We start from the raw sequence: 62,319 nt of genomic DNA, 5'->3' as shown, positions 1-62,319 counted from the left end.
AATCAAAAGTGTATTGTCATGTTGTAATGTATGACAGAGTTTGTAGCAAAGAGTAAGAAAGGCTAAATAGTAGACTAATAAAATGAAATTACATCCAGGATATGACAGTATTGTAGTATGAACATGAACAGTGAAACAGTAATGAGGCGCAATTTTATGTTACATCACCATACTGTACTGTACCATACGGTACTGTACTGTAGCATACTGTAGGCCAAATTGTATTTAACTGTACCGTACTGTAGGCCTACTGTACCATAATGTACTGTACCGTACTGTACCGTACCATACTGTACTATGCAGTAGCACACTGTACTACATGTACTGTACTGTGCTATACCATGTGATATTCTCCTACAGCACTGCCACCAAAGCGTGGAATGCCCTGACCCCCTCCCTAGTTAAAACAGATCACTTTACATCTTTTAAATCAGGCCTGAAAATCCACCTTTCAGCAGGCACAATAGAGGGTATGCGCATGCTTAAAGTGAATGGCCCATCGAGTGGCAAAGCAACATGCAAAGTGAGTTTAACATTGTTTAACGTTGTTTAATGCAATCAGATAGGACTTTTCGGTTTGGATGTATGGGATGTCAAGGCCAGAAAGTAGTTTTTTGCCACTCAGTAGGCATTCCTGCATAACTTCCGGGTTTGGTGATGATGTCACGCGCATAGGGCCGAAATGGAAACAAGGATTTTTGTTGTACCATCCCTTTTGGACTAAATGTTTGACTTTACTGTTTCTGTTTTGTCTCCACCAGGCCGAAGGCATGGGGAGAGAGTATGTTTTGCACTCCGTCCGTGTGTGTGTGTGTGTGTCCGTCCGTCCTTCCGTCCGTCCTTCCGTCCGTCCGTTACCAGCTAATCTCCGGCACCGTTAACCCGGTCGATGCCAAACTTTGCACACACACTCCCTGGATGCCAACGATGAACCTCTGCCCCACATTTTCCAGAATGGCCTGTTATAGCGCCACCATGAGGCAGCTTTTCACATTTTGTACCTAAAACTGCACCGATCTGCGTGAAGCGTTGCATGCACACTCCCTAGAGGCCAAGGACAAACCGTTGACCTGCATTTTCCGCATCTGCCTTTTATAGCGCCACCAGGAGGCCGACTTTTGTAAAACACATGTTTTGATATTACTCCTCCAGATTCTGTCCAAAAATCTCACAAATCGTTACACAGTATCTCTATGGTCATGTGCTCAAGTTGGATCTGTCCGATATTTCATATTCCATCCTAATTGGCTATAATTGGATTTCACAGTTTGCAAGATTGCCCCGTTTTGAACAAAAGCCTCAAATCATGAACGCAGCATGCAATTTACGTGAAATCTTTCACACATTTTCTTACTAGACTGAGGAATATATCCCACCCTTTTCACATTGGCCTGTTATAGCGCCACCAACAGGTTGATTTTTGCAAAACACATTTTTGGAACAAAATGCCTCAAAAACATGTTTATATTAATCCTAAACATTTTGCCAAACATCTCACAGTCCTATCCTCCTGGTGGAGACCTGTGCCCAGAAGGGCACTTTTTCTAGTTTACATCTGTTTAATAAACGTTTCAATCAATCAAATATATAAATGTGTATTAGCATGAGAACAATGCCTTCCATAATGACATTCATGTTAACTTTCCATGAATAGAAAGCCCTATCGATATCGATGATGTCACTGGTAGGCGGACATCTGAACTGTCCACAGCAACTTCCTATGGTTGAGTGGGGAACATAGAACCTTTTTTAGTTGAGTGCTATAGTTGAGTGGGGAACATAGAACCTTTAGTGCAGCGGCATAGATCAGTATATTGGACCAATCGTTAATTTTATGATAAAAGTGTTGATAGATATATGTTGGGAACAAAACTGGATATTGGGCCATCCCAAATTTTCATCCTGGTTGGCGTGGCAGCCATTTTTCAGCCACTCCCATCGACACTTTGAACGCACCTTGCGGCCCCAGGTCCATCCCGGGGCCAAGAGTCACTTCCCAATCAATCGGAGACCCCGCATCTCCGCGGCTGGGGAGTCGCAGCACCTCTTGGCGCTTCGTCCCCCGAAATGCAGACGTAAAGAGACTTCCCCCCCCCCGTCCTGTGTGTCCGCATCGGAGCCAGCACTGGGACGGGCGCTTGCGGCGGCGGCTGCGGCTGCCTGTGGAACGTTGCATCTCGAGCAGCTCGTTGATCATCCGGCCGACCGGCGGGGAGAGTCGCCTCTCCCTGAGTGCATGATCCTCCCCCACCCCGGGGAGGATCATGCCAACGACCTCAGATCAGACGAGACCACCGGCCCGCTCAAAGCTGGTGGTAAACTCCATCTAAGGCTAAATACCGGCACGAGACCAATAGCGGACAAGTACCGTGAGGGAAAGTTGAAAAGAACTTTGAAGAAAGAGTTCAACAGGGCGTGAAACCGTTAAAGGGATTGTGACATTTTCTTATTTTTTTAGGTTTTCTGTGCTCAATTGCACCCAAAAAACCTGAACTTTTAATATTCAGTAGATTTTCTTGGTCTGGGGTTTTCTGGCTCAAACAAGTGCTCTGATTTTCCTGCAGTTTGTGATGTAAGAGCCAGCAAATCCCATATATGTCAATGGGAGTTGCCAGCAGATGTCACTGTTTTCATTGCAGCTAAAAAGGCTTCCAGACCCCAGAGAAAACTCCAGACCACAGAAGATTCACTGGATATTCAAAGTTCAGGTTTTTTGGGTGTAATTGAGGTCATAAAACCTAAAAGAAAAACAATAAAAAATAATGAAAATGTATGTCACGAAACCTTTAAGAGGTAAACTAGTTGGATCTGTGCTGTCTGCCCGGAGGACTCAACCTGGCAGCGGGTCGGCCGGGTATCCCCCTCAGGGGGACCCTGTCCCGCGTCCGCTGCCCTGCAGCCCATCAAGTATAATGTATGCTTCGTCCCGTGATGGTGTCGCGCACGCAGACCTCTACGCTCACAACAGTCACATCTGTGATGCGATGTGATTATATATAATCTTTAATTCAGACAGTAGTCCATATCACATAAAATCAACGTACAAAAAACAAAAAGACAAACAACATGGGAAAAGGATAAGAGCGAGCACAGTACAGTAGTGCATATAAGACGTACAGACCTACCTAATCAGCAGCAGGCTGCTGAGCCAGTGCTTACGCAGCCTGGACGTGACCCGGTAACAGCTCTTCATAGGGTTCGTTAGTGCCACTATGATGCTGTTACAAGACACCTCCAGACGTTGCATAAAATTGTACATACGTTTTCTTAACAGAGCATCAAATGTGGGCACACCAACAGAAGTAAACAACTGGCTGGCACTGTGCCACCTAGGAACATGTAGCAGTAACCTCATGGCATCGTTATATGCCACTCTGAGCCGTTGCATGTTTTTTATTCTGTACGAGGACCATAGATGGGCTGTGTACAGAGGGGTGACATACGATCTAAACAGGGCACATTTTACGTCTACTGAGCACATAGAAAATTTTCTTAAAAGCATATTGGCCTGAGCATATATTTTGCGACACTGTCGCTGGATGTCATCCCTGAGATCCTCAGAGAGGATATGTCCAAGGTATTTTAATTCCTTGGACACAGCTAGAGTGGCATCTGAGAGACAGAATGCTGGAAAGGTGGATTTCCTGTCCTCTCTAGATCGAACAATCATAATACAATTTTTTTTTGGCATAAGTAATATCATGCTCTTTGCCATACTGTGAGCATATTTTCAATAACTGTTGTAACCCTGCAGTATATGGGCTAAGTATAACCAGATCATCTGCGTACATGAGATGATTAATAACACTTTCCCCAACAATACAACCTGTTTTACAAGCATTTAACTGCCTTGATAGGTCATCCATATAAACATTAAATAGAAACAGGGATAGAATCCCACCTTGACGGACCCCATTGCCCACGTGAAATGGGATGGAGACAGCATTATCCCATTTTACCTGGAAGGTTTGCTGGGCATACCAATAAATAAGAATTCTGACTATGTATTTGGGGACACTTCTAGCTATTAGTTTCCTGAATAGTTTTTCATGGTTGATTTTATCAAATGCTTTCGAAAGGTCTATAAAACATAAAAATACAGAGGAGTTATGACTTTCATACTTAGCGATCAACTCCTTTAGGGCATAGATACAAAGGTCTGTACTGTGTTTTCTCTTAAAACCAAACTGATTGTCAGTAGTTAAAACATACATTTCAATCCAGGTTAAAATGATTCTTTCGAACACCTTTGACAGGATACTGGCAAGGGCAATGGGCCTGTAATTGTCCATGCTGTTTAACTTCCCAGCCTTATCTTTAAGAACAGGGACCAGTAAAACAGAAATTAGGAAGGACACCATGAACCATAAAACCAGTGAAGCACATAGATAGCAATGGACTAAGTCTATTGCTGGCATATTTAAGATGCTCAGCAGTGATATGGTCCAGGCCAGGTTAATAGCATCAGATACCTCACTTGACCTAATAACCACATTACTGTCTAGATCGATATTGTCAATGACAACAACATTACTTTTGACACAGTTGAAAAGTTTGAGGTAATGTTCACGCCATACTTGGGCAATTTTGTCTGCGCCACAGACCCCCTCAATGTCTGAAGGTAAAGGTGTTTTGTTACTGTTCATTACACGGACCGCTTTCCAGAAGTCAACATGGTTGTTAGTTTGAAGCTTTCTGGCTAGCATATCAGCTCTAATGGTGTTCTCATTGCTCTTAATATGCTGGAGAGCATATTTGAATCTGGCATTGGTTTGTTTTTTATGCTCGAACACATCCCCCTGTCTTGGCCTACCTGCATGATTCCAGTGTTTAAATGCTTCTCTAGCTGCAGCATGATGTTCAGCCACACACTTTTTCCACCCAGGTTTAATATTAAAAACCTTTTTCTGCCTACAAAATGGCTCACTAGCGGCATTTAGAGCTGCTGTGATGTTATCATAAAAATTACAAAGATCAGCAGCATAATGTGTATCTGTGCAATTCATATTTAAACACTTTAAGGCATCACTTGGCAATACAATATTCTTTAATAAACTGTCAGTTAGGACAGAATATCTGTCAATATCCTCCTCCAATAGCTTAGACCAGGCTAGTTTCCCTGTGCTAGCAGTATTACTAGTGGCAGCCAGGAGGGGCCCATTTTCAACATTTAAAGTCATAGCTATAGGTAGGTCTGAGGTGGCCACTGGCCAGTCCATAGCAAATCTCAAGTTTTCCCAGAGAGGCATGCAGCATCTGCTGTGCACACACAATGGTCGAGCCACGATCTAGAGTGCCATGCTTCGCTCACATAAGTAAAACTAACACTGCATGATTGTGAGCTTGTATATAAACTGTTCAGGGTTGAATGGACTGAAACCAGCGCTCCCCAAAACAACAGGTTTTGAGATCTGTTGGCTGTTGGGAATTGATTACATAAAACAGTCACCCGTGCGCCCAATCCCAATGTTTGTAAACAAATAATTGGTCTATAGAATGTTAATGGTTAATCTCATCTGCTAAGCCTATAGATGATATTTGAATCATACATGATACAAGTTTATACTAACCAACATTTCTGGGTCTAACATGGGACCGATAGGGCCGGGCTTCCAGTAGACTACTCTGCCTGTCTGGGGTTGGCTTTCCCAGTAGGGGAATTGGTATAAATTGGTAGGGGATTGGTAGAGGGGTCTCACCTGGGATTGATTGAGGAGCCTCCTCATCATCACAGCACGCACCACCACCACCAGTGTTGCCATGTCTGCTTATTATAACCGATATTGGGCTTGCTTTTCTGTAAAGTTGCTTGTAATATTTTGGTACATTGTGGCACTATAGTTGCCGGTTGCAGGTTTTTGGGCTTGCTTCCAAAGTGTATCTGGTCCATAGCTTGTGCAAAGACATTAGAGATATTGACCAGACAGAGCTAATTTAGGCTTGTCTCCTAATGTTCTTAATGTCCTAATGTTGTTTAAAACAGTGGTTCTCAACACTTTAATGTCAAGGACCCTTTTTTCACTTTTCAGAAATGTTTTTTGAATAAAGCAGATCTACTAGCTCACACCGTAGATCGGGTATTTTCAAATATGCCATTAGGTCTAAATGTAAGTCCTCATGATGTGGCATAGACGCATAGTCGGTTATTTTGGGCCTGTTTTCATAGACCTGCAGGGCAGGCAGGTTGCTTATTGCTGTCGCAAAATCTGGCAACCACTGGAGGGCACTGTCGCTTCGTTACGGGCTAGCTTACAACAACAGAAGTTTCATCACATTGCGTCTTGCGTGAGTTATACATGGTAAACATTCACTAAAAGTCCTAATACACACACATACGTTTCTTAAACCGTATACCTATTAACTGAATGATGAATGTGTAATATTCTGTGTATATAATGTTGCTGTAGGTAGCAGGTTTATAGGGATCTGTTTGTTTTCCTTGAGAGGTTGGTGTAAAACTTTCAATTAGATTAATTGCACAGAATTCACAAAAAAATTGAATATAATTCTACTCTACATACAGAGAGTTCATGTTAACAGGTGGAGGCATACGAATGAGCGTAGGGAGAGGGCACATATGGGGGGTTAGCTGGTGAATTGAGCCTATGAAATTATGCTTGTCGTGCGAAAAAGTATGAATCGGTCTTTAGCTTTAGCACCTACTTAACTCCAACTCAGGTCAAGAGACAAATTGCCAATGTAGATTACCCACCCAAGGGAAAACCACCTGTTCATTTCTACTAATATTTCTACAAACACTAATTAGGCCTATGTGTCGTGTGGATGTAATTTTGGACAGCATTTTTCTATAGTGAAGTGACGTCTACTGTGCTCTATCTATAAATGTCATGCATCATTTTATCAGGAGAATGCAGCTACCAGCAGCAACAGAACAGACCAGAGGGACAGCCGTAGAGGATGGGTGTGAGGTGAGGTCATTGATGGATGACTGGAAGGATGGGTGGGTACTGTTACTGTAGATAGATGGATAGATTAATAATAATAATAATACATACAGTCGGTAGTGCTGTCGCCTCGGTAGTGCTGTCCTGTCACCTCACAGCTAGAAGGTCCTGGGTTCGATTCCCGCTGGGGACGCTGTGGGTGTTGGCGGCGTGTTCTCTCCTCTGCGTCATCAGTGCCCATACCCGAGGCGGGGTTGGCGAAAGGGCCTTTCTGTGTGGAGTTTGTATGTTCTCCCCATGTCCCCTAGGATAGGTAAACCTCACAAAAACATGCAGTAATCCTGGTCTCTAAAAAGCCTCCCCCTGGCCAGCCTGATGGAGGGGAAAGGAACTGGTTGGAATAACGTGTTCCTTCCATGCGCTACGTCCAACCAGGGAAACTCCCCCGTCAGGTGTAAAGGAGTGACTTGGACACTCATGAGTTCAAGTCCGTTGCTCTCCCCAGGTTGGCGGAGGGTGTGTAGAGCCCAGGATCACATTAGATAATTGACAAAAAATGCGTTGGGATAAACATGTATTAAAATAATAATACATTTCAGAGATTAATATAGCGCTTTTCTAGGTACTCAAAGTCATGGGGAGGGAGAAACAAACGAAAAAATAAAAAACTTTATTAGGAAAAAGCACATGGTAATGAAGTGTGGATCATGACCGAAATAATAAGGTTGCAGATACAAGCGGACGAATAAGGTCGCGGATACAAGTGGACGAAATTCCTTTTCTCAGACGGGTGGCTGGCATCTCCCTTAGAGATGGGGTGAGAAGTTCAGTCATGCGAGAGAGACTCTGAGTGGATCCGCTGCTTCTTCGCTTGGAAAGGAGACAACCATGTTCGGGGATCTAGTAAGGATGCTTCCCGAGCGTCTCCCTAGGGAGGTCCTCGTTGTACGTCCCACTGGAAGGAGACCCCGGGGGAGACAAAGGATTAGATGGGAGGATAATATCAACAAACTGGCCTTACCGCTGGATACATCTTGGATGGATGGACAGAACCACTTGGATGCACCTGGGACGTATCCTCAGTGATGTATCCCAAGGTCATCGGGGTTTCGGGTCTCACGAATATCATAACCCTCACTCGGGTGACCCAGCCGGGGTGATCAAGTCCCGACTTAAGTCCCAGTAGCTACCCTCGATCAGACCCACTACTAGGGAAAGACCAGGGCCAAACAATCCGTTGGATCCACTCCGGAACTACTCTGCTGGGACTGGGAGGTACAATTCTGGCAAGTGGAGGGACTAGGCTCTGTGGTTTGACTCCTGTCCGGGCCCCTCCTACGTCTCACCACGTCCACTCCTGCTCTCACCAGGAGTACCGCCAGGACCTGTGCGTTGCACAAGACTCCCAGCACCAGACACTTCATTCAGGAGTGGTGGTTTCTTGAGCCACAATGGTTCTGCAGGCTCCACCTGGGCAACGGTGGTACTGCAGGCTCCGCTTGCGGCTCGAATGGCCCTCCTAAAGGTCTCATCGAAGGTTTTTGGGCTTCCTCCTCACGGAGGATGCAGGCTGGGGCGCCAGCCACCAAACCCATACTGCTCCCGGGGATATAATGTCTATAGTCAATAAATGTCAAAAACAGTGTAAAACAAGGGGTGGGTATTTAACTGGTCATACTGAATTTAGCAAGAATGCTAAATTCCATCCGTAGTCCCGACTCCCCATACAGAAAACACAAATTGAGTAGGCCTTTGTAGGCCTACAAAAAGGTACAATACAGGAGAAAAACGATTAACAAGGAGAAAAACAATTTACACTAAAACAAATTTACCACTTACAGTACAGTTGTTTGTAGTGGAAAAAAGGCATCAACCATATTGTTTTGATCACATCCACAGGCTGTGGAAGACATGAATGGCACAGAACACAACTTTAAGCTGCTGAAACAGGAATTACTCAGCCATTTCAAGGTAAGCAGAAACTCTGTATTTGTCATTTAGATCAGTGGTTCTCAACCTGTGGGTTGGGACCCCCAGGGAGGTTCCCACATGACTTTACTGTCACTTTACAGGAGACAGTAAAGTGAAATGGTAAATGGTGCATTTATATAGTGCTTTTATCCAAGGCGCTTTACATGCCTCTTACATTCATACACTGATGGTGGAGGAAACCATGCAAGGCGCTAACCTGCTCATCGGGAGCAATTAGGGGTTCAGCGTCTTGCTCAAGAGCCAAGGACACTTCAACAACTCTGGGGAAGCTGATCTACAAGCTCACTCCGCTAACGTGAGGCGTTGTGAGTTGTGACCTTGTAGATTGGCCATTCACAATATTTATCTGAAACGGAGTCAAACTAAATGTAACTGCTCAATTCCTACAATTCCAAGTGATCATCAGGGTGGTGGGTCCCCTGTTCAAATATCATTATTTTGGGCGTCATGGCCTGAAAAGGTTGCGAACCTCTGATTTAGATGGTAATCGATTGGTAATACTCAAGGGGCCAGTGAGGCTATTCAACGTTGAAGCTCTGGGCCCTAGTGGTAGGAGGAGGGACTACAGGCGGACCCGTGGATTCATGACCGGTAAACCCCGTGCAGCTGGGCTTTAACACGTAGGACCATCACTCCCTACGTCACCCTGGACCTCAAATTTGAGGTCCGGAGGAGGTACTTCCGGCAGTCTTCCGGGTGCTTCAAAACGCCACTGAGCAACTCCATCGAAATGAATAGCTTGGGGGCGGGGCTAGTGCTCCAGTTCGGTCTCTATCCTTTATATAATACTGCATGTTATTATGATGCTTTTGTTTATATTGTTTTTAAAATTGGTTTATTCAAATAAACATTTCAATCAATCGATTTATGTTAAATTTCATCAAATCCTTCTTTTTTTTACGTGTGTATTCACAGTTTAGAGATCACTGCTTGTAAACATTGGGTCAGGGGACCCTTTGGGTCTGTAACTGCGAGTGTTAATTAACTGTAACTGTGGATAGATTTATACACTCAATTCAATTTTACACTGACAATTTTCAGTGTAGATTGGAGTCCCCGAGTTTACACATTTATGAAATGGTCACCTGTGGCCTAATGCATATAAAACTGGCAGTCCCTGTAAGTCGAGATCAGTGGTGCACTGTTGTAGATCATGATTGTTTGGCTCTATTTTCAGGGATGTAACCTTTACATCAAGGACCTGGATGGCGCCATAGGCGATGAGCAACTGCATAGGGAGTTCTCTCCGTATGGATCAATTACAAGTGCTAAGGTGAGAGAGCGATCGGGCAGATCAGTGTGCATTACCAGTGTGATTTACCAGTGTTATGACATCATAACGGCATAGAAATCAGTTTATTACCAGTTACATTTCAAATTTCAGCAAATACATATATATATACGGTGTATATCATTTTCTTCCGTAATATAATTCAAAAAGTGAAACTTTCATATTCTCAATTCATTGTGCATAAAGTGAAGTATTTTAAACCTTTTTCTATTTTAATCTTGATGATTATGGCGTACAGCTCATGAAAATCAAAAAATCCTATCAACAAATTATAGACCACTAAAGAAATTATTACGAGAAAATGTCAACCATCTGAAAAGTATATTATTGTATGCAGTCAATACTTTGTCAATACTTGGCGTGCGCACACACACACACACACACACACACACACACACACACACACACACACACACACACACACACACACAGAGAGAGAGAGAGAGGGTGCATGGTACAGCACAGTATGGTACAGTATCATACAGTACAGTATGGGACAGTGCGGTACAGTAACAGTATGCTACAGTACGGTACAGTACAGTAAGGTATTTTACAGTACAGTACGGTATGGTACAGTACGGTACAGCACAGTATGGTACAGTACAGTAAGGTATTTTACAGTACAGCACAGTATGGTACAGCACAGTATGGTACAGTACGGTACAGTACAGTAAGGTATTTTACAGTACAGTATGGCACGGTACGGTATGGTACAGTACGGTACAGCACAGTATGGTACAGTACAGTAAGGTATTTTACAGTACAGCACAGTATGGTACAGCACAGTATGGTACAGTACAGTAAGGTATTTTACAGTACAGCACAGTATGGTACAGCACAGTATGGTACAGTACGGTACAGTACCAGCTAAGGTTAGTTTTTTGACAGAAAAAAATAGGGTCTCCTTGGCTTCTGAGTGTGATCCTTCGACTTTGTGGTCACATTGAATACCAAGGACTACGCACCAAAATGCTTTTAAGTTTATCCTCTGATTGGCAGCAATCTAAGCCATTTTGATGAAACTAAAATAGTTCTGGAGATCTAAAGTGATGTCTGTCTTCTAGGTTATGCTGGTGGACGGTTGCTCCTTATGGAGATCTAAAGTGATGTCTGTCTTCTAGGTTATGCTGGTGGACAGTTGCTCCTTATGGAGATCTAAAGTGATGTCTGTCTTCTAGGTTATGCTGGTGGACGGTTGCTCCTTATGGAGATCTAAAGTGATGTCTGTCTTCTAGGTTATGCTGGTGGACGGTTGCTCCTTATGGAGATCTAAAGTGATGTCTGTCTTCTAGGTTATGCTGGTGGACGGTTGCTTCACAGGCGTTGGTTTCGTGTGCTTCTCCTCCCCCGAGGAGGCCACCAAGGCTGTGATGGAGATGAACGGCCGCGTCGTTGGAACCAAGCCCATCTATGTGGCTCTCGCCCAACACAAAGAGGAACGCAAAGCCTACCTCAAAGCCTACCACGCATACTGGAGTGCTCCTTCTCCGGTATGTAGATCATTTGACTAGTGCTGTTTTTAGAAGTGAGGGAAGGCACGCAATAGGGATGTGACGATTATGAAGATTACATGTCAAGATGATTATTGTGGCAAAAATAATTGTGATTAACGATATTATCGCAATAATCAAAATCTGCTTAAAACCTTAAATGCCATTTTTGTTAACCAATTGAACCTGCCAAAAATAGCCGTTCTACAAGCTCACAAATGCGCTCTCCGTTTTATCAAGTATAGAGGGTTTAAGTGGTAGTGAATTTGCAGCTCAACAATAGCGAATTCATCCTATAGTACAATTTCACGATACATTTTAATCTCCGCGATATGACTATTGTGAGGTGGTTACGTCCCATCCCTAGCATCGTGAAAACATTATGCATGCGCATTGTGCAATACGACAACATTGTGATCGCGCACCTTGACATATATGAAAACATTTCATATAAATAGCATTCAAGTGTGAATTACATAAATAAATATGAATGACAAATTCATATTAGGTAGAACAATTTCTGAAAAAGCACAGAGGTGTTTCTTTTTTGTAGCCTTTTTGTCGCTTTCTCACCTACAATATACGTGACGCTTCTCCCTGTTTTTCCCCTAAAATGGAAGTGAGCGGGGAAGCTGGGGCCATCTTTGTGACCGGGGCTTACTGAAGGCACAGAAAGGCTTCAGCGTGTTTTTGGGTGAAGCTATTTCCACCGTGTGGCACTCCAGTACCCCCCTCACTCGCAATTGACTTTTTTAGAGTTGTGTCTATGGCCTCGCATGGTCCAAAAAGACCATCATGGCTCTTGGAAATGCTGGTGTCAGCTTTTCTAAAATGACCGTGTGAAGGTCTCTATTCCAATTTTCCTGCCAAAAAAAAAAACGTATGTCTGGCTGACACGGCTCATCAAACCCTATAACATTAGCTGGAACAGATGGCTCCTCTGGTGTGTGTGTGCGTGTGCGTGTGCGTGTGCGCGTGCGTGTGCGTGCGTGCGTGCGCAGTAACAGTTTGGTGGTCCTCGTGGGGAAAGTAGAAGAATAATTACAGTATCTTGTATAGTTTTTTTTGCCAAAAAAAAAAATCCAACACCTTCTGCGTTGTGACCCTCACCCAGTAGCAATATCGCCATGCAATCACTAAAAACTCAATAACGTTTTTTTTTTAAACTTAGGACAGCAGATTAAAATGACATTATATTATACATGATTGTATCTGCTCCTTCAGCCTACCACAAGGGGGTGCTGTAGCACCTTCAACAACCCCCTTCCCGTACCTCCGCCTTAGTTATAATTTCACAATGGACTATATTGATGTTCAGGACTGTTAACATCATGTATTAATGTACAGGATATTGCGGTACCCATCCTAATTTTGGCTGTTCAGTGTCACTGAGATGTTGGAAAAGACACAAGCTAACTTCCAGGAGGAACAAACACCTCTGAAATCTGTCTTGTGACCAGTCATAAACACAACCTACCGCTAGAAAGGGAAAACCTCCATAAACCTCCGTCACAAATTTCCCAGAGCGTGTCGCGTCGCAATATCGAGGTTTTTTTTTTAACCATGTTTTTTAACCACTTCCAGGCAGCAGTGCTGCAGGCTGTGTTGCCTGCACTGCTTGGATGAAGGTTTTAAGCTGCCAAATGACCTGATGAGTGGGGAGCTGTTCCGACCACATTGTGGAGCAGTTTGTTCATGCTTATTTAGTGAAATGAGGCCTTATATGTAATATTAATCAATATTCAACAACTACGTGACATATTTATCGACTCAAATTTAGAAACGAGCTGCGACAGTCCAGCAAAGTGTTTTATCTCTCCATTTCTCCCTGTCGCCGGTCTGACTTCGCCGTGACCTGTGAGCGTGAGCCACATTAGTATGTTAAGTTGTTAACCCATTTAGACCTGAGGACAATTCTACAAATACCTTCTAAATCATGACAGTTTTCTGAAAAACCTCATGTTTCTATTTCAGTCGTTCTCAAACACTTTCATGTCAAGGACCCCCGAAAATATATGTAATTGGCCACCGACCCCCATCTGAAAATATGTTGTTCCAGGGACCCCCCCCCCCCCCCCCCCAGAAGCAAATATGAGTTATAAATGTTTGCTGTAAAATAATATATATTCAAAGATTTGCAGAACCGATGTAATTTCGGCTCTAAAAGTGTACTATGCATCAGCCTTTAGTGTCAAAGTGTCCTTGGGCAACACAGAAGCGTTAATATTCCAAACGAGAGGCATGCTGAAGTCAGAAATGAAGACAGAATATTGCCCATCTGGTCAAAACCATGGAGAGTTCCCTAGATTAGGAGAAACGAGCCATTCTTTCGGAGCCACAAACAAAGGAAGTGAATGGCAGTGCGCATGGGCAAATCAAAGGAGTACATTGCAGAAGGAGAGTCCTATATATATATATATATATATATATATATATATATATATATATATATATATATAAAGGAGAGTCCTATATATATATATATATATATTTTAGTGGTGCAAACCACTCCAACAACTGGCTTTGTACCCGTGTACCCGTGTTTGTTCGTACCAAAAAAACGAGCATGGTTGCTATGGTTAGCAACCAAAAAAAACAAGCATGGTTGCTATGGTTAGTATGTGACGTAGTTGCACCACTCAGTTCACACGGGTGTGATTTTTATATAAAAGACTAGTATACACGTAAATTGTGTTGACTCACACCTTCTACACGCAACATCTAGATTCTACAGTCTGGAGGTCTAATCTTCACTTGTTAACTTCATGCCAGAGTGAGGAGCTCATGAGGATAGACACAAAGAGACAGACGGGCACACAGTGTGAGTGAGAGATGCAGACCAACATGTACAACTGTGAGAAAGTGTTATTTTATTATCATTCTCTTCATTGACCGTCATAAAGGCAGATGTCATTATGCTGTCACTGCTGTTGCATCATGTGAGATTGTCACATTATGGAGGGTCTTAAATATTTGGTCGCATTTTGGACATGGAAACATCCAAAATGAGGACCAAATATTTGTCTTAATAGGATTTATTTTTCTTTTGCTATTTTTGAAATTGGGATTAAGTGGTTAACGGGGTTATCATGTATTTGTACTGTAGCTGGCTCTGGTGAGAAAATACACTAGAACACTGAACACAAACTTTGTCACACCATCACAAAACACGGGTAGGCCTATATTTTACCCAATGTACAATATTCCATAAAAAAATATTTCTCATCAAAATATATTGAAGAACAGCAATACATGACAACTTGAGGTACTCTTCTTTAATATTTCATTCAGTAAGACTTTTCACAAAAAAAGAAAAATAGATATCATCGTGGGGCGCTATCATAGGAGGGCAAAATCGGTGAAAAACGTTAATAATGGAGCTATTAACATTAAGGAAAAAAATAATGGAGCTAGGAACTTCTCCTTTGGTCCACCCATTCCTGGGACATGTGAGAATGGTTCAGTGAAAAAAAAGAAGAAAAAAAAGCCCATTGTGGGTATATGGGATTTTTCTAAACACGGGTGAAATTCACCCAAACACCTGCCTGTAGAAAAAACATGCAGGGATGTGTGCAGGGAAACAAACCTACCTTCTATGATGTCACTGAGCTTCATGAAGGTACTGAAAGACCCACCCACCTCAGACATCAGCAACATTATGAAAATTACCAAAATATAATTGTCCGGGTGAAAATCAACTGGTGTTTAGTGTTCCAGGTTTAAAGATCACTAAATGACTAGTCAGTCTACTGTTGCCCGTTTCCACAAGGGATAAGTGTCCACAAATTCCAGGCAGTCACAAATATAATACCAAAATAGTAGGATTAATACTTTGCAAATACCTTGGTTAGTAAGATTATTGCTATAGCAATGCATGATTTATGTGGTCCAGAGCATGCTTAGAATTTAGAATGCTATAATACCTCCGACATCTAACTTAATACCCCATTGACCACTTAAACCCATTGACTGGGGTCCCCCACGGCCACGGGTCCGTACTTGGGGCCCCTCCTTTTTTCCCACGACACCAAATCTCTATTTGTCTCAGCATGCTCAGATACTGTGAGATGCCCACTAGAGGAGGGGCGCTAAGGTTCATGTGGTTCATGTGGATATACAATCTCACAGCGTGTCACTTCGTGCCACGATGCGAGCTTGTACGTCTGCTATTAAGTGTTTGAAGATTTTAGTTTAGAAGGAATTTGTAGAATCGGCCTCAGGTCTGAGCACTGAGACTGAGTCACAAGTCGCTGACTTCCCTGTTCCCATCCCCTTGAATAGTTTGAGGCATTTTGTCTGCGGCACTAGCTGTATGCCATTAGCTGCTAGCCTTGCCTTCAGAACAGGCTGCACTGCACGCCTTGGATGGAGTATCGTGGGAAATCCTGGTGGCAACCCCCTCTTTCAGTCTCATTAGAGACCCCCTCTAGTGCTCTGAACATGTAGCCCGGAGGTCTTGGGTACCCATAGGCAGAGCAGCTGCTGGAAAGACAGTGGTACAGCTCCAAGGACCAACAAGAGCATGCATCTCATTTGTGGTGGGCGTCTGGAATAATCTTGTTCCTGTCCCACTCTGGCAGACTGAGGCACAGACAGGACCAAATGAGATTTGTCAGGATGTGAGGGATTAAAATAGCCTTTCATCACATTTGTAAACACTGTTCATACGAAGGTGAGGGCTAAACATCATTGTCTTTTAAAATCCAAACTGGAAAGTCTGAATGAGAGTGTATGGGGGCAGTATTTATCTGGAAAGCTCTGAGCAGAGCAGAGGGGGAGAGGAGGGGTGAGAGCAAGTGCTCCAAAGAGAGAGAGAGAGAGACTGCATGTGTAAGGCAGGATGGGAGGGTTTGGAGAGTGAAAGTGAGAGAGAGAGAGAGAGGACGAGCGGGTGGGTACTGCGAAATCCTTTAACAGGGGAGCTCTGTGTATTTGTTAGACGGCTTGGCCGCCTGCCCAACCTGGCTCATTGTAATCAAGGCATGATCGGCAACACCAGGCAGCCCTCTCTGCCGCCTCGGCTGCCTAGCGCTTGGACCCAGCCCAGTTCTCCCCGACATGGAAAGACCCGTGAGTGCCTTCTCATCTTCCCTACTCTTCTTATCCCCCCACACTCTCCTTCTCTTGCTTTTGCACTCTCGTCCTAGCTGCTTGTGGCCCAGCTCGGCTGGTGTTAGGTTCCCCCACTTCTCTCTCTCTCCACTGGCAGAGATTTAGCTGTGTCTAAATGTAGCACTCCTGTCAGCCGTTTTCTGTCTTCGCCCCTCCACTGGCTCTCTCGGCCCCCTGCCGTAGCTCCTGTAGTTGTGGAACAACGCTGGGCAGGGAGAAAGCCCTGGCACCCTCCACTTTGTGGGCCCATCTGGGCATGGGTGCCGTCCCATCCGCTGGAAGAGCCACAGCTTTCCCCGTGTGTTTGATTGTGTATCTGTCTTTATGTGAGGACCTTCCGGAAGGAGGGACCCCCTGTGTCCAAAACCCTGAGGGGGTATTGTTCCCCATGCCACGTTTCCTCCACACTGGGCTAGCAGTAGGCTTCGGCGGCTGGCAAGGCTGGCGTTTCTTTGCGCTCCGCCATCAGCCTTGCTGAGATTCGGCAGTGAGTGTTTCCCTTGCTCCTATTCTTGGTGGTATGTCCTCATGCTCTGTTGTGTTTGGACACCCCTGACAACCAGACAGCTGGCTGCTGCCCACCCTGACACCTCTCCGAGTGAGCAAGTCCCAACTTTTTCACAGCGACTTAGTGGACTTTGAAACAGGTGATTTTTCGATGCAATTGAATTGTATGTAGGTTCTTTGATGTTTTGTTTGGGTCTTTTTTTTTGGGGGGGGGGGGGCTGTCAACGTCATGGTTGGTCGGGTAAATTAGGGTTCACTCTGATGCTAATATTAATCAGAGGTTTATGATAGTGATGAATAATGAAAGTGCCACTGCTTTCCCTTTCCACATCTCTGTGACAATACGCTGTGTATACCAGGAAGGTGACAGCAGCTGTCTGTGGCGATGGAGCAGCATGGAAAAGTCTCCCATGTAGCCCCAGTGCTATGTTGTCTTCTGCGTGTCTGAATCAATGTTGTGCATGCTAGCTGTGAGTCATTTTTCTGCGCTAGGTGGAATGTCACATGGAGCGTTCAGGAATCTCTTCCGCCGCCACGCACTCGAGCAACGGAGGAGATGATTGACTAGCTGAACGACTAAGTGTTTGTCACGTCTGTGTACCGTCTCTCTCCATCTGTCAGGGATGTTCACTGCGTAGAGTTATCCCCCTTCCTGATGGGTACTGTAGGCGAATGGGCCAATGTGTGAACACTGAACGGCAGCTTAAATTATGTTTGTGTTATGATGCTGCTGGAAAAGCTTTCGGTAAGAAAACAACAGCTAAAGAATTCTGGCTGCGGCAGTATTTTTTATTTTCACCTCTCTCCACCTCTCTAAGTTGTTTGCACCTCTCTCCAAACAGACAAGTACGGTAATACCTGCGGGTGTCAGTAATGATTGTTTCCTGAACTGCTTTCCTTCTGAAAGCCTCTGTTTTTTTTTGCTCCTGCATCCCACAGTGTTTTTGTTGCTGTCGCGATCAGCTCCCACAGGCGTCATGGACATTGACACTCTCTCCCCCAAAGCCCTGTGAAGTGCTTTTGTCTGTTTCGGCCTGACACTGCAGTGTAAGAGGGCGGTTCTTCTCTTTTTGGCATGACATCATTATATCAGGGCACGTCCCATTAAATAGTCATTTTGTGCATGATGTAGCAGGGACTGTCATGTCAAAACACACACCCGTAGGAAAGTACAAGTTGAAGAGTTATGTTGGCCCATTAAGACCTGAGGCTGATTCTAATCCGTTTTCTGAAAAACTCATGTTGAATAGTGAAAATATAGCCACACATTCACAACATGCTGAGACCTTGTAGATCTGTTTTCTTGATTGACAGTCGTAAACAAAATTGCCATGCTGTGATTTCAGGACTCTTGCATATTGTAGTAAGCCTTGCCTAGCCACGTGGCCCATAGGGCAGGAGCCTATCTCCTGTTTCTGTAGCGTGAGGCATCTTAATGTACAAGTACACCCCCTGGACATGACGCTATCGTGTCGCAGGGACTTACCCCCAACCCAGCCCTTGATGGCTGCGTGCCAAGCAGGGAGGCACTGGGTCCCATTTTAAGATGTCTTTGGTATGACCCGGTCTGGGATTGAACCCCGCCTCCCAGTCTCAGGGTGGACACTCTAACCACAAGGCCACTGAGCTGACTCTTGCACATGCTGTGACCTAATCTCAGACGTAAAATTAAAAATCACACCCGTGTGAACTGAGTGGTGTAAGGTCTGTCTGACGTAATGAAATCATGTCTGACGTAATTAAATCACACCCGGGTGAACAGGGTGAACATAGCAACCATGCTAATTTTTTCTGCACAAACAAAGCCAGGTAATGAAATCACACCCGGGTGAACAGGGTGAACATAGCAACCATGCTCATTTTTTCTGCACAAACAAAGCCAGGTAATTAAATCACACCCGGGTGAACAGGGTGAACATAGCAACCATGCAAATTTTTTCTGCACAAACAAAGCCAGGTAATGAAATCACACCCGGGTGAACAGGGTGAACATAGCAACCATGCTCATTTTTTCTGCACAAAAAAGCCAGTTGTAGGAGTGGTTTACACCACTCAAAAAAGTCAATGATAACCTTAAAGCTTAAAAGGCCGCCCTGCCCTCCTAGGCCTCAAGCTGCAGAGCGGGCCGGGGTCTTCATCATTCTACCGTCTCGTGAGACGTGTGGCCTTTAGGCCACCCTGTTGCCATTTAAAGCAACCCCCCCACCCCTCCTTTTCCTTCACCACTGCAGCATACACACCCCACATCTTGAGGCAAGGGTGGTCAGTAACTAGTGATGCAAGATAATTATTGGCCCCGGTATTTATCGGCCCAATATATTGTTGCGACGGTAGGTCGCAGATTACTATGAAAACCTGCAAAACCTGTCCGTCGTTCCGTCAGTCATGCCACCATATATGGCCGTCAGTCCCTCATGCCTCGTGACATGTTACGCCACCATATATGGCCGTCAGTCCGTCACACCTTGTGACACGCTCCATATATGGCCGTCTCCATATGAAGATCACAACACTGACCATCAAAACCTGGACAGGGCCATACATAGAGATCTCCATATCCATCTCCATAGATCTCCATATATGGAGCTGACCTGTTCTGACATTCCATATGTTGATCCGCCCCCAACCGTCCTTCCTCTTCGATGTCTCCCTTTTGACTGATAACTGTTCATTCAAACTCTAGACGCCCCAAAGTTATTAGTCCCTCATCAAACCCTGTACACTCAAGACACTGCCCCCACTGCCACCCATAGATCTCCATATATGGAGCTGACCTGTTCTGACATTCCATATGTGGATTTGACCCTATCAAACCCTGTACACTCAAGACACGCTCCAGTACAGAATTCACTCCATATGTTGATCTGCCTCCCCATGCCAAAGCGCCAGTACTCGCCCAGCAGTCTGCCGTCACCCAGGCGGATGCGTGCACGCGACCTCTCCCTCAGGGCGTCTTACTGGTATATATATTCTTTATTACTTGCGCAAGCAGAGCGCGCAAGTAATAGTTTTCGTTTTCGTATGTCGCCATTTGATGTGTATGCGCCGTGCCAGCGTATGACGTAATGACTACTTGTGCTTGATATGGCAGTGGTGTCAGATTACATACATGTATACATAGGGGCATTACCTTTAATCCTCCCGACACTAAAACATATCGTCATTACGTCACCATCGAAAACCAATTACACCCTGGCATTGGGTCCTTTAATCCAAATCTTTATTACGTCATCATTGAGAGCTATATTGTACCAATTATACCCTGACGTCATATGCTGCTACGATACATACGCATCAAACGGGGCGCAAAGTAACCACAGTATACCGCTAATCAACTTAAAAATTACATATACATAGAGGCATTTCCTTTAATCCACCCGACACTGATCGACATATACGTCACCATCGAAAGCCGTCACTCATGCGTATGAGTAATGACTACTTGTGCTTGATATGGCAGTGGTGTCAGATTACATACATGTATACATGGGGGCATTACCTTTAATCCTCCCGACACTAAAATATATCGTCCTTATGTCACCATCGAAAACCAATTACACCCTGGCATTGGGTCCTTTAATCCACATCTTTATTACGTCATCATTGAGAACTAGTTATACCAGTTATACCCTGACGTCATATGCAGCTACGATACATACGCATCAAACGGGGCATACGCAAAGTAACCACATATATACCGCTAATCAACTTACAAATTACATATACATATACATAGAGGCATTTCCTTTAATCCACCCGACACTGAACGACATATATGTCACCATCGAAAGCCGTCGCTTTTACCATACTTCACAATACTACTTTTTTACCTCCAAAAACTAGGTACGTAGCAAATAGCTAAACCTAATAATTCAATATTTCAAACGTTCTTTCACAGAGAAGCTGAGATTTGACCGTTTGTAGCGGTCGACAGTACTTGCACGCTCTGCTTGCGCACTAGTAGGCCACTTATGGCCTACTTGTGTGCAACAAGAAAGTAGGCACTCGACAGAGTGCAGTTCTAGTTTTATATATTTTCATATTCTTGTAGTTCTGCTAAATGATTTGTTTTATCTGCTGACAAAACACCCAGAGGCCTTTGGATACGTTACTTTAGTAAGTTATTATTACAAAACGTATAACCAATTGGAAAATAGGGCCCCAGTTATAATTCTGAAGTTCAGATACCGTATTAAAAAATAGCCAAGCTCTCTACAAGCTCACAGTACGTCACACAATGAAACTCAAGTGAAATATTGAATACTGGACATTTACTTAACAAGAGTATTTATTTATACATTGTAGTGTTGTTACTTGCACTTCTTCCACCACTGCACAAACGAAGGGCGGAGAGAGACCAAGTCACAAACGGCAGATAGTGACATTTTGAGAGAGAGAGAGAGAGGGGGGGGGACCCCACTACTTATTGGATTCATGTTACATGTGTGTTTTTAGATATTTAATGACTTAATCCCTCAATACTTTGTAAACTTGACCTTTGGCTCGATACTTGGTCTACTCTTTTTTTCTTTTCTTTTTTTTTTTCTTTTTTTACAAACCTCATACAACGTCTTGTGAGCTTGTAGATCGATTAATGCTCCCCCCAGATTAGGGATGTGAGGGTTCAAGTGGTTAATGTAAAAAAAAAAATACAAAAAAATAAGACTTTTGTGATCTTTGTGTTTCGAAGAGCGAGCGTGTCTTGGGTAAGTGTGAACACAGTGCTAAGCTGTGAGAGCATTGGGAGAGCAGCATGTGTGTGTGTGTGGAGTGTGAGCGGAGGCACGCCTTCTGCTGACGACGTCAGGATGTTTCAAATGCTCTGCATTCGCATTCCCACTGCGTAACGGAGCTCCATAATGAACGCTCCATCTGTGGGCGTGAGGGCACACCGCCATGTGCAGCATCAGTCACAAGACCTCACACCCATTCCTCTCTTGTCCTTGTCTTGACTATAACAGTGGGCTTACGTTTACATCTTTAAATTTGTATCTTTTTTTATTTGCTGTTATTTTTAAGAAGGCCATTTAAGGGGAGCTTTGCCCGTAGATAAGACCAGCTCAGTGGCCTTGTGGTTAGAGTGTCCGCCCTGAGACTGGGAGGTCAGGGTTCGATCCCCGGCCGGGTCATACCAAAGACTCTAAAAATGGGACCCAGTGCCTCCCTGCTTGACACTCAGCATCAAGGGTTGGATTGGGGGTAAGTCCCTGCGACATACTAGCGTCATGTCCAGGGGGTGTACTTGTACATCAAGCTGCCTCACGCTACAGAAACAGGAGATAGGCTCCTGCCCTATGGGCCTCATGGCTCGGCAAGGCTACTTACTTTTGCCCGTAGATAACGTGAATTCTATCATTTGTATTCTCTATGCCGGAAAATAAGGTTACTGTGCTGTGGATTCATGTTAAGTGAAGCAAAGTTCCCCTTTAATGGCCATAGAATGATAGGCCTTGTTAAAAATGGCTAATAGAAAACAAAGGGAAATGCCACATTTTAATGCGTTTTCTGTAGGCAGGTGGTGAGAGCAAGCTCTCGACACCGAATTTATTTGGAAGTGCTATGTCACATTTTCAAATGTCACACAATAGAACAAGGTTAAATGTCTGCAATGTTCTCCTTTAACACATGTGAGTCACAGCACAGCGGCTATAGAGCTCTTTTAATTTGAGCTGCAGTATGAATGTATTTCGACTATAATAAAGTGCAAGCCTTCTTGTAGCAAGTCACTTGCAGCCATGTTCAGCCCAATTCATGCTCTATAGTACGGCGGTGTCAAACAGATCTACTTGCTAACAATGCGTCACAAAACTTGTAGATTTTTTGACAAGCAGCATTGTCGTGTGATGGAGTATCAGCTATAGTCACTGCTTGAGTGGATCTGAATGCCGTGTCCCCCCCCACAGGCCCCCAGTGACGTGATGCCCAAGAAGGATCAGGGAAGAGACATGGAGCTGGATAAGAGGATCGAGGCCCTCCGCAGGAAGAATGATGCCCTCATGAAGAGGTACCAGGTGAGGACAAGCTTTTGTAGACGGGAATAAGAGGCCTTCATGGTCCAATGATTCCTGATTAGTGGCTACAGACAGTTCCATTCGAACGCTCACACATTGCTTTGCTGGGAACGAGACAAAACTACTAGTACATAACTACGTCATCAGTTGGTTGAGCGTATTTACAAGAGGGTCCAAGTCTGCGTGCGTGCGTGCGTGCGTGCGTGCGTGCGCCCGCGCGCCAACGATAAACCTCCTGTTGGCAGGATTGTCGCGTTTGGAACAAAAAACCTCAAATCAAGTGAAATCTTTCAGACTTTCCTACTAGGCTGAGGAATATATCCCACCCTTTTCACATTGGCCTGTTATAGCGCCACCAACAGGTGGATTTTTGCTAAACACATTTTTGGAACAAAATGCCTCAAATCATGAACGCAGCGTGCAATTTACGTGAAATCTTTCACAGACTTTCCTACTAGGCTGAGGAATATATCCCACCCTTTTCACATTGGCCTGTTATAGCGCCACCAGGAGGCCATAACCTGACCTGTGCCCCGAGGGGCACTTTATCTAGTTATTTCTGATGTTGTTGATGATGTTTATGATTGTTGTTTTTAACCTGTCTGTAAAGCACTTTGTAACTATATTGGAAAGGTGCTATATAAATAAAATTCATTCATTCATTCAGGACAAAAATTCTGATTCCGACTGGCCGGAATGAGATGATGTATGATGATGTACGATAAGAGCGCCCCTCACTTCTCATGGGTTTTACACCATAACTACTGTAACTGGCCATTATAGTTAGCTAGCGAAGCTAAGGGCTATGATTGTAAGACCTCTGTTGGACGTGTGTTGAATTGACTGGCTTCGTTGGGTTGCTCATAGGAGGTGGAGGCGGATAAGAAGAGGGCACAGGATGACGGCTTGTCGCTGCAGAGCCGCAAGGGCAAAGTTGATGACCTCACCGTAACCATCAGCAAGTCCACCAGTGTAAGTGTCTGTGTTGTGAAACCATGATACCGGTGTTACACCCGAATTGGTGCCCGAATCGAATTTTGGTCCAAATTGTGCAGACTTGTGTCCGTGTGTTGGTATTGCGTTTAATTTCCTGTTCAGAAGCAAGCAAGCTTTAGTAGTGCTCATCAATGTGTCATGCTTTTAGGAGTAGGTTACGGTATGCCTGCGAGTAGAACTGATATATGGTTGTGAGAAGTGTTATAGTTTACTAGAAAATGTTTGTACTGTGATGTGCAGTCCGTTTTTCAGTTTTAATTACCTTTTAGTAATGCTTGTTAGCCTACTTTGTTTCCATGCGGAGACCACTACTTACTAAATAGTAACTGTTAATTCTATTTGACCTTGTTAACGTAAACGTGATCACACAGACAAGTTAACTAACTAGTAAGTAAGTAATTAGTGGCTTATTTCATTGTAACATTTAGATCTGAGAGTGTCTTCTCATTTTACTGCACGTCCTTCTCATACAGTATCTACTCTAGCGCCCCATGTCTTCCCCGAACCACACTTTGATAACTGCTGCTTTACTGCAATCCGTGACTTTTAATGAATAAAACGTTGGTTTACTGTTCGAATTAGTCATTTAGACCCTGATGTTGGGTAGGATACCTAGATTCAGAATGCTATTGCTTCATAAGTGGCGGCGGTGGCTCAGGGGTAGAGTGGCTGGATGGTAACCACAAGGTTGCTAGTTGGAACCCGCGCTCCCCCAGAGTTAGTGTCGAAGTGTCCTTGAGCAAGACTCTGAACCCCTAATTGCTCCTGATGTGCTGGTTGGTGCCTTGCATGGTTTCCGCCGCCATCAGTGTATGAATGTGTGTGTGAATGTGTGAATGTAATGCATCTATGTAAAGCGCCTTGGATAAAGGCGCTATATAAATGCACCATTTACCATAAGTGATTCTGCTTGAAACTCATAAGCTCAAGATCTCCCCTGGCCAAGCATACATTGCCTCTCTGGCTGCTGAGCGGTAGAAGTTTGGTCTCCGCCTTAGGACATCTGGGCTTTGAAAGGAAAGAGATAAGTGTTTGACACTGTAAAAATTGTTGCATGCTTCATCTTCATTCTTCTTCATGTGACAGGACACTCGCGTGGTGACGGCCAAGTCTGGCACCGGAGGGTCACAGGAGGCGGGGCCAGACGGACTGGCAGAGGACTCGATGGGCTTAGGGCGCGGCCGCAGGCAGCAGCTGCTGGTCACCATGGTGAGGAAAAAGGTAAGGAAAATGTGTATTTTTTGTTCCATGTACAGTAAAATCTAGTTTTCAAATGCAACCAAATGGACTCTTAAGGGTCAATTTGGTTACATTTGTTCACTCTTGGAGTTTCAACTGGTAAACTTAGCACAGGATTTTACTGTGTGTTAACCACATCAACCCTATCGCCCCTATTCTGGGGCGAACATTTGGCGAACTTGTGGATCAGATATTTCCGGCGAAAATAATTGGTGTAGAGGGTAAAAAAGACGTGGATTAATAAATCAACAATGAATTATTTCCTCTTTATTTTGATACATAATGTTGAACTATACCCGTCATCGTGAAGAATATGTTATCATAATATATGCATTTTGATAGATGAAGGATTGTGTCATATGATACTCAAACAAGTAAAAACAATTTAACAGAAGTTCTTATTTTTATTTCAGGAATCAGTATGCCCATAATATGGAAATATTGATTACTGACCGAATATTATTCCCACAGTAAAAGAAAAAACGTCTTTACTCGATCAAACAATACCTGGTTGATTTATCCTATACAATGCCATGGAAGAAAATTGTCTATTCATTATTTTAAAGTTGGAATCTGCGAATATTGTGTCCGTAGGTGACGAGTTAAAAAACGGCTTGTGATTGGTTGTCAGTGGGGTAGGGAGCACTCCGCTGTATTCATTTGGACCGCACGCAAGTGGTTATATGCCTAACCTTAAGCCCACAAAAACTATGCCTAAACCTAACCTTAAGATTCAAAATCAGACCATGAGCTGATGGTCTGAGGTTGACACTAATGGGTTTGATGGGTGTAGGTCAAGGGGCCAGTGAGGCTATTCAACGTTGAAGCTCTGGGCCCTAGTGGTAGGAGGAGGGACTACAGGCGGACCCGTGGATTCATGACCGGGAAACCCCGTGCAGCTGGGCTTTAACATTGAGCGCTCGGTTGCACTTCCGCATTTGACCACCAAAATTTGGTGGTCAAATGCGGAAGTAGACGTTCTGAGACGGTACTTCCGGCAGTCTTCCGGGTGCTTCAAAACGCCACTGAGCAACTTCCACTGACATGAATAGCTGGGGGGGCGGAGCTTCGCGCCAGTTCAGTCTCTATCCTTTTATATACTCTATGGTGTAGGTAGGTAAACATACTTAATCCCCTCAAAAGTAATCACACTTTAAGCATTGCCCTTTAGAAACTTTTAGTGTTTCTAGTAAGACTAAATAATAATTGCCCAGACTCTTCTTCAACAAAGATGGCGAAAGCAAACATTCTTTGTTCTGTACTACTACAAAACACTGAAGTCCTTAAACCAGAAACCTAACCTCACAAAAACTATGCCTAAACCTAAACTTAACCCTAACCTACTTTATCGGCCAAAAAAGTAGTCTGCGGTTGTTGGAAAATTGTTGCTAAATGTAAGTCGCTCTGGATTAAGAGCGTCTGCTAAATGCCTAAATTGTAAATTGTAAATTGTTGGAAAAATATGGCGGCAGCGGGATTGGATACCAGGAGGTGTGGGTCTCTAATGAGTACCGAGAAAGGGGTTTTCTGGCTGAATTAGGATGTGAGAAAGCCCTGCCCTGCAGGCGCCCCATTACTTCCTACTACTAGTAATAGCCGGCGGTGTAAAACAAGCGTTCCCTAAAAAACTCGTCACCTACGGACACAATATTTGCGTCCCGCAGAGGTCTATAGTAGTAGGCCATGTCCTTTTTTCCCTCAATACCAATCTCACCAAAAATAGCTAAAAGCATCATGCATCAACCATCGATTGACTATTTAATGTTTACCCTAGCATTGGGACACTAGTCTAGTTAACCAATCTGTATGGTAGAGTATGTTAATAGTATGTAACTAGCACATCTGCAGTGGTTGCTGGTGGTCTCCCTACTCTTCCATAGAGAAATCTAGACTGCGGTGTAGGGTGTCTGGAACACCTACTGCAGGGGTGCCCATCCTTTTTTGACTTGAGAGCTACTTTCAAAATGACCAGCTCAACAAGATCTACCCACCAAAAAAAGTAATTATCGCATTGCTGAAAATAGTTTAAAAAAAAAAAAGACTAGGAATGGGAAATAGAGGGGGAGAAATGGAATTGGAAACTAATGTTTGTGCGCAACACTCTTAAAATTAAAGTATTGCATTGTGGGTTTAGCTGAATGGCCCTTTTTGATGTCAATCAAGTCACCTAATTCAAGTGGCACATGCCAAAAAATATATTTTTTGTATTAATATATTTAAATTATATATATATTTTTAGGGGAGGGGCATGTGTTCTACCTGCACAACTTTTGTGATCTACTGGTATAGATCACGATCTACCTTTTGGGCACCCCTGACCTACTGATTGGCAAGTAGTAGTGCCTGAAGTTGATAAGTGTGATACCGCCCCTTGCCTATTGGCAGAGCGGTAGAAATTTGAATTTGTCCTCTGGGCGACTAGCATTTGAATCCCAAGGAGGGCATAAAAGGTATGGATTACAGCTTGACCTTTGCCTCTAAATGTTGTATGTTGGCGTCTGCATCAGATCTTTCAGAAGAAGGCAATTGTTTTTTTCTTTTTACACTACTCTAATGGTGAGACGTGCAATGAATGTATTTGTGAAGCAGTGGTTTAGTTCAGGGGTTCTCAACGTTTTTGGCCGGGGACCCCCGGAAATGCTTTGGCAATGTCTCGGGACCCCCGCCCCGCCCCCTCCCGACCCCCAATATAAATTGACTGCTACAATAACCTTAAACCATTTTGGGCGGGAACCCCTTTTGATGTTTTAAGCATTGTTATAATTTAGCTATTGAAAAATAGCAGATCTACAAGCTCATAGCGCGCCACCGAGTGGCGCGCTACGAGCTTGTAGGTCTGCTATTTTTGAAAAAAAGTGAAAATAAAATTTTTAAATAAATCGTTTTTTTTTTGTTTTTTTTTTAAAATAATTTGGGGACCCCCTAAAATAATTTGGCGTCGCGACCCACGGGTTGAGAACCCCTGGTTTAGTTTATGCCTGAGCAGCTAAAACAGCAAAAACTACCTTAATCCTTTCTACCATATTAAAAGTTCACCATTGGTAGTTATTAATGGATAATACCTAACATTTGTACATTGAAGTGTCATTATGTAAAAAGGGACTTGTTCACATTTGTCACTCAAGCTTGAAGATAATACTAGTAACTGCCAGCTTGCTCGAAACCCCTCAGAGTGCTGCTAAGGTGAACTGGGCTGCAGACAACATCTAAATGAGGTGAATTGAACGGAATTAAGAAACGGAGCCTGTCATACACCAGAGAAATAGCTGAACGAGTCACGAGTCAGAATTTGTCTCAGGCAGCGACGAAGACTGCAGAACGAATTTAACCACTTGAACCCCAGCGTCCCTATTCTGGGGGAAAACTGTAGCACTGTCGGTTGCTAGTTTGCTACTGTGGGTTCCTCTCAGTCACATGGAAGGACAGACACTCAATGCAGGTTCACTCGTTTATTGGCTCCACACAGACACTTGGTTAAACATACATAACATAAATACTCTTAGTGCAAAATAAAGTCAGCCCAGCCGTGCTGGGAACATTGCCTGCCACACGGATTTCGGTTCAGTTGGTTTTCTGTTGCACTCTCTGCTCTCTGTGTGTGTCTTCTGTCTGTGTGGCCAAGGTCCAACACTCCAACACTAAATAGAGCTGAACCTTGTTAGTCACAAACACAAACACCTGCCATTCAATAAACCCTGGCACTGCTCCCATGAGCCACTCCCCGCATCTCTACTGTACTGTACCTAAATTAAAATTCTGCAAAAAAAGAAAGAAGCAGATCTAGGAAATTGCACTCTAGAAAATAGTTCTAATATCATTTTGTTAAACCACAACAAGCATCTGATTACAGAATATAATTTTGTTAAACCACAACAAGCATCTGATTATAGAATATAACTCTGTGAACAAATAAACAACAGAATAAAACAGAAAACGAAGTTCATTAAGTGACCAGCTTCAACATACAAAATAACTGAATAAGCACACATAACAAAACTATGAATTCTTCAAAAACAATAAAGACAAATGAATTAAGCTGCCAGCTGTTATTAAAATCAAAATAGGTAGTCTAGAGACAAAACGCAGCACTAATAAAACAAAACATAGCCAGCAACGGGGGTAGAGCTGGGAAGTTCAACTCACAGCTCACCACAGTGGCATGGGCCATGGCAAAACAAAACCCAAACAAACACTGATTGTAGTTGTATGTTTAACACCCGGCAAAGCGGCAGCGCAGTCTGTTACCCGTACAGCGATCCCTGAAGGCGGACAGCAGCAGGCTCACTGTTGTTGTAGCTCTAGGATCACGAAGACTACCCATATCCAGCTGTGATTCCCGCTGCCATGTGGTGGTACAGCATTAAACCAATTTACTTTTACTGTTGTGCAGAGGCGTTTCCAGGAATTACATGTTGGGCAGGCAAGATGTGTTGTCGTCGTCGTCGTCGTCGTCCGCGCACAATCAGAAGCACTAAAAGAGATATACTGTACCTGCCAGACGAGTACGCTACAAAGGCTGAAAGGCATGCATTTGCATTCCAATGGGTGATTGAGGGCCACACTCTATGCGCAACGGCCAATCAGCTGCCCAATAATAGTTCTCAGGTCTGGTGTTTGTCCTCTCTTTTTTTGAGTGGTGTAAACCACTCCTACAACTGGCTTTGTTAGTGCAGAAAAAATGAGCATGGTTGCTATGTTCACCCTGTTCACCCGGGTGTGATTCCTACAACTGGCTTTGTTAGTGCAGAAAAAATGAGCATGGTTGCTATGTTCACCCTGTTCACCCGGGTGTGATTTCATTACGTCAGACATGATTTCATTACGTCAGACAGGCCTCACACCACTCAGTTCACACGGGTGTGATTTTTTTTCTCAGTGTATGGATTTTGGCCAGGCAGAAATGGATTTGGACGCCTTATTGTAGATATGCCACCACTGTTGCTGATGAACTTCATACTGGAAACTGGATGGCCATCCTACCTGCAATACGTATAGCTAGTTCAAATAACGCAAAGGAGAAAGGGCTATCCTTCAAGCAGATCAGGGAACAATAGAACACAGGCTGAAGAAAACAAATGGTCAAGTTCATGGCATGCGGACGGCAGGCAATTGTTCAAACAGACGGCAAGATGGACAGACATTCCACAATTATTCACAAGGTCCCAGAAAGGGACAAGCAGGGGAGGGGACAAGACCAACTAGGCAAGTTTGGCTGATTCAAGCATGCACTGTGGAGACGCCTTAAGCAGGCAGACCATCCTGCTACCTTGATACTGCTGCTGCAGGTGTAATCGACAGGTGTCAAAAGTGGGCAGAGAATATAGGCAGAGGTGAGAAGGAGATGGACAATGCCCTGCTGGCTACACCTTCACAATATTGTCAATTATTACACAAAAGTAAAAAAAAGAAAGTATCACACTTTAAATGTCCCTTTTCCTCCATAAAGCTTACATTTGTACTCTGACCATTGCTATGGGAAAATACATTTTAGTTATATAATATATATAATATATAGTAAAATCATTATTGTTTAATTTAAAGGGATAGTTCACCAAAAACAATACTTATTTTCTATGAATTAAACACCCCATGGTGCCTTGAATTGATGGATTTATTTTATTTTTTATTTTTTTGTCACATTCCTATGCCAAGAATTTGATGACCAACGGAGTCGGTTTATGGTGTTTGTGCATTCCTCCCTAGCCAATATACATACATTTCTCTATGAAATGATGATCACAGTGTGCATAACTGTGTCCCCAGGGTAAGCGGGTGGTGAGTGAGAAATCAGAGAGGAGACACGGTCCACCGGATGCAAAGAGCCCCCTGGAAGAGGACAGCCCCCCGCAACGTCCAGCGGAGACGGCAGGGAAAGGGAAGCCGACTTCTCATACAGCCAAGAGAGAACTGGCAGCAGCACAGGTTAGACCACCACTTTATCTACGGTTTATAAGACAGAGGGGGAAAGACGTCTTGCCGGAATCAAACCGGGGTGCGTACGTTTGTTAGACATACTAACAGTCCGACAGGCTGACAAGTCTGACAACACCGTCGGCCGGTTACAACGATATGCGTGCCAGGTTAAAACTAACCCTATGGCGGGTTAAAACTAATATCGTGGCTCCCGATATGCATGGCAAGTTACAACTTACAATTACATTTAGACCTTGGTGTTCGGGTAGGACACCTTCCTGGTTCACCTGAAGTAGCCCTGCCCCATGCTCATCATGAGCACGGGAGATTGCCTCTTGGTCTTAGATGAGCGGTAGATGTTTGGTCTTTTTCCACACACAGAAGACGTGGGTATATACAAACCCCGGGTGCTACATAATAAAAGATACGGATTGCAGCTTTTATCCTGCACTGCGTCCCTGACTTCCACAACTAGAGCCCTGGTTAGCCATAAGCCATGCTCAAAAGCCAGGGACACTCACTCCTGTCAGCAGCCTCTCTTTTCACCCTTTTGTCTGTGGTCTCACAGTGCGACGCCGTGTTTTACATAGATGTCAGACACCGGCCCACCACCCCGCCCGATGGAACACAATGGGCTCTGGACAGGAGGGGTGGGACACAGGCACTGGAGCTGTGATTGACTCATGGTGTGGTGTGTGTGTGTGTGTGTGTGTGTGTGTGTGTGGGGGGGGGAGCTAGTCTCACGCTCAGACCTTCCAGGCTGTGGTCCAGTATTTTAGCACATGAGGCTCTGAGTCGGGTGTCTGTCTGTCTCTACAGGGCCTGTTAAAGAGGTACCACCACACTGTTTTGTTTTGGGGTTTTAGTTTCATTTTTTTTTAGCTTTTTGATGTTTTGTGATATGATGCACTGATTGGTTTGCACTTTTAATTTCGTTGTACATGTTACAATGACAATACAGATCTATCTATCTATCGGTGCATTTTCTTTTAAATAGGTGAAACGGCTTCATGCTTAAACTTGGGGGGTGAACTTTCTTTCACCTCTGTGAAAGAAAGTTAAGTATTAAAAGGGCCATACCTGTGTTTTTGCAGTCATACTGTATACTTTACACTAATGGCAACAATTTATTTTCAGTCACCAAAATCACCTGATATCTGGTGTGCAACATTTTTGGGGCTCAGGGTGCCGTCAGAGTCTTGGGGTCATTTAAAAAAACCTCCTGCAAAATCGGAGTTGACTCTCCCGGGAAACTCAGTCAAGGTTTTTAATTTCAAAAGCTGACGTTGTCAGATTAGAATATTAGAATATAGTGCTCGATTGCTTTCAAGGAAAAAAGAGTGAACGCATGGGTTCGCTGTCACTCGTTAATCAGTGTCAGCTCATTAGTGCACAATAAATTAACACTCTCCTCTGACTTCCTGGTCGGCACTATTGGAATGAAATTAACTCTAGATTTGTCTGTGTTGAACTTGAAACAAGACAATAGGTATAGTTGTACTGTAAATAGAAGACATTCTTATTTTTGCCATAAAGTACATTGACAAAAACCATGCCTTCTGCAAGGTCTGCAGGACAGATTCTAATATCAGGCGTGGTGATAGATGGGGTGATATTGACCAGAATTCTCAAATTGTCACTGAAAATAGAACTAATATGGACAGTAGCACTAGCATTCTATTATCTTTTGTCTTCCAAGGTCAAACTATAGCAGCCCTGGCAGCAGTATAATTATTGGTTTAGTCTGGCATGCACACGCAAGCATGCCGATTGCCGGCGCGCGCACACACACACACACACACACACACACACACACACACACACACACACACACACACACACACACACACACACACACACACAGTGTGCAGTGTGCGTGCCAATCAGGAGTCAAGCACATTGTTGACTTAAGCAGGAGGGTTGTAATGACTCCTCCTTCCTGGCCTGTGTGTGTGTGTGACCTGACTGACCCCAATCTGTGTGTGTGTTCGACCTGACCCCAATCAGGAACAGCTGAAGGGGTCAAATTGGTCATGCTAAAAACAGTCATTCCATGCTCTGGACGGACGGACAGAATTACACACACGGCTGTTCCTTGGAGCGGCTAGCACCGCTCAAAAAGGACTATGTGACTGTTCCCCTTTAAGAGACTGGGATGGGGTGGAGCAGTTCATCAAGCTTTTATGGAGCTCAGTAATAGCCACATTTATCATGTCAGGTGACATCTTTGGTGTAATCCCACTCCACTCCCAACGGTTGTTTACTTTTAGTTTACACAGCATATTCCTTGATTCGCTCCTAATTGCTTTTGTTGTACCCAAGTAATTAATAGTTAAGCCGAGAGGTCCTGGGCCTTTGATTGTGTGGAACATGCTGTGAAGTTCACAATATCTTTCGATGCATCAGGGGTCCTCAATAAGGGGGTTATTGTTACGTTAGCAACACAAACACAGGGCAGATCTTACTTTTAACCACTGGCACCGCAAATGTGGGCACGTCATTGTATTGTCAGAAATGGTCAAAACATTTATCAAAGCGATTTGCTTTGTGAGCTTGTAAATCTAATATTGGTCATACGACCAAGTACATCAGGCTTGAGCGGTACACACACACACACACACACACACACACACACACACACACACACACACACACACACACACACCCTGCTGCACATGCATTACTACCCCTGGCTGCTCTGTCAAATGCCACATCACATGCATGTAGTTAGCCCCCTCCTCACCCCCTCCTGGGGACTGCAAAGGCTCTAGAACAGCTGCTCAGGCTCTGCATGTCGCCTGGCACACACACACACACACACACACACACACACACACACACACACACACCCCGAACCAACCAGCTGACGAGCCTCACCCACTGTAAATACAGACCCCATTAAGCCTATGGCAGCAGGCCGGTTTGGTCTCTGGACGCACGGGGGGGGGGGGGGGGGGGGGGGGGCACTGTTAGATTGATGGCACTGTCTTGCATGACACATAGCAGCTTGGCCTCGGCGTGTCAGTCGGTGTGCACGTACCGTTTATGCGCATGTGCGTCTATAGCAGCCGGCGGTAGTGTCACTGTGTGCGTGCCGCTCGCTAGCTCATCCACGTTAACGCGATAAATCTCCTGGCCAGTACATGCCGTTCCCTTGTCTGTGTTTCACTAGGTCAGACAGACAGTCCCCCCCCCGTGTGTGTCAGTGTGTGTGTGTGTGTGTGTGTGTCAGTGTGTGTGTGTGTGTGTCAGGGCCCACTGACTACATCAGCATTTGGACCTCTGCCAGGGCTGGGACGACAGCCGCTGCATGGCCAGCCGAACCCTCACCTGCAGAGCATGCATGGCGAAGGCTTTCGTTCCCACGTGGCCGCCGTTTACGTCAGTGGTTCTGAGTTGTTGTTGTTTTTTTAGGGCTGTGTCCAGCTTTCCAGGTTTGTGTAAACGCAAACATTGAAGACAAAAGTGAGGGCGGAAAAGTGAGGATGCAAATTGTGATTGGCCGGAATGAGATGATGTATGATGACAAGAGCGCCCCTCACTTCACACGGGTGTGATTTACCTTTTTTTACTTTAAGGACCATCAGCTTTTAGTCTACGGACCCTCACTAGTCTCTGAGAGTGTCCATTTCAAATTCTCTGGATTGTAAAAATCCATTTTACACTGAGTTACAACACTGAGCTATCAATCCTTCAGCTGGAGATCCACTGTAACCCCCTCAAGGAACCCATTTGGAGAACCATTGGTTTACATAACCCCTGACGCCAGTCCACCTGGTGCAGCATCAGAGCTATACGCTAACGGATAGGGCTGCGGAGGGGGAGTGGACAGAGGTGTCACAGATCTCTCGTTGGCAAAGTGTACGCTGTCAGCTGGGTCTTTGCACGGAATTGATTTAGAATGAATCATGCTCTGAATCATTTTCTGTGTGTGTGACTATACTTGTTAAGGCCAGTTGTAGAAATTGAAAAATAGACATTGTGAGGACCATTTTTCTGCTGCTCACAAGAGAAATTGTTGTCTATATGGTTTAAAAAGATTTGGGGGGTTGAGCCTGATTTATGCTTAGTCGCACATTGGTGTTGCATGCTGTAAATAGCAGATATACGCACACAACGCGTCACATTCGTGACATACGTGTATACGTTATTGATAGTGGGAATGAAAACACAGGCGAACCACAGGAAGGGAAGGGCTGAGGGCAGGCCAAACGGGCAACATCCTGTTATCCACATTCTATTAAGGCCCGCCCCCAGAGGCAAATTAAAAGGAAACAAACAGCAGAGGGCACTGTTTTTCCTTTTTTGCTGATGGGTGCCCAGATTGGGGTTGGATTGACTGCTTTACATGTACAGTATGTATACTAGGGTGACCATATACTGTATATATATATATTCAGCCCCTCAAACCGGATTCCCTTGCGCACGTTTGTTGTGCACGCTTGTGCACGATTCCATAATTAACTATGACCTTCGTTCGCAACCAAGGTGTGTATTTGCCTGCCCTGCGTGTGCATGTCTTTGACTTTGTTTGTGTGCGTAGATGTGGAGACTGTAGTATACACACTGTTATGAGTGTTTGATTGTTTGACAGGGTAGGACATTGATAAAGACTGTCTAAGTGGTTTCTAGGGGGGGGGGGGGGGGGGGGGGGGGGGGCTTGGACCGCCACACGGCTCATGAGATCGTCTCCTCAATTCACTCTGAGAGAAAGAGAGCAGGGCGGAGAGGAGAGGAGGAGAAAGGGAGGGTAGAATGGGACAGGGCAGGGCAGAGGAGAGGAGGGCAGGAGAGAAGGGGGGGTAGAATGGGACAGGGCAGGGCCGAGGAGAGGAGGGCAGGAGAAAAGGGGGGGTAGAATGGGACAGGGCAGGGCAGAGGAGAGGAGGGCAGGAGAGAAGGAGGCCCAGGGTAGGATGGGACAAAGGGGAAACAAAAACATATCAGGGTTGAAGAAACAGAGAGCGAGACCTGGCTGTCGAACGTCTGCTTCCAGACAGTCTCCTCTCCACCCAGGAGCCTCTCCTCCTCCTACAAGCACATTGTTTCACCATTCCCAGTCCCACCTCCCCTGAATGGAGCCATTTGATCTAATTAACATTCGACTGCCTTTTCTCTTGGAGTGGGCTCATTATGCTGTCAAAAGAACAGGCCTGGCCCGGTGCCAGGATGGAGGGGAGTGTGTGTTTGTGTGTGTGTGCATGTGAGAGATAGAGGGTGAAATCCCCTCGAGGTGCCATTTGTACTCTGGGTTAAATTAACACTGTGGAGTGTGTGTGTGCGCGTGCGTGCGTGCGCGCGCGCGTTCCCCTGCTGTCCAGAAGAGTGCTCCTGCTAATGGCAACATGAATCATCCGCTCTTAGCTTTGCCACTGAGAGAGACGCACAGAAATCAAAAGCACACGGTTACGCTGAGCTGCACAGTTTGGAGTTAGGATCCGCAAAAAACATTCAGAGCAACAGTTCAGTTGACAACATAATGACATCATTGCAAAGTGCATTTTTGTTTATAATGTCAAAGCACCATGCCAGAGACTGATCATAGCCACCTCAGTCCACTGGAGGGCAGTGTGGCACTCCCAATGCCAGGATGAGTTGGCATCCTTTGCTGTCAGCATGTTTGTTGCTGTCATTAGATGGCTTTCAGCAGCGGGACCCTTTATCAGTGGTGTCCCCGTTTTAATTGGTTAATAAACGGCTGTCTGTCTTGACGACATACACCGTGACAGTTTATCAACACTGTCTTCCCTATTTACTTTCTCGCGTTCACTCACTTGACCTCTCTTGCATCTAGGACGAAGTGAGATAAGTACAGAGACTCCCAGAGGAGAGTCACAGTTTTTCAGAGCATTGCCAGGTATTTGAAGGCAGAGGCACGCACACTCAGTCTCAGATCGGCTTATATACACAGTAAAATCCCCCGTGCCGGTGTTTTCAACCAAATGGGCCTGTGGGTTACTTTAACACTGAGGATTGTTGCTGTGTGTACACGCCATGATGCGCCACCCCCCCATCAAACACACGCATGTAGACTTTCACAGCACAGTGACATGCATGTCCTGCTGAGCTGTCCCCATCTGCCTTCCCACCTCCCCTGTGAGCGCACGTGTTACTTCCAGGAGAGAGCGTTTCAGTGCGCTCCGACTGGTGAGACGTACGATAAACATGCCGGCTCGGGGAGGCAGGGGAACAGGACATGTGATGCCAGCTCATTGCCTCGTTACCTTGCTGGGTCTGACTGCTGATGGTTACACAACGCAGCCTTAGATCATAGAAGTGTTGCGTAAGGGAGAGCTCTGTGTTTTGTTAACTGCTTTGGTTAACAAATGTGAACGTCTTGTGGCAGGGGCTTGCTTCAGGTTTTGTCCTGTACCAGTAGATACGATATTAGAAGTAGGTTCTATTCTAATATCGAGCAGCTCCAGCATTTAACTCTAATTAAAAATAAATACATAAGAATAAGCTATTAAAGAAGTAACATAATAGGACCACAATGGAAACAAGTCCCCAGTACTTTTTGTCTCCACCAGGCCGAAGGCATGGGGAGAGAGTATGTTTGGCACTCCGTCCGTGTGTGATGCTGTCATGTGTGTGTGTCCGTCCGTCCATGTGTCCGTCTGTGGACAGCTAATCTCTGGCACCGTTGCCTTGATCGCAGCCATACTCTGCACACACATTCCCTGCATGCCAGAGCTGAACCTCTGTCCCAAGTTTTTCCACATTGGCCTGTTATAGCGCCACCAGGAGGCCGCTTTTTGCAAAACAAATCTTTTGACGGTACACCTACAGATTTTGTCCAAACTTCACAGTCTCTCTATAGCCAAGCCATTACACGAAACAGGTCTTTCAGATTATTCAGACTCCATCCTGATTGGCTAAGATTGGCTTCCAAAGTTCGCAGGACTGCTCCATTTCCAACAAAATGCCGTAAATCATGAACACATTGTGTGATTTCTGTGACATTTTACACGCACATTCCCAGTAGGCAAAGGAAGAAATGCCACTTGAATATTTTCAACTCAGCCTCATGGTGGCGCTATAACTGGCCCATTCGTATTTTTACCTATAACTTTTTTTTTGATTGATTGAAATATTTATTAACAGTTTGCAGAATTACAGTACATTTCAAGCACAAACTCAATACAAAGACTGTTAACTGTGAGTGGACGACCCAATTAAGCATTACACTTGTTTACAAGAGGGTCCACCATGTTAAATTCATCAAAACATTTAGAGACGTACAAATAGACACTTCTATATAGTCAAAGAACAGAACAGGAATTCATCATAAAAACTGCACTGCACTGCACTGCACTGCACTGCACACATAACTGCACTGATCTGTGTAACACATTGTATGCACACTCCCTACAGAACAAGGAAAAACCTTTGCCTTTTTCACATCTGCTCAGCGCCACCAGGAGGCTGACATATGTAAAAACATTTTTTTATATTACTCCTTCAGCTTTTATCCAAATTTCACGCAAATCGATACACATGATCCCTATAGTCATGTGATAACGACGGGTTTGTTTCATTTCATTTCTCGCAAATCATCAACGCAGTATCCGATTGCGGTGAAACTGTTCACGCATATTCCCACTAGACTGAGGAAGCAATGCCACTTGACATTGTTCAAATCAGCCTGATGGTGGCGCTATAACAGGCCCAGTCTCGTCTTCACATATAACTTCACCGATCTGCGCAAAACTTTGTTTGCACACTCCCTACAGCCCAAGGAAAAACGTATGGCCTGCATTTTTTTATTCTGCCTTTTCGAGCGCCGCCAGGAGGCCCATTTATGTACAACACTTTTTTATATTAGTCCTTCAGATTTTATCATAATATCAATCCTCGTGGAGACCTGTGCCCAGAGGGGCACTTCTTCTAGTTTTGTTATCCTTCTGAATACCGGAGAACTCGCCGGTTTAGTTAATTTCCATTTTTAAATTTACGACTAATAAAGTATTCAATCAATCATCAATCAATAGTAAAATATAAATTCTATTTTAGCGTGGTTTCTCAACTGAACTTGATTTGTATATCCCTTAATCACTGTTACCGTCTCAAAGGAATATAGAGGCCTACAATACATTTAACAATGAAACACAATACCCCCAAACAGCCCCCAATAACAAAAACCTTGAAAGCAAAAGAAATGGAAGTCTCAGGGTGGTTGACAAAAGAGGGAGGAATCTTCTTCCAGGACGGACAGGCTCAAGATGTTACCATAGAGACTTATAACTTGGAGGTACAGAACCCGCTGCCCCAGGTAACCAGTGAGCCCGCTGCGTGGCTCGGCGTCATGCACCCTTCCTCGTCCTTACCCCTGCTGCCCTCTGAAGGAGACCCCATGGAGGTGAGAAATTGAAAAAGAACTAATTAGCGAGGTGTTGGAAGCGACCTGTTGGAACATGTGAGACGTTGCGTTCCCCAGTGGACGCGGCGTGTCCTCCAGGACCAGAGGGGAAGGAGGTGAGCACAAGGGACGCCATGTTCTCCAATAGCGCCTGCAGGAAGGCAACATGTTTACTGACCTCTGATTGGTAGACACCTCAGAGGAAAACATCATCTATCATAGCCGAGTTTCTCACAGCTCGGTCTCTCTTTTCTGTCTCTCCTGTGTTTTTTGTCTGTTTTATACTTGGTTTGTGTTTTTGAGTGGTGCAACCACTCCAAGGAACAGCAATGTCCGTGTCCGTGTGACACCTATGTGACTCGTGTTAACCTATGTTTGTGTGTGACTCATGTGTGACTCATGAGTACCAGTAGGGGCACTGTCGCGCCAGAAACAGAGAGAGAGAAATAGTGCTGCACTGTTGCCTGCTAATGAGAGCGCGAGAGAGAGAGGTGGGGGGGGGAGGTGTAAGGGGGGGAGTTGCACCACTCAGTTCACACGAGTGTGATTTTTAGTTATTGCGTTGCATTCAGCTGCCACACGACTGAGAGAGGATAATATGCAGTAGCATCCCTGCCATTTGTTCCATTTGTCTCCAGACACCCTACCCCCTGTACAGGCTAGCGAGACATGAATGACACACACATTATCTCATAGTTCACTGACCATTTTACAACATGTTCATTATTATCGCATCCCCAAAAAAGGCCCAAAATGGTCCAAGCATTTCAAAGATATTTCCAAATCTTTCCACATGTGTCACGAATGACAAAAGTATACAGCAAATTGTAGCATTGTGAGCTTGTAGGTATTTCGGACACACAAAACCATCATGTGTGACGATAAAATAGAGTGCAAGTGGTTTCCTCCCGGGCGCACACTCCCCAGACGTGACATGCATTTTATCTCATCATTCACTGGCCTTTTAAGGTGGCGTTCGTCGCTGGGAGCGTGGTGGTCTGTGCGTTCTCACTCCAGAGCATGTGGGACTACAACACGCAGCACTCTGTTTCCCCTTTGATGTTTTAAAGAGCATCTCTCACAAGTCCCCTCTCGTATTACACAAGCAACTTGTTAACCTCATCATACCAGCCACTCAGCGGATGTTATGAAGACGACATAAGGACAGGCATACAGTAATTCCATTGACTGTACACTGAACCTTCCTGTTCCATGGAGAGTCTTTTCCAGAGGATGTGATGCTGTCATGTGAACTTCTGAGAGGCTGATTCACTGATGGTCTCTAGTCAAACCCCAGATGATTTCAATTATCCACTTAACCACTTAAGCCCTGTGCCCCAAATAATACTAAGTAATGGCATGTTTAATGACAATTGTGAATGGTCTCTACTGTCTAGTCATGATTCAAGATTTGTTTTAAATTATATTATCTTATATCTTGCACACAAGAGTCAAATACTTTGGTGCAACATTGCAGCAGCAAAACAATTATCAAGAATAGCAGGCAGCGATCATACAGTTGGAGGCCATCGATATTGTCCTTTTCTTTTTGCTGAGGTTTGCGTGATCTGCGCAAAAGGACAGTTAACCCATTTTAGGCGGGAACCCCTTTTGGTGTTTTAAACATTGTTATCATTTAGCTATTGAAAAATAGCATATCTACAAGATCATAGCGCGCCACCTAGTGGCGCGCTACGAGCTTGTAGGTCTGCTATTTTTGAAAAATCGTGAAAATATTTATTTCAGAAAACTGGAGGATTTAGAAGGATTTTTTAAAATTTTGAGGTCAGGCCTAAATGGGTCAAATGATAAGGGACAATATCGGTGGCACCCAACTGTACTTGAAGGTGCTGTATGCATGGTTCCTAACTCTAAATATTATCCATATGTGTACGTTTGCAGTTGCACTGCACAGTAGTGTCAAAGTGTCCTTGAGCAAGACACTGAACCCCTAATTGCTCCCGATGTGCAGGTTGGTGCCTTGCATGGTTTCCGCCGTCATCGGTGTGTGAATGGGTGAGTGAAATGCACAATCTATGTAATGTGCCTTGGATAAAGGTGCACTATGTGAGGACTCATGCTGTATCATTTGTTGTTCCTTTATGAATGAGTAGCTAGTCTCACTTGACCACCTGTGGTTCCTCTTTATTGCACGCCCACACTACTGTTACTCTAATTCATTCATTTAGAGATGATCTGCCATGTTTCTTCTTTTTTTTTTTCTTTTTTTTTTTTGTCCAGACCACCCATGGTTCCACCAGCGTATTGTCCATTGGCCGTGGCCCAGTGAGTTTAGAGCTGGCCCAGTCTAACATGGTTACACCAGCGTAGTGTCCATTGGCCGTGGCCCAGTGAGTTTAGAGCTGGCCCAGTCTAACTTCCAAGAGAGGGGGGTGAAAACAACAACAACAAAAGATATTCTACTTTGGCAGCCCTTGTTAAACCCAGCGCGAAGCAAATTTGCCCAGTCAATCATTTGATCCACGCTACGTGCCTGCATGGTCAGTCTTAGTATGGTTTCTTGTTCTTTATTCTACCCTGTTAGGTGCAAAGTGCTTACTGATTCTGAATCGCTTATTGGCCACTTTATACTTTGTTGACCGTATTCCGGAAAAATAATTCGGCTGCCTGTATCCACAATCTGATTCTTTCGGTCATGACCCACACTTCATGACCATGGTGAGAGTAGGAACAAAGAGAGCTTTGCCTTCTGGCTCAGCTCACTTGTCGTCACAACAGTGCAGTACAGCGACAACTCCGATTCTCCAGCTGATCTCCTGCTCCGTCCTCCCCTCACTCGTTAACAAAATACTTAAACTGGGGCATAGTCTGGTGGACGAGCCAATCTGTGTCAATCACACAGTCCAGATCACAGATGTTGATTGGCTCTTCCACTTTTAGGTTTCTGCAAAACGCCCACCCAGCGCTTGGTGCCAGACCGGTCTGCAGAAGACACATGATAATGTGAATTCACGTGACTGGAATGTATTACCATGCAGGCTAGCAACCCCCCCCCCCCACTTCATTGTAATGAATAAGACATAAATGTCAATCTTTATGGTATCATGTATGTTAATACAATATAACTAGAACATCCGCAGTGGTTAGAGGTGGTCTCCTTATTTACACTTCCATTGGGAAAGTTGAACCCTGGTGTCGGGTCAGACACCTACTGCATGCATACTGGTTGTCAATTCGGATCGGATCATGTGGCGCCATCTCTAATCCAACAGCATTGCAATGGCGGCTATTTGTCAGGAGAGAGAGACAAGGGATGTAAAACGCAGGGATTGGAGCTCTAAACCCAAATGTGTTTCATCGTTTCCGTCTCAGAATGAGGGAGCTTGAGTAGATAGGTGCTGTTTATACACCGCAGTTAACCTGTGTGTTGGCTATTCAAAAATAGCAGATATACAAGCTCACAGCGGGTCACCCGCAGGCTTGTACATATGCTATTTTTGAACATTTTTTTAAAACTTTGAAAGTGTGAGAAGTACTTATTTAGAAGGCATTTGTAGAATCAGGTTTTAATGGTGTTATAATGAGTTATACTTAGTTGTGTGCCGGTGTCGCACGTTGCAAATAGCCGATCTGCAAGACCGTAGAGTGGCTATTTTCAGTGTGTGACACCCACATGCTATTGAGAATAACTCAGGCTTTAGAGTCAGGGCTGAGGTGCAGTTGGAGCCTGGCCCAGCTTGAGGCGCAGGCCAAAACTGCGATGAATACAGCACAGCTTCCCATTATGACAGTATTTAAACGACAATCGGCAGGACGGTTTATGCAAAATGCAGCCTCTGTGCAAAATAAATAAACTGCAGCAGTAAGGGCTCTCATGCCTCACTCTCACTACCAGACCGATATGGACAGTTGACAAGCTGTCATCTGTCAAAGTAAGCTGTGGGCCTGCTGTGACCAACTCTTGCTTTGCACTTACAGTAAATATTTCGGACAGACCGACGGACTGATTCATGCTATAGTACTGTATGTGTACCATATGTACGGTATGTTAAAGGACCATTTGCCATTAATACAGTACATGTACATTAAATCTATATTCAGTGCCTCGACCATACTGTTTATCGAAGTAAAATAAAAATCCAAAGAGATTTTTGATCGGTGCAGGCGTGCAGCCTCTCCTATGCACAGCCGTGTATGTCTGTCGGAATGTGATGATTTGATTGGCCAAATCATCATAATAAAAGGCACCACTCACATCACACAAGTGTGATTTTTCTAACATAGTGGACACACAGCTGAGCTTGTAGATTGGCTATCTTTGAATAGCCAAAGCATAATGAAGGAGTAATTGTTGGCTAAACATTATTGTGCGATTAAGTCATGTTTGACTGTTGAAAAAGTTTTAAAAACTGTCGAAAAACATTTTTTGAAAAGCTTTGAAACATTTCTGAAAGTATTTGCATTTAATGAGGTGCCCAAAATATGGACGCCAGGAACCCAGCTGTTTTATTTTTTAATATATATTATTATTTTAAATATTATTTTTCAATTTCCTTGTAGTTACGGTACAAACTGTACATAAAGCATATGAAATACTGTTCCCCCTCAGCGAACTTGCAGTGCAACATAAAACATCAAGCCTGTCTAAGGCACAAAAAGACCAAAACTAAAAACACAAGACATCTTGTCTTGTCTCCCTTGTGTGTCTACTGAAGGAGAACCAGCAGGAAAACACAGACCTCACCGTCCCCACCACCAAGGAGGAGCAGGAGGAGTATCTGCAATGGAAGAAGGAGCGCGAGCAAATCGATAGGGAGAGGGTGGCACGCCACAAGAACGCCAAGGGCCAGTGGAGACGGGCGTGGGACATGGACAAAACCGAGAACATGTAAGATGATGGCTGACTCAAGCCACTTCACTTGGCTTATTGTTGGGCCGATGCTCTCCTAAATAAGTTCAGCATTTCAGTTTGTTTGAATGTTCCATAAAGTTTGTGCATGTTTGAATGTTCCATAAAGTTTGTGCATGTTTGAATGTTCCATAAAGTTTGTGCATGTTTGAATGTTCCATAAAGTTTGTGCATGTTTGAATGTTCCATAAAGTTTGTGCATGTTTGAATGTTCCATTTGCTAGTTTGTGTCTGAATGGTGCTGCTTATTCTTTTTGTCTATAACTTAAAGCTGCAATCCGTGAATTATTTTCATGAATATTTGAATTGTATTGCTTTATTTTATTTCAACATTTGAAATGTATGTTAATACTCCATTATTACTAGCACACTGCCGTTGGTTGGAGATCCCGTTTGTCGGGTACAGTAGCGCATCATCTACTGTTCGACAATGTCGGTAACGTTATTGAAGCAGACGCCGTCATCTGTTATACTTACGACATTTCATTTACTTTGGTCCAGTCGGGCGAGAGAGACAACGGACATTAAACATATGGATTGTGGCTTAAAGTTCTCAGTTTGCATGTTTGAATGTTCCATTTTCTAGTTCATGTTGGAGTTGTTTTCTTCTTTGGCTATGACTTAATCGTATAAGAACGTCACTAATATAATTAGTGCTTGTGCTATGGTTATGGTCATATTGTCATTAAACCTCATTGCCAAATCCTCATCTTGTTGCTTGCTTAATGTGCCTCACTGAGTTACTAACGTTCATCAACTAATCATCAACTGTTAGAGGATGTACCTTCTGGGATTGACATCACCTGTCCTTTATCTTCTGAGGTAGGTTCATGTCCATGAATCTTTAGATCAATTATTTAGTGGAAGAACCCATTGTATTAGCTATTAAATCCAGACATTAAAATTAGAATTTTGTGCAAAATCTTTGAATTAATTTGTGCAGCATTGGTATAACATTGTAAGAACAGAATCGTGTTTTTTTGGGGGGTATGTTTTCACATTATGCAGAGTTTGTAATGGTGTAGAGAATTACAATGAATAATGATGAGTGCCTGCACAGACTATGAAGCTAGTGAGCGCAAGGACACGAGTTTGAATCTGAGCCCTATCTTGTCTTTGAATGTCTCGCCTCTCTCTCTGCCGTTGGTTTCCTCTCGCTAGTTCTCTCGCTCTCTCTCTCTCTGAGAGAAAGTGGGATTTAATACTGTGTAAACAAATACAATTTGTGAAGACAAACGGGGAAGATACTTGCTATGTCCTGAAGGCCTGCTCATACAATGTAATCAGCCAGACAAAGTGTTTTAAGATTTAAACGAACCCAGCTGCGGTGCCCAGAGTGACCAAGTGGCTGTTTAGAGAACACATTATGCTTTAAGAAGACAAGGGAAGAGGGGCTATTTTTACCCTGGGATGGAATGCTTTGCCTTTTTTGGCAACGCTTAAACAAGGCCCCCAAGAGAGAATAGAAGAGGAAATGTCTTTCACTTGATAGTGATCGATGTGAAGGGTGGCGTTGGAATCCAAAAAACTCTGCACAAGTACCAGATTGTTGACCTGCAGTTAAAGTAATGATGCTCTGGCAACAGGAGGGAGGGAGGGGACGATCCTTCTTAGTGAATCTAGGGGTATGTATACACTAGCCTAATGTATGCTCTGACGTACGATGGTATCGTGTGCTGAAAATAGCTGACGTACAAGCTCCCAACACGACGTCGTGAGCTTACAGGCCAGCTATATATTTGGCGCGCAATACCGTCGTGCGACGAAGTACGAAGTGAATTTGTCTTAATGCAAACAGTGACAGGATAAATGGTCCACCCACCCCACTGCATGTGTTCCCAGCAATTATCTGCCCATAGAATTTGCATGTTCACTGAAAACCACCAAACCATCATCCGGCACTCCTGTTTATGAAACACCCTGCTTGTGCACTGATTTGCGTTCTTCCTGTGTAAACTGAACCTCTCCTCTTAAGGTTTTCAGAGAAGTCACATCCCGAGAAAGACCAAGCGCCACCCAGCAGAGGTGAGTTGTTCAGATGTTCTGAGTAAATAACAAGTACCAAATATGTCTTCGGTTTACGCATCAAAACATGAGTGCAGACTGGCATACCAGTTTAGCTTGATCTTCTTAGATTATTTTAGGAATTCACCTGATTAACATCAGTTGTTGCTTTTTATTTTAACAATGGTGTGCCTTTTTTGGCCATATGGCCACTTGATCAGGGTTTCGGGTCTCGCAACATCATACCCCTCACTCAGGTGACCCAGCCGGGGTGATCAAGTCCCGACTTACGTCCCAGTAGCTACCCTCGATCAGTCCCATTAGGGAAAAGCCAGGGCCACACAATCTGTTCCTCCTGAACTGCTCTGGGTATGCGGGAGGATCGCATCAATCTGGCGTGTGGAAGGACTAGGCTCTGTGGGTTGACTCCTGTCCGGGCCCCTCCTACTTCTCACCAGGTCCAGTCCTGCTCTCACCAGGTCCTGCACCTGTGCGTTGCACCAGACTCCCAGCACCAGGCACTTAATTCAGGAGTGGTGGATTCTCGAGCCGCAATGGTTCGGCAGGCTCCACCTGGGTTTGTTGGGCTTCTTCCTCACGGAAGACACGGGCTGGGGCGCCAACCCATACTGCTCCAGGGTGCCGTCTACATTACGGCTTTAAAAAAATATAAGATCTACAAATGTGTCTGTAATAGAGAGGACCTCTTTTACTTATTTTTGTACATATTCACATTTTAACTGAACATTTTGAGCTTCGTATCCTGTCCAGCTGGCCACTCAGCCAATTAGTTCCACCTGGGGAGGTGGAGAATGTTTGGTGGTGATGATCATAATGAGCAAGTACAATATGTGTAATATGTATGAGTGCAATGGAGACAGTAGGTGCAGGATTATTGAAAGCTTAACAGAGTTACTGTTCAAGTTGTGCTGTTCTGCTTCTGTTCCTGTATATTTGGGCTGGACAGAGTCACTAATATTGTAAGTGATATCTTACAATATCACTTATACAATTGGGAAGTATTTTGTCTCCCGCTCTTCTATTGAGACATATAGATTGTGTCAAAGGTGATCAGGATCTCACACAAATTTTGAATTTTTTGATTGAACTTCACTTCAAAAGGATAAATACACAAGAAACCCTGAAGGTCCTTTTTCGGACCTGAAGGTCGGGGCCGGGGAGCCAGTCACCCAAAATTTGAGAGGACTTGTGATGTCATGACATACTTTTTCTATTAATTTGGTCATTAAGGTCCACAGAATGAGAGGTCTGTTCTGCCGGAAATATCGCGGAAAAAATGTATGGCCATTTTTGTATACCACACCATAGACGACCTATATAAGGCAAAAACTTTCAAATGTCATCATGCTTTAAGTAGCATGTGACATGTCAAACTAGGATGTTTTCATGATTCTGAATCCATTCCAAGCATTAGTTTTGCACGAAAAACACTCCTTGGCCTAAAAACGGCCATAGCCATCATCACAAATGTGATGAGGTCAGCACAGTGGCTATGGTCCTAGTTTGACATGTCACATGCTACTTAAAGTATGATGACATTTGGAAATGTTTGCCTTATATTAGTTGTCTATGGTGTGGTATACAAAAATGTATATAACTTTTTTTTTTAGACGTTTCCGACAGAGGAGACCTCTCATTCTGTGGACCTTAATGACCAAGTGAATAGAAAGAACACCAATAAAAAGCATGTCATGACATCACAGGTTAACCTCTATTCCTTGAGCTTTTGGGCATGTTGCTCCCCGGCTACAGGAAACCCGGATCAAATCTGGGGTAGAAGAGGAAAGTTACATATTGTAGTGCAGCTTTATGTTCGTCTGTGTCCTAACATTATGGGACTTTTTTTTTTTTTTTATCAATGAATAAAATCATTGAATTCTTGATTATTTCTTTGATTTCCAGGTGGAAGAAATGCTAGAAGAGGAAACTCCAGGTCAAACACTGATTCACGTGGTATGTTTTCAAGGCAGGATAGCTGAAGATAGTTCTCAGCCATGCATTCTCATGCCTGTGACATCGATGATGCACCCTATCGTCACACACAGGAGAAATTGTTTCTTAAATGGTTCTTTAAATGGCTTTATTCCACGAAGAACCATACTAAAGACCTATTTTGTTTAGTGAATGGTTCTTCATGTTGCTCATGTGGAAAACTTAAAATGTGTCTTAACTTAAAGGGTAAGCATTCGCCGAAAATGGCAGATGTAAGCTTTTAGATCCACAGATGACAAAGGCATTTGGTAAAAAGGGCAAAAGGAGGGGACCAAATATATTAATAATTAATAATTGATGAATATTAAATATATATTGTCAGTGTTTTTAATGCTGACATTGCCTTGTTTTCAATGTTGAGAGACTAAATGGTTCACATTCTGTCCTCGCAAGACAGCACATGCCTGAGGCGTCTGTTTCAGACATATAGTAATGGAAGTTCTACAGCGCGTATGTCATGATGGGGCCCTTTTTAAAAAGCGAACTAGACCAGTATGGCATGAGAATGTGTTCCCCTCAAATGAAATCATGCATTACTAAAACACCAATGGAAGAAGAACATGTTTTTCTTCCACCCCAGGTCATGAGATGCGGAACAAAGGCAAGAGTGCCAAAAATGTGCCACCAGTTGTGAGCAGCACGGCCAAGGGCAAGGACCGTTTGACTGGGAGGGCTCGCAGGTCAGTAAAAACTAAAAACCCAACATTATCTCAATGTAGAACAAACATACCAACCTCAATTTCAAGCCTGACCCGCTAAAACCTACCAATTTAAACAATTTAAATTACTTACAAATGATTGTGGAAAAGGTAAGTAATTCCCCACAATACACTTTGTTTTTCCTTCGATCTTGAACAACTTTATTTCATTAAGACTCTTCAGCTCAGATTGATCATTAACCATTTATTGCAAAGCTATTGCAGTTAGTATGGAGGTGTGGCTCTGCTTATGTGAAATCCCAGATTATCTGCACTGAGACACAGCTCTGATATCACATCACATTGGATATCTCAGATTATCTGTGCCCCGAGACACAGCTCTGATATCAACAATAAACACCAGAGCAGAGCATAAGATAAAGACATTACATCAACAACATAACCTCAATGCATTCCATATGCCACATAGATAGATATCACATAATCATAATACAATCCATAAACACATTATAATCACAGTCGGCTACCCATAACAGAACTAGATACCACATATAGTACAATCCAAAATCGCATTATAATCACAGAATCACCCATTCCAGAACTAAATGCCACAGGGAGGAGTCCGGGGAGGTGGAGGGAACATGACATCTGAACAACCACTGAGTCAGCTTGCCACGTAGAGTGAACACAGAGTAGTGACTGCTTAAAAGGACCACCTGATTAAATTGTGGGCGTGAGCGAGTTATCTTGCAGCGAATGAGAGTGAAGGTTCTGTAATCTGGTTACAGTGTCTTAACTCAAGCAGCGATCATAGTGTACGGGCAGCCGTAGCTGAGTGGGTAGTGAGGCCGTCACCAACTGCCCCCCCTCAGTCCGAAGTCCACCCATTATATGTGTTCAAGTGTCCCTGACCAAGACACTTAACCCCCACCGTCAGCAGTGTGAAGTTCAAACTGTATTTCCCCCATTGGGTCAATAAACGGTCTCTAATCTCAAAAAACGAGTGGACTTTCAATAGACACTCAAAGTACAAAGTAAATCTTCTGATTGTTTATTACAAGAGCCAACACACATTACAGCCGGGAGGGGAAAAGAGTTGATGTCTTTCAATTCGGTGGAGTCAAAGGGCCAGATGGGCTCCCATTTCTCAGCTCGGGCTAGCAATGCAAGCACACGAGAAGGGCCATTCAGTGCATTCAGCACCATCCAGAGACGAGAGGGCTTCGCTATTAGCCGCTGCTGCTGTCACTAATGGGAAAAGATCAGAGAGTGGAGAGAGAGTGTGAAGGGGGGGGGGGGGTTGCATAGAGAGAGAGAGGCCCTCAGGCACCACAGACAATATCAACTGTGACCATACACTCAGGTGTGTGAGATGAGCTCTGTATGATCATCTGTCTCCATAGACCATGTTCACACGGCTGCCATATTGCCATTAGATTAATGGAAATGCCACCCTGCTTTTTCAATGCAAAATGTCAACATGGCCGTGTGGTCTATTGTTTGCCTGTTCTTTTTCCTCCACTGGACCTTTCTCTTTATTCACTGCGCTTCATGTGTTGGAATCTTCTTGTGTACAATGGAGATGTGACGAGATTAAATAACTTTATTTTATAACCATTTTCACCCTAGGGCTTCCCTATTTTGGGTGTGTCATTATGGGTGAAAATCTTCTAAAACATTTGTTTCGTTTTTCTTAATCTTTAACATCCATTTAAGTGGTCTTTTTTTTTACCAAGAATGAAGTTTGAAACATTTTACAATGCGATGCGTTATAAGCTTGTAGTTTTGCTATTTTCACAGCTCAACACCTCCGTATAACGGAATATAAAATAGTGCTTAAGTACTTAATAATTACCATGTGTCTATCTACACTACAGTATCTAATATTCCAGCAGTTATAACTCTTTGTTTGTTATTTAATCACCCACACCTCTCATTTCTCAGGTGGGATGCAAATGAGGAAGGAGAGAATGCACAGGTGGGACATCCAAACTGCGTTGTACTGTATAAAGTGTAAAACCTTATCATACTCGGGTGTAAATTACATAATCCCATTGTTAACCTTTTATCCGAAATGCAACTTGATTTCCATTTCTTCCCCCTATAGAATCCCGAGAGCTCGTTGGAAGACTTCTTAGAGGAACTTGACACCCTGACGGATCTGGAGGCCGGCGATCACGGAGACTGTGATCTAAAAGTAAAGGTGACGCCCACCCCAGAAGCACCGTGCAGTTCACTCTCAGAAGGGACAGAATTAAGCGGCGGACCCACGTGTCCGGTGTCGTCTGCTGCCGGCGAAGGGGATGCGGCTACGCAGGGTAAGATTGAGGCCTCGTCCCCTCGAGCTGCGGAGAAGAAAGTGCGCTTCTCAGAGGAACTCATCCAGGAGTCCCGTGCGATGAACAGCGACACTGCGACGAACTCGGCCTGTTCTGAAACCATAGCACCGGGCTCATTAAAGGTCTCCTCTCCCAGCAAAATGAACACTGAGATGCCTGGTCCAAAGCGGCCTCTTGAAATTGTCCAGGCGGATGATGGTAGTACACACCACCAAGGGGAACGATCTCCTGTTTGCCAGCAGCACGTGTCTGGCGACCTCGTTTCAGAAGCCGCATACACTGCAAAGGAGAGTTCGCTCGCGTCGCCCCTCCCTCCTGAAAAGGCCTGTGCTTCCCTACAGGAGAACCCTGTTCAGCCTGTAGGCCACGCCAAGAGCACCATCAACAACCGAAACACAGGTGTGCTATTATAGTTAGGGCCCTATGATTTCTGCCATGCTGAAGTGAAAACATGGACTGAATCACAGAATCGAGACACAAAGAAAGCATATTATATTAATATTATATTAATAATAACAGTACCTCAGATTTATATAGTGCTTTTCTAAGTACCAAAAGTAGATTTACATACATTTGATTAAAAAAAAATGAAATGAAAATAGCTGATCCACAAGCCCCCAAAGCATTGCATCATGACCCATCTGCTTGTATGAAATAGGGCTTAAAGGCGAAAACCACCCATTTTCAACATTTTACTATGTCATTAATATACCTTAGAGCTGTTGTGTGGTAATAATAAAAAAGTCCCCCCATTTTGTGTTTCCTAGAACTGTAATTATGGAAAAAAATCATTAACATGGTGAAACACATCTTGATGACATCATCAAGATGTGTTTCACCATGTTAATGATTTTTTTCAGACCTCTAGTTCTAGGAAATACAGAATGGGGGAATTTTTTTATTATTTCCACACAACAGCTCTAAGGTACAATAATGACATAGTAAAATGTTGAAAATGAGTGGAATGCCCCTTTAAGTGGTTCATTCTGGAAGTGTGCAGAATATGGGGAAAACCTAGTTTGGCCGTAGACTATTTGTCTCTTTCCTTAGCAGAAATCATGTGTGCTTCTGTGCTGTCCTTTGCATGTGTGTGTACTGTATGTACCAGCATGCACATGTCATTAAACACACAGGAGCGACAACAGAGAAGCTAACATCAGCTGATTTGTATTATTGCAGTTGACTACACAAACTTTCTTACTTTACAAATGGGAAACAATACCTCAAATCCCCAAACTGAATTTATGTAAATTTGAGAAATGATTACAGTCCTGGTCCCCATGACCCTCAAACTCCTGGATGATATCTAGCCTGTCTAATAAGCCAGACCGAATCAGCCGTTGGCAAAAAGAAATTGCCTGCCGGCGGATTACGGTCTGGAGAGGCTCAATTGTACGCCCATTTCCTACACCAGAGAACTGGTGTGGCCAATCGGGACACGGTATGCAATATGGGCGGGCTTTGGTACACTGACGTTCAATGCTTGAGACCTTTGACTGACAGTAGCTCTGACCAATTGCGTCAAAGAGAAAATGTTTGAACCCGCCCCCCGGGAAACAAGATCCATACACAGCATCTCCAGACTCGAATACCACACGACAGTGTGATTTGTGATTTGAGTCTGGCCTATTAGCCAGGCTAGATGATATCTGCAATGAATTACTGTTGGCTTTCCTTCACAGAGGAGCTAATAGACTCTGGTCTATCTGTTCTGAGCCTGGAGTCTGGAGAAACATGTCCAACGCACACCACAAGCAGTGACAAGGTCAGTACAACAACCAGGGTCACTAGTGGTCCACAAATCAATGCATGTACTGTATGTATATGATGTATGGTATGTATACTGTATATTTGTACAGTGTATGATATAAAGCGATAGTTTCATATCATATATATACGATAGTTCAGACTCCACTCAAAGGAGCACCAATGCTTGAAAAGCACCTGGACTACATTTGCTACTTCTGTACTAGCAACTGTTAAAAATGAATTTAGACACTTTTTCATCATTGGCTGCCTCTAACGCCGGGGCTCCACTGGACGCGTCAGCGTTGCGTCACCGTCAGGGAATGTTCCCTTTTTAATCAATGCCTACTGTAATCGGGATCTAATCAGATGCCAATTGTGGGGCCGAGGATTCGTCCTGTGGTCAGGGGTGAGTTACGAATCCTTGAAGAAGGCGTTGATGATAGTGATATATGATGATAAGATAATGTTATCTTATAGATGTCCTTAGTATCCTTAGTATCCTTAGTATCAATAGCTTAATCTCACTCAAACCTGTCTAGGCCCTTTCTTTATAGTCTTGAAGATGTCGTCTCTGACGTCACTGTAGTGACGTCGGAGTGACATCTCATATCCTTCGTCACACTCCTCCTTAGTGAAGCTACTAGCTTCACTATTCCGTCGTTTCCCTTGCTACCGCGGCTGTGGCCGGCAGTTCCGGGAGTGAGATTAGCTTGGCCACTGGGCGCAGGAGAATTCATGTCCCGATTTGGACTCTCGCCGTCCTGACCCTCCCGTCTTTGCCTGGTATTGCTTCTATCACTTTCCCCATCTGCCAGTAAGCCCTCGGGAGTTGAGGATCCATCACTAGGACGTAAGCCCCTTTGGCGAGGTTCTCTCTTTCTCCTAGCCATTTTCTGCGTGGTTGAAGATCCGGTAAGTAAAACTGAACAAATCGGCGCCAGAATTGATCGGCTAGGATTTGGGAGTGTCGCCATCTCCTGCGGCTGAGCAGTTCGGCTTCGGGGTAAGTGACCTGCGGCGTCGAGGCGTCGGGCCTCCCCATGAGTAGGTGATTCGGTGTGACCGGGTCCGGGTCCGCGGCACTCGATGAGACGTAGCCCAAGGGCCTGGAATTCAGGATGGCCTCGATCTCGATTAGCACTGTCGCTAGTACCTCCTCGGGGACGGTTTGGGTACCCAGAATCACGCGCAGTATCGTTTTGACGGATCTCACCTCTCTCTCCCAGGCGCCCCCGAAGTGTGGGGCGGCTGGTGGGTTGAATACGAAGTCGACTTGTAGGGGGGCCATCATATCTTTGAGTTCTGGCTTCAGATGTCCGAAGGCTTCTCTCAGCTCTCTGCTTCCTCCTACAAAGTTCGTGCCTCGATCCGACCTCAGCTCAATGGGTTTGCCCCTGCGTGCCATGAAACGCCGGAGGGACATTAAGAATGAGTCCGTGGTCATGTTGGTCAGAAGTTCTAGATGCATGGCTCGTGTCGTGAGACACTTGAATATGATGCCCCATCGCTTTTCCGTCCTCCTACCGCACTTCACGGTGAGAGGCCCGAAGCAGTCCATGCCTGTTGAGTGGAAGGGGGGGTCCATCAGCCTCAGCCTGGACTCGGGGAGGTCCGCCATCTTGGGCTCGTTGGGTTTGCCCTTCCATTTCCGGCATCCGAAGCAATTGGTCTGGTGTTTCTTCACTGCTTCTCTCCCCCTAGTTATCCAGTACTTTCTACGTATCTCGGCAAAGACCCGTTCTGTTCCTGGATGTGCTAGGTCCTCATCGTATTGTTGGATTAAGAGCTTCGTGTAAGGGTGGGTTTGCGATAGTAGGATTGGATGGGTCGCTCCGGGGTCCAGATCCTGGCATCGCCGGAGTCTGCCTCCTACTCGCAGGAGTCCTGAGTGGAGTTCTGGTGCTAGTGCCTTTATCTTGCTGGATTTGAGTATCTCCGTGCCGGCCTGTAGCATTTTGATTTCCTCAGCGAAGCTGTCCTTTTGGGCCTGACTGAGAACGCTTATTTCTGCGTCCCGGTAGTCGTCGGAGCTTATCTCCCGTTCACTCCCCCCCTGCGCCGCCTTTAGGGTCAGCGCAGTGGTCTTGATCAGCTCCTTGTAGGAGGATGGCAAAGGACTGGTCACCCCGAGGCAGCAGAATAATATCTTCTTTGTCTCGAGCAGTTCAGCCTGTTCCTCCGTCTCTACTGATAAGTTCAGTACTGGTTGTATGGGCCATAGGTCCTCTGCGAGGACGAGGAAGGAGGGGCCCTTACTCCACCGGTCTCCACTTGCGATCTCTCGAAGCGTTTTGCCCCTTGTGATATCGTCCGCTGGATTGTTCGTTGTGCTTATATAACGCCATTCTGTGGCTTCGGTTAGCGACTGTATTTCTGTCACTCTGTGCCCCACGAAAACTTTGTAGGTGCACGATCGAGACCGTAGCCAGTGGAGCACTGTGGTGGAGTCTGTCCAGAGAATTTGGGCTCCGACATTCACTGTGAGCTCTTCCCTAAGAGTCGCAACTAGCTGGGCTCCAGCGAGGGCTGCGCACAGCTCCAGCCTGGGTATCGTTAATTGTTTCTTGGGGGCAATCCTGGAACGCGCTGCCAGGAAGGATGTATGGAACATCCTTCCTGGCATTCCCCTTGTATGGGGAGTTCCAGTGGTATGATCAGGGGGGAGTGATCCGATCCTATCAGGATTTGTGGACGGACGTCTTTGATCTCCTCTAGGTCTAGGTGTTCCAGATGGGCGTACTTCTTCTGGTTCTCCTTCACACTGTAGTCTAGGCGATCGAGTCTGAAGGTATCGCCCTTGACGGCGAACACGTCCTTTAAGTGGTATGGTGGCCCACCCGATGCTGCCGTTATTTGGAGGTTTACCGACTTGCCTTCCGCATATTTCTGATCATACTCTATTGTTTTGTAGCCTAAACTCTCATTACCCCCGCCGAATCCCAGCTGTTTCACAGCTTCTGGCATAAGGATCGACCGCGCCGCACCATCATCTAGGAGAGCATAAGTGTCATAGGTCTTATCTCCATTCGTGAGGACGACGTGTACTACTTTGAGTATGACACCATTCTGACTTACGAAGGCTCGATTGGTCGTTGGGTTCACTCGATCGGTCGTTTTCTTGTTTTTACTGTATCTAGTGTCCTCGTTGAATTCGTGGAAGGGTGTGAGATGGTTACCGGTGCACACGCCACAGGTCCCTGGGTAGGTTGTAATCGAATCGAGGTTACAACTACCACCTTGGTGATCTCTTCCGCACTTATTGCATCCTTTATTCGTCGTTAGCCATTCCTTCTTCTGGGCTTTGGTCATACTTCGGAGAGTGGTGCACGTGTTGGTGAAGTGTCGGTCCGTCTTGCACATTGGGCAGTACTTGGCTTTTGTGTTACTGTCTACCTGAGGTTCAGGGGTCTTGGCTGTAGTGGTGCTGAGGTGGCCCATGGTGGATGACTTCTCATCACGATTGTTCGAGTTCCTATTCCTGTCACGGTTGTTCTTGTTGTCTCTGTTGTCTCTGTTGTCCCTGTTCCTCCCCCCGTCACGTCGTTGAGACTGACCCTGGTCGCGTGCCGGTTGATAGCGGTTATCCCCGTGGGATTGCGGTGGTGGGTGGGGGGGTGCCGGGTGTTGGTAGTCGTGGTTGTCCGGTACGGTGAGGGTGGCCGGGCATGCCTGCCTCCAGGCGGGTACGGCGTTCTGTAGGTGTTCGGCGAAGTCGCCGAGGGTGGTAGTCCGGTGTGGTGGCCCGCCGACTATTGTCATTACGGTGCTCCACCAGCTGTTCAACTGGAATCCTGGTAGACGCCCGGCGGCCTGGGAGACGACAGGGTTGCCTGCAAAGCTGTTGTCGCGCTTCAGGTCGCAGAGTTTGTCATTCAGGTCGCGGACGAGGGCTGCGAAGTTGGTGATGTCGTCGGCGTTCGTAAACGTCTTGAGCTTGTCGATGCGTTTTATGAGGACGTCGACTTTGCTAGGGCCATCGTAGTGGTGGTCAAGCTTGCTCATGGCGTCTGCGAACGGTGTCCGCGACTTGATGTTGTCGAGCTCGTGCTGGATGCATTTACGGGCAGCGCCTGCGGTGTGTTTCCGCAGGAATCTTTGCTGCTGCTCGTCGGTGTATTCCGATTTCGCACCGTAGTAATATTCGAAGTCTCGCCTAAAGCTCGGGTAGGAGCTGGGGCTAGAGCCGTCGAATGTTTCGAGGATGATAGCCTCCTTGCCGACTACGTCTGCCAGGGCGTCCAGTGACTGGGATAGGTTCACCGACGGGTCGGCTTGGCTGTTTTGCCTGGCCCATGTGTCTCTGCGTTGTGAGGCGGGAGCTGAGCCATATTCGCGGTCGTCTCTTGGTGCACAGGTTTGTGCGCTGTGACGCAGCGCGTCGGGGCTCGGGGATCGTGCACGTTCGTGGTCATATTCATGTCCACGTGTAACGTGGTGTCGCGGTGGCAGATCCGGGGGCTGCCCGTGGCTGTTGCCAGCGGCCACCTGATGGGGCATAGCCTGGTTGAGCTCTTGCTCCTGGCCAACGGGGAGCAAGGACTGGGCGTTGCATGTGCTGTCCAGTGACTCGCTTGTCCGGGCTGCACCTCGACCGAGGGATCGGGTGAGCGTCTCAAGTAGCTGGTCATGGCGCATTTGCGCTGCAGCTTCCCGTCGCGCTGCAGCAGCTTCCCGTTGCGCTGCAGCAGCTTCCCGTTGCGCATGAAGCTCTCGCTCTGTAGTTGCGCGTCTCTCGTAAAGCTCTCGCTCTGCAGCTGTGCGTTTCTCATACTCGGCCTTGTCATCTCGCATGGCGGAGTTGGTCGCCGCAAGGGCACGGATTGCCTCGTCAATGTGCATCCCGTCCTCGGGCATGATGGGGTTCTCAGTTGAGATCCTGGACTGTATCTAGCGTCGTAAGACGCTCCTTAGGTTTTTGGTGACGGCCTGGCGTTGTCGTCAGGTCGTCTAGAAGTCAGATGTGCTGAGGGCGGTCGTCCTGAGCGTCTGGCGTTCTTTGACGGCGTTCAAGGACCATGTAATCGGGATCTAATCAGATGCCAATTGTGGGGCCGAGGATTCGTCCTGTGGTCAGGGGTGAGTTACGAATCCTTGAAGAAGGCGTTGATGATAGTGATATATGATGATAAGATAATGTTATCTTATAGATGTCCTTAGTATCCTTAGTATCCTTAGTATCAATAGCTAAATCTCACTCAAACCTGTCTAGGCCCTTTCTTTATAGTCTTGAAGATGTCGTCTCTGACGTCACTGTAGTGACGTCGGAGTGACATCTCATATCCTTCGTCACACCTACGATGCGTTGTGCTGCGTTCGGTGACTGCTTTAAAATTGCCCCGGTTCGTTTTTTGATCCGCGTCACATAGAGCCGTGACGCCAAATAGGCTTATAAATATTTATGCTCAACATACTCAATAAATATATTTATTCCGAGTTCCCTGACTGAAATGTAGTTGTGGGTGGTCCTTGAGGATTGTTTGAATTATGCTAGTGATTCAGAGCTCAAAAAAGGCATCTCGCCAGAACCACTGTTTTAGATTTGGGGAATTTGTATATTCTAGTGCCTCCATGGCCAGTTTGCAGCACTGAAGTATAGGTGATCAAGAGAGAATGCCTGTTCATCTGAGCAGTCGCCTGGCTTTCAGGGATTCCAGAGACAATGACTGCATGCATTGCATACAGCGTATACTATACTGTATTGTAAAGAATTAAGTCAATCTTCTGTTTTTGCAGGCTAGAGAGAACGGGAAGATTGTCTGAAGGACCAGGCGCCAGATGACTGTCTTGGATGTAAGACTGAAACCAAAACACACTGCGATAGAATGTTGCCTTTCTGTACTACTTTTGCTTCCAGTAGCTCATTGAGATGCATACTGTATGGCTTCTGTACGAAGCTGTGATTTATTTGTGGTGTGCTGTAAAACAGCTTTTGGAACACGGTTATCAACGATGTAAGTAACATCTGAATGCTACGAGTTTTGAGTTTTGATCTCAAACTTGAGATCGGAGTGAGAAGTGTTTTTTTTTGTTTAACATTGTCCTTGCTCAAATATTTTGAAAGCACTTTATGAGTGTTGACAGTATGAGTATTGATGCATTATTCAGTACGTTGATATGCTGTTTAACTGCAAGCTCATTGGATGTCTGTCTCTGTTTACAAAAGGAAGATTTCATTGTACTTGTTGTACATACAGTACAAGTTTCAAATGATCAGTTCAGGAGGCTAGCCAATCAACCTTCCACATGCAGCCCATGACAATAAACTCCACCAACAGTAAAATAAACTAATCGTGTGCCTGATCTCGCCTTAGTGGTATTTTGAATATAGATAGGTGTTATAAGTAGAACAGGGATTAATTATATTATCCTATCAACTGCTTCCAGCATCCTTCAGCAAATGGCCTTTGTTTCATAGTGCAGCAATCAATTCAAGTGCTTTATTAAAGGACACTTGGGAGAAATCATCCTGACTGTGATTCTAATGAGAAATCTTAAGTGTTTTAATACCAGTGTTGCTTTTGGGAGGCTATCAATTGTCTCTCCTTATCTTAGTAATGCTAGTCAGTGGGATGGGGGACAAAATGATTTTCACACAATTACCTGCCATTTAATTTACTTGCATAAAAAAGTACCGTTTAAAAAAAATGAAATGAAGGCTGAATCCCAAATGTTTGGACCTTTGACATTTACTATGGTCATGTTAGCTACAGTAATGACTCTTCATGTGACCACTGCACCGCGCTCTGACTTAAGGTGCGTTACCCGTTCAAATCATATCATATAAATAACGGTAATGGGTCGCACACACCAAGACTGCATTTCAGTAATTTATTCTTGCATTTTGGGCAGGAGACAAACGTTTTGGCTATCCAGCCTTCATCAGTGTCACTGATGAAGACTGGATAGCCAGCTACAGTAATGATACATTAATTCATCTCAACCACTATTTACTTTAATACAGAGAAATTGGAGATGTTTTCATTACGTGCATTAATATTCTTTCTAATTTAATACTGATTATTTCCAATCATCAGCTCTATATTTGTATGCTAACATTCTACATATCATGGGTTGCTGATGCTGCATTTGCACAACTTATTGTCATTAATGTAGAAGGATAAAGATGTCAGAAATGTTCTCCTTTTAAGTGTTATTCATAGTCTAATATTTTCGGTGGTGAGGTGACCACCGAACTACAACATGACGTCACTGAGCCGCGGTGAAGAGCAAACCACCGCTCTCCCCAGCCCTTCTCTTCTCTGTTTTTACTCACCACCGCTCCACGTTATTACAGCTCCGGTGGTCACCTCACCACTGAAAATCCAGACTATGAATAGGCCTTTAGTCAGACACATAGCCCTAGCCCCACTCTGGCTTGCAAGCCATTTAATGCAAAATGACACGGTAGAGATTAACTACACTGTAGTTAACCTTGCCATGTTGTAACTCATGTAACAAACAAATATTAGCGAGATATCTTATAAGATATTCCAAAATAGTCTTATCATTGACTTACATTGCACAGTGAACTAGGTATCAAAGGCATTCTTTTAGAACATTAGCGAATGCAAACACAAACACATTGGATTCTGTCCATTACAAAACTCAACATGTTAAATGTCACAAAAAATAGGTTCTGCCTGAATTGATCTTGGTATATGATCCTCAGTACTGTGGCCTGAATCTAATGAATTGCATAAAAAACACCTATTGTTACTAATAAAGGAGTAACGTGTTACACTGTGCAATGTATTTCAATGGGAAAGCTATTGTAGAATATTTTCTACTTGAGCAATTACTGAATATACTCCAATATTTGGAGTTACATCATGGCAAGGTAGGTACCGTAACTACCCAAAACTCTACCAAAGTGTAATTTGTGCTTCAAAACGCTTCCAATGCAGCATGTTCACAGGTCAGAATCCAAACGGTGGGGTTCAGCTCTAACTCCCACTGACAATATGCTGGATATTAGAACAAATGTTTTTTTTCCCCCAAGGTTTCCTAATTAGGTTTTATGTGTTATTATTGTGCCTTGCATTTTTAGGTTCCAACATAATCATGTACAGTAGGTTACTGTACAAGAAGGTAATTGCACAAGCAAGCAGCATCACTGTTGATTTATTTATATGGTCTAGTTTGACTTGGCCGGCCTAGAACGGTTTTGAAAAGGAGCCCATGTGCATTAGATATCTGTCAAATGTAAGGTTATTTATTTATTAGCAATATTTTGTATCTTATTTTGGTATGGGAGAGTTGTATAAATATAGCCATACGACTTGTGTCTTTTGTTGTTGTTGAAGAACGTGATTTCATACGGTTGAGTTGTGGATGTGTTGTGGACGGCAAGGCCCTCAGTGTCAACATATGTTACGTGTAACAGGCCACAAACACTGAGGCCATTCCAGCTGTCAAGAAGGAGAATTTAGAGTTGTTTGTAGTTTGTTTTTGTGTTTAATTGATGTATATGTAAAAAATAATAATACAGAAGGGTCAAAACCATTGAGCTATGGACAATACATATCTCAAGATCATGCACACCATATACATGCTTGTACAGGTTGTTTGGGCAATACAAGCTCAATCTGAGATCCCATCAGGGGGAAAACAATCCCTTTTGAATTTGCCTCTGGGGCACCGCACTCGTCCGTGTCTATAGAGACCAGCCCGCCTCCTACGGTTGTGCGTCTTTGTTTTCATTCCTTCTAACAACAAACTACACTATGTACCGGGAGTTGCCAACAGATTCAGCTGCGGATCTGAATCTGTCTTGAGAGCAAGTGTAAGTTGCAGTATCAGAGTTGGCCACTTGTCACCTTTTGCCTCATCCAGACCTCCCAGTCCTGGGGGCTTGGTCAACACATGGCGGG

The 62,319-nt window shown here is 44.6% G+C and overlaps 1 protein-coding gene across 2 annotated transcripts; it reads left to right on the top strand.

Annotated features, from left to right (window-relative positions):
- The first annotated feature begins 6,160 nt into the window (after positions 1–6,160).
- On the top strand, positions 6,161–60,354 carry ccdc9b (coiled-coil domain containing 9B). 2 transcript variants are annotated; one of them, XM_079528429.1, is made up of 17 exons: positions 6,161–6,299; positions 6,866–6,929; positions 8,805–8,876; positions 10,075–10,170; positions 11,481–11,678; positions 23,201–23,308; positions 24,176–24,280; positions 25,391–25,525; positions 31,307–31,465; positions 44,492–44,664; positions 46,661–46,710; positions 48,613–48,663; positions 49,283–49,382; positions 51,306–51,339; positions 51,469–52,099; positions 53,383–53,465; positions 59,183–60,354. In XM_079528429.1, the coding sequence occupies exons 2-17, from the start codon at positions 6,870–6,872 to the stop codon at positions 59,207–59,209; spliced, it is 2,082 nt and encodes a 693-aa protein (XP_079384555.1). In that variant the 5' UTR covers positions 6,161–6,299; positions 6,866–6,869; the 3' UTR covers positions 59,210–60,354. The 2 variants fall into 2 exon arrangements, with proteins under 2 accessions (XP_079384555.1, XP_079384556.1); XM_079528430.1 differs by having other exon boundaries at positions 6,192–6,285.
- The last annotated feature ends 1,965 nt before the right edge of the window (positions 60,355–62,319 follow it).

This window comes from Electrona antarctica (assembly GCF_951216825.1).
Source record: "Electrona antarctica genome assembly, chromosome: 18".
NCBI lineage: Eukaryota > Metazoa > Chordata > Actinopteri > Myctophiformes > Myctophidae > Electrona > Electrona antarctica.
The sequence above is the reverse complement of the archived record's forward strand: the minus strand, read 5'-3'. Positions and strand labels throughout refer to the sequence as shown.

Coding starts and splice junctions, on each gene's coding strand:
- ccdc9b (XM_079528429.1), top strand. CDS start 6,870: ATGCAGCTACCAGCAGCAACAGAACAGACCAGAGGGACAGCCGTAGAG. Junction 46,711..48,612: donor CCAAGCGCCACCCAGCAGAG/GTGAGTTGTTCA, acceptor TTTGATTTCCAG/GTGGAAGAAATGCTAGAAGA. Junction 52,100..53,382: donor CATCAACAACCGAAACACAG/GTGTGCTATTAT, acceptor TTTCCTTCACAG/AGGAGCTAATAGACTCTGGT.